Here is a 72,089-nt window from a genome sequence, read left to right on the forward strand (position 1 = left end):
AATTTATATTTATGATTCTGAAAAAGGAAAAATAGTCGACAAAGAAGAGAATGAAGAAGTAAATGATAAGTTAATGGAAAATGTTTAATGGGTAATATTATTTTTAAAAATTAAATAAATAAAATAATTTTTTTATTAAGTGATAAGCGGTTTTATTAAATATTATTAAACTTTTCTGTCAGATGATTTTAATCTAAATTATTAAACCTATTTTAAAAATTAAATTATCAAATATATTAATTTCAGTTAATAAAAGTTATCCAATGGGTAATCAAATAAGTTGTTATATAAAATTAAAATATATAATCATTGATACTTGAGTTCTAAATCTACTACTAATTAGTCTTTTCAAAACATAATCTACTGGTTTAGTTGATACATCATAATCTTGTTTATTTAGTAAGTACGAATGTCATTATTGAAACTCTGTCGGTCTACCCTCTATCTTTAATTCTTTAAAAATCTTTCAAAAGTTTTAAAAATTATGGATTGGATTTTAATTTTGCACGAAGACATGAATTGAGCGTGTTTATTTTCTTATTTAAGAGTTTAGACGAGTTATGGGTAGTTTTATACATTGTATCAACTTAAAATTTTTGAGATACTTTCACAATTGAATTAATTTTTTTAAAAAAATTAAAAATTAGATACAAATTATTAATAAAATTCAATAGATGTAATTGTTTAGTTAACAGTATATATTAAATATTAAACAGTTTGCTAATCTTAATTTGTAAGTAATTTCAGGTTTAGATTAGTAATAATCCTAGCTAATTATTATAGATTTTGGCTTCCATAAGTGTAATTAATGAGTATAAAATATAATGATGCTGTCCCTGCTTAAAACTTTGAAAACAATTAGGGATAATAATTTTTTGACCTCTAACTTTACAAAAGAATCATTTTAACCATCCATTTAATTTTTCACCTTTTTAGCCCTTAAACTTGTATTTCTTTTTTGTTAACTTTGCTGATGTGGATGAAACATAGACATTTAATTAATTTTTAAAATTTTAAAAGTATTTTTATATTTTTAATAATCTGAATGATTTTAATTTTTAAAAATAATTAATGCGGATATATCATCTACGTGGTAATCCACGTGTATGCAACGTTAATAAAGTTTAAAAAATATTATTTTTCATTTATTTGGTGTGATTTGACAAAATGTAGATTTAAGGACTAAAGTGACTTTTACACAGTAAAATAAGTGAAAATGCAAAACAAATATTGAAAAGACTCATGGACAATGACCTGATTTTGTATGAATTAGCACAAAAAGTCCGAATAAGTCAAAGAATTTAATTTGTTAGTCCTTAATTATTGGAACACTAATAACGGTGAATATCCGTTGCCAATATCTATATAATCACACACAAAAATCAAGAAATATATATTATAATAATGTATTCTTTGAAACCCAAAACTTATCATCGTCCAACAAACCCTAAAGAGTGATGGAAGATAAAAAGAAAAGCAAAAATAAAACCAAAATAAAGAACCTGTTCTCTTGGATGCCAACAATATCCCGGAACAACTCAAATAAACAAACTGAAATGTGTATATAAATTATATATTACAATACTTGAAGCATATATATATATATATATATATATATAAGTTTAGTGAAGAAACAAAAATGGCAGTGATTATTGCTGTAGAAATTGTCTGAGGATGTTTGCATTAATATTGCTGCTTTCAGTCTCTGATGAATTCAATAACTCTGATATCCGATTGCTTAAATCATCAACCTCTCCATTCAGCTTCTTAATGTGATTGCATGTCTCATCCAGAAGCTGCAACATGTCACCGAGAATTTAAATAATGATCGCAACTCGAGAAATATCGATTAGCATTTAAAATTAACCAAATCTTACCTTGGCTGCATTTCTTTTCTTCTTCTTGTTAGTTGATAAAAGTTCTCTAAGTCTGAGGCTAAAATCTTCGTTTTCATTGCTTCTGCTGCCACTTGATCTTTCGTTGCTTCTTCCACTTGATCTTTCGTTGCTTCTTCCACTTGATCTTTTGCTAGACATTGTGGTGCAAAGGGAGAGGTTGATGTTTAGTTATAGAGTTTTTTTCAGTGGTGTATTTAGTAACTGAAAGCAACAAGTGTTTATATAGATGGTGTATAGAGTAGTAGCCTAATATAGTGTTTATATATAAAAATATTTGTACTAATGACATCGTATAAATCGAATATTTGATGGGAAAGCATAAACTTAGGGACATGAGTTAGGCCCATTTGTCCAAAATCAGCATAACTGATTTGTGTTGAGGAATTATAGGGATTTTCTTTAGAGGTTGTTGTTTGTCTTTGAGTCAATAACATGATGAACATGCGTATGCAATTGACTAAATGATGGAAATTTATGAAGCATTATAATCCTTTCTCCATAACTAGTGGGGTTTTACTTGATTTATTAACACCACCCCCCAAAATCCTATGGTCAATAAGCTACTGATAGGGGGTTTAAAGTGAAATAATTAATAGGGTGTTGGTCGGTGAGCAAGAATAGGGTAATAAAATTAGAAATTTGGAGTTCATTTTCAAGCAAAAACAAAACTTATTGACAATTTTTTAAGTTTATGAGGTAGTTGTTACGCAAAAAAAAATGGACAATTAGTCATTATACAATAGATTAAAGAGTAAACTGATATTTTCTGTTAAAAATTTCAGTGTAGTTATTAGAATAACCAAACAGTTATAGATGGCATACCATATATATTTTATGCAAACATACAAGGATTAGTTTTAAAATTATAAATTGATGGAATTTTCAAAGACTAGTTTGCTCTTTAATCTAATGCGTAAAAATTAATTTACTTTTCATTTTTAGTAGAGGGTCAAATGCAATCGACTCCTTATATAAAGTCCTTCATAATTCTTTTACCTTGTTAGGAATACCTTAATTTCTAACCATTTCAAGTTATATATGAATATGAAATTGAGTTTTAATATATATAATTCTTTAGGGATTCATATTTCAGAACAATTTAACAATGGGTTTGGTGTTGTTGGGAAGAATGGTGGCAATAATAATAATTGAGATGTGAATCTTGAAATTCTAGATGGTATCTGAGATAACAAAAGAGTTGGAAGTGTAAAACTAAAGCTTGAAAATCTGATAATTTGGTCTCCCATGAGGTTGATCATTAATTCTATTTGTCTCTCTCACACACGTTGTCGTTGTTGCTTCATATTGATCATTCATTGTTTGTTTGTTTCTTCTTTTTGATGCTCAATTTGCTACAACTTTTTGAGGCCCATGAAATTAGTAAAATAAGGAAATATATATTTGTTTGCAAGTTCAAGCAACATCAATTACAAACATAAAGTTAAAAATAAAATAAAATAAAAAAGTACTCCACCAAACATAAAGCAAGAGATTCATTAAAACTTGTATATATATATATATAAGTTTAGTACTCACAGATTCTGCTGAATAATAGCCAAGTTCTCTCTAGCTGGCTTCAGTAAACTCACTCACCTTGTGAACAAATTGCGAGGTATACACTTGTAGTGTTAGAAGTCATATTTGAACCCTTTGTCCAAATAGCCATCCACAATGTTTTAAGGCTTAAAAATAGATTTAGAAACCTGAGGGGAAAGGTTCTATTTCTTGCTATATATTGCTGGCCTTTCAAGAAGAAGAGAGCAAAGACCAGAGCATATCCCATCGCCAACAGCTAGCATGCATGGCAGTGGCACACCAAAATTCCTTGACACCCGATGGGTCGGTACTGTTTCGTTATGTTACTTACACACCACTCTTTGCTTGTTTACTGCGTTAAAATGACTCACATTTGGCAGCAACTTCTTCCCCATTAGTGCTCTGCTCAGAGGGTGAGTACGAAGCAGTCAGATTACATTTTACCTCTTCTATTTAAAAAAAAGAATAAATTCGTTATACCTATATGTTAGATGAATAAATTGGTCATTTTTACTAAAAATGTCATCCCCTTATACTATTAAAAATTAATATAGATGATAGAATAATTAGACAGTGACACATGGTGTGTAATATATATCTTATGTTAATGTATATGGACCAATTTTTAACAATAAAATAGATTTTTTTAACAGAAAATCAATTTATTTTATTACCTAACGTATAAAGATTAATTTATCCATTTTTTACATATAGGGTATGATGCTTTTACCGTTGGCTCCTAACCTCCATTAATACTTGGTTCCACATAGATGAAGGCGAATGTAATTATAGAAAATCGAGATTTAAGCAAGAAGAAAATTGGATTTTGAGCCTAACATGAAACTATAAACCCACTTTCAATACCCCCAAAGACCCAAAGTGAGCTTTGGGTCCAAAATCAGTGTTCTCAAGGGCACTACCCATTAGTGCCCTTGCATGTTAGGGTCTAGAATTCAGTGCATGCGTTTCATGTGATAGGCCACTCTAATCTTTTGGTAGGATATCAATTTGTATATACCTTTTTGTATTAATTGTATAAATATAAAGATTATTAAATGTATGATATTATCATATTCAAAACTATCAGGAAACAATGATTTTGGGTGATCGAAAGTCAGAACCTAAGTGCATGGGTAGAGGGCATGGGGGTGGACTGGAAAAGCATGCAGCTTAATAACTTTGCGGCCTTGCCTAGGGTTTATCATTTATGGCCATGCTTAATAATTACCATTAGTAGCCAGCATTATTTTTAATAAATAAATAAGAAAAAGAAAAGGTAAATATTATAGCATATTTTGGGGATGCTCCTTTTGCTTTTTAGGTCCATTTCCATGAATGTTTTATACTTTATCTCGGCCTTAATCTGCAATAGCTAAAGTGGGTTGCAGAAAGTTTAATAATATGACTTTACTATACTCCTGGAATGCTTCAAAAAGCTTTCAATGCTTTGTTAAATCTGTCTGTTCAGTGATTTAAAGATATATATTTTTATTATTTTCAAAAATATCGATGTTCAAAATGTAAAAATCATTACCAGTTAATATTATGTTAAGGTAAACACAACTTCTAAGGTCAAATTCTGCTTTTGGCCCCTATACTATATTAATATTTAAGATATAGTCCTTTTACTTTAGGGTAAATTACATTAGTAATCACCCAACTATGATTTTTTTCTTTTTAGTCACTCAACTATAAAAATTACAAAATAGTCACTCAACGATTCAATTTAATTTGTCCTTTTTATCACCCAACTATCATAGGTTTTGGTGTTTCCATTTTCACGTTAGCCACTAGTGACAAAAAGATAAAATTGAATAGTTGGGATATCATTTTGTAACTTTTATTGTTGGATGACCAAAAAGGAAGAAAAAAACATAATTGAATAACTACGTTCTAATATTGTTTACCATATACTTTAATTTGATATAATTTGATTTTTCTACTTTTATAAAATGCTTAAGAGTGTTTGTTTTTAAAGAAAAATCCAATTAAACAACTTAATCCAATAAAAATTTACGTGAAGTAAATCACCATTAATCAGTCACCAATTTGATTAGGAAAATTACGAAATGTCTTTACGTAATTAAAATAAGTTATATTATTTGAGGGTAATTTAGTCTTTTTATTTAAAAGACAATAAAATATAGGATTTGAATCGAATCAATTGTATTAATAAAACTTTTAATTTACCATTCAACCAAAGTTTTATTTTAATATTTTATACATTTTAATTTTATTATGCACACTTTATTACCTCCATTAATTGTATATATAAATGTATTTGATTGAGTTGGTCCCACAAGTTAACTTAACACCATCTCAAGATTGATGATAATACAATAATAAATTTTAAATCTATTTTAAAAAAATTAACATCATACATATTTCATTTGCTATTATTATTAATTAGCTTTAAGCAATACGTTTCATTATTTATTGTATTTTATTTTTAAACACACATTTGTACTATAAATATGTGATTTTCACATGCATATGCGTGTGATAGAATCTTTTCAAAAATAATGCTAACTAAAATAGCATTAATAATTAATGGTGTTAACAATTTGAACAAATGATTAATTATAGTATAAAGATGAAATTTCAATTTTAGCACAGTTAAAGGAACCAAAACCATAAATTAACCAATTTTAATCTAAAATTTTCCAATCACAATAAATAGGAAAATAAAATTTATACAAAATCAACTTTTGCTCAAAGTAGAGGCCCAAGATTGATATTGTTAGCCTAAATTTATATTTGTCTAACCCATAATTAGAGCCTAAACCTTTTGAGAGAGTAGATTACTATTGTAATAATTAAGAATATGTAAGTTTGAGTGTGTTTATACTCGTTTTCTCCAATTTAAGAGTTTGAAGTGGGTTATAAGTACGATTAGACATCGCATCAAAAAATAACTTAACATGTTCTTAAAATTTTACATTATTGTATTATATATATTTCATTTTCATAAGATATAACTTAATAATATATTATAAGCTAACAAATAGAGATGGGTTAGACCCAATTTGGGCTTTAAATGTTGGAGGCCCATATTGTAATGGATCTAATATTTTTATCCAAACCTTTTAAATATTGAGAGGATAGTCTCATCTTTGGATAAGTCAAATAAATTTGAATATATTAATAATAATTAAATTAATACAAATTTTGATGCAATTCAAAAATTATATCATATTTAAATAATTCAATTTATTCTCCTTCCTAAAAGGAGCAAATAATCAATTTATGTTCATACCAACCAATAAACAAAATCTTTAAGAGTGATAACCAATGATGAGAATTACCCAAAAGGAGCTTTTATTTTTTCACATGTCAAAAAGTTGGATGATTACTCATTATTTGCTGTTATTAAAGGTAATAATAATTTTAAAATCAAACCCCAAAAAGTTTAAAGATTATGACAGCTGAGGATCCCAAGCCCACTCTTTTATTCATTTACTAATATAATCTATTCATGCTTCACGCAAAGTTGATTATTCGTTTCTATAAAATTTTAATTCTTTCAAAAATTTATAATTTTATTTTTATCCTTTACCATTAAATATCTAACTTACAATTGTACCCAAAATATTTTCTTTCCATTTAACAATGGCTACCATAATTAAACACATAATTAAAAGTGTGAAATGTGTCACTAGTTGGAGATTTGAGAGTGATCATTCTTTTCATTTCAGGAGGACTTGCCTCATTATTATTACTATTTTTGTACTTTCATCAATATGTTTTATTTTCCTTTTCCTTCCCCAAATTTTGGTTTTGGTTATGGTTCAATAAACCCTAAAATTAAGTTTTGTTAAGAAAGAACATTTAGGACTTATTTGTAAAAAAAAATTATTTGGGTTGAAGGTAAGCTTGAATTGGACAAAATGAAGCTAAGGTATTTGTATTTTAAAATTAATTTGTTTTAATAAAATGATAATTTGACTTTAGTAAAATTTAAAAATTAACAATTTTGCCATAATAGAGTAATAGTAAACTCTTTATTTGCACCTCAAGATTCAAACCTTATTGTTATCGTTCCTTGTTAGAAAATTGTGGAGTTTTAAGACCATGGAATGAATTTATAAACCATTAAAATTGCCTTCGCACAATAAAATTAGAGTTAATTGTACCATACATCTTCAAGTCATTTTAAATTGATCTCTAAGCTTCAAAATATTTTAATTACATCCTTAAATTATTGATGTTATACCAATCAGTCCTTCAATTATTAAAACCTCCAAAATGACATGTAAAATCTTATGTGACATAAAATAAAACGAAAATATTAATAAAAAGTAAAAACATTACCACATAACTTTCAAAAGTAAATCTGAAAAAGAGAGTGTGAGCGATAAAAACTCTTTTAAAAGCTTTGAAAATCCCGAAACTAAAATTTTACAACATCCATACAATATTCTTTTTCTTTAAACATTTCACTTTAAACTATACCACATAAAATTTGACATCTCATTTAACAGTTAAATTAATAATTTTAGAAATGAAAGAGCATTATTGATATAACATTGATAGTTTAAGAATGTAATCAAAACGCTTTAAAATTTGGGATCAATTTAGTATAAAATTTATAATTTAAGGATGTATTGTGAAATTAACTCAAAAATTATGGAAATTTTGTAAACCCACATAATTAGTCATCATCATAATTAGTTGGAAACTTGGGATTATTGCTAAGCAAATGAGATATTCATCTATTTTATTTTATGCAAAGTTATGGCTAAATACACTCTACCAAGACACACAAATATGGTCCATAAGCTTTTAGGTAATTTATTTAAATAATAATAAATAAATATGAAGCTTTTAGACCATAAGTAGTTTAGACCACTTGACTCCTGAAATTAATGTGGACCATTACAGCATTACTTTCTTTCTGCTGTATATAATATGCCATTCCTAGCTTCAAGCTTTGCCTTTATATTTCTTTTAATATTTTATTATGAATCCATGATTTTATAATGAAATTTATTTGTACCTATCATCAATACCCCCATTTTTAGTTACACTTAGCATGTGTGGCATATAGATTGTTGAGTTTTTCTAAATACATATATTTGTGATTTAAAAGGTGAATTTTTTTAATTATATTTAGTGATTAAACCAATTTTTATGCTTTACCAAATAAATTCATTGGAATTTTATTGGATAAAATCATTCATTAATGTTCAAAACTCATAATCCAATCGATCAAAATCACTTTATGGGTAATAGAATTTTACATTTTATTATACATGAGTTTTATTTAAATTTATTTTAATTTAAGTTCGAATATATTTCAATTATTAATCATCTGTTTTACATTGTAATGATTGATAGTGATGATTCTTTTATCTTTGATTGATTAACATTTTTGTAGGGTTAGATACAACATATTGATCCAAGCCATAAACTACAATATTTGATGATAAAACTTAAAACCTCTAATTATTTGAAGAAAAGCATTCCACATGCTAACATAAGTACAAATTGTTATTAAAAAAAACATAAACTAGGACCAAATTTCTCACCAAAATGGATCTAATGTTCCCAAAAGAGCCTACAATACAACCACAAGCAACTTTATTTCATTGATAAGCCCTTATGCCTCCCAAACAAACATGGGTTTGTTTCTATAATATCTTTAATAATACTAAAACCCTTTTTAACCCTAAGTTTGGAGCCACTGAAGGGCCAAAGGAAACATACCAATTGCCTGTCACAACACGACTGATGCCCCACATGTTAATTCATTTTGTAAAGTACATCATTTATATGCAATAACGCATATTGGGTGGAGTCATAACATTGTCAATGTATTTAAAGAAAATTAAAATATTAGACAATAACAAAGCATTGATAATATATGTTATATATATTTATATGTAAGTCGGGTTAAGATGCTTGACTTATACATGTTAACTACTTAGATAAGAACTCAAAATATATTAGAGACCAAATTAACAACAAATCATATGACAATTTGATGGGTTAGTTTAAGGTTTATTATATAACAAGACAATAAATAAAACAGGTTTATCATATAGCAACAAAATTATACTACTTAAGGATTAGTTTAGGCTTTGTTTGATACTATCATTTCTTTATGAATTCAAGAAGTTGATAGTTTTTTAAGGTTTAATGCACAGTTGATAGTTTTTACTCATTTCGGTCCCTAACATTATTAAATGTTTTCAGTTTAGTCCTTAATGTTATCAGATGCTCTAGGTTCAATCCTTCAGATGTTAAAAATTGACTAAGTCAAGTCAAACATATGTTACCATGTGTTAAACAATGACATCATCATTTAAAAAACCTTAGAAATCTTTTAAAACTTACAAAAAAAATAAAAAAATTATTTAAAAGTAAAAAGAATTATTAAAAATAGAAAAATTGTAAATTTACAAAAAATATATATATATATATAAAAATTGGCTTAAGGGTAAAAAGCCTTTGAACTTTTTCAAGAAAAGCAATTAAGTCTCTCTCTTTTTTTCACTTAATTTGGTACTTGAACTTCCAAAATGTATAAAAAATGCTCTTTGACCTAACTTTAACAATCAAACCATTGACTGTTAAAGTTAACAGCATTCGGTTCTTTTTCCAATTAAAGTCATCACGTATCACAATACGGTATGACAAGTGGAGAAAAATGATTAAATAAATAAAAGTTACAAAAAAAATATTAAAAATTATAGAAAATATTTAAATTTTATTAAAAATATAAAAAAAATTTATAAAAATCACAAATTTTAAAAAAATCATAAAATTTTATAAAAATGTAAAAATTATAAAATATATAGTAATATATAAAAATTATAATTTTTAATAAAATAGTAAAAATATTGTAAAAAATTATAAAATCAAGCAGAGGAAAGAACTATACTAGTGAATGAATTAATAAAAGCCGATGAAGTTTTTTGCACCGAAACTGCTATGGGAGTTGCTTTTATCGGGAGTGTTACATACATACATATTCACTATAAATCATTACAAACATTGACAAGGAAGTAGTACAAGGAATCAAATAGTGTATACTATGGTGTGACAAAATGCAGCAATAGCTACAAGGACGCCCACTTTTTCTAATATTTCTAAAGTTGGGGTAGAAATTGGTTTGATAAACAAAGCCAGCAATAAAAGATTGAATATAAGGAGGAGGAGAAAGGTAAGCAAAACCAATGAAACATTGAGTTGATTATGATCAGCTTGCTGGGAATATTGGAGAGACACGATAATAGGATACGATAATTTTTATAATTTCTTTTACGACTGTATAAAGTTTTATAATTTTTTTCTATATTTTTATATATTTTATATTTTTTCTATTTTTTAATAACTTTTATAACTTTTATATATTTTTATTAAAATTTAATAATTCTTATAAACTTTTATTAATAATTATTTATTATTATTTTTTGCCCATGTTACGCCGTGGTTGTGACACGTGATAGCTTTAACTGAAAAAAATTAGAGATAGTTAACTTTAACGTCAACAATTAAAGTTAACAGTCAAATGGTCTTTTTGATTCATTTTGGCAATTTAAGTACCCAATTGAGTGGGTAAAAGAAACAAAGGTTTAATTTCCTTTTTTGAAGAAGTTTGAGGATTTTTTACACCTTTAAACCTAAAAATTTACTAAAATTAACTAGAATTTAAAAACCTATTAAAAACTTTAATATTTTTAAAATTCTAAAATCATATTTCCTAGAGCTTGAATATGAAATAGTTGTCCCTTGAAAAGATATCACCTAAGATAAATTTTAATATATTATTTTTAAATATTTTATTGTAATTTTTTTTATTTGTTCATGTTTTAAAATTTTTTAAAGTTTTTTAAATGATGACGTCACAATGCTAATCATCATGAGACACATGGCAATGTATGATTGGCTAATATCCCCGCATTAATTTTTAACGTCTAGAAGTCTAAGGCTTCCTTTGGATCATCAATTAACACCAATATGATCAAATATTAAGGAATTATGCCTTTTTACTGGAGTTTTTGGGTGTTTGGAACACCAATGATGAGGCAGGTTTAGAAAGCCTTACCTCACTAAAGCTCCAATGAAAAAAAAAGCAACCCCAGTCAAACTGGTTTTTTTTTTTATTACAATTTTAACCTTTTATCTAATGCATGTTTGTATTGCTGATTTTTTTTAAATAGTAGTTACATATATTAACATTATAAAATTAATATTAATTAATTAAAAATAAACATATTTTATTAAATGAATTAATAATTTCACATATTTTTAATAATTTTGTAAAAGTAAAATAATTTAAAAAAACTTCTAATATATATAATTTTTAATCTAATATCTTTAATAGTCATTTTTTATTCTTATCTCATCGCCACAATTACGTTGAAATCCAAACACATACCTCACTATTGTTTCTAATATCACACAATATCCAATCTCACCACTACAATAACTAATCTCACCGCCACTGCTGTTTTTAATTTAGCCGGAAGTAAACACACCGTCCATCCAAACTAAGCCTAAATTGAGAATGTCTGATAATATTAAAGGCTGAAGTGAGCCAAAAAGAATTTTAAGGACTAAAATAAAAAGAATGATATAGTTGAAGAACTAAATGTGCATTAAAATTGTTTTATTACAAAAGATATTGTAAATGTTGGGATTTAAGTGGGGTTAAACCAAACCCTACAATTATACGAAATTTGAAGCAAAAGAGACTTTTGAAGCCGAAAACTTTATGAAATCAATAATAGAAAGGGAAACTTAAACCTTTAGACTGTTGACTGAATTATTTATTTATTATCAGCAAAACAAATATAATATATACAACTTTGAAACAGAGATTACCTGTTTAACCCACAAAGCAAGTAAAGGGATTATGATTAAGACAGGTGTTAATTACAGTCTGGTCATGTGAGTTTAAATAATAAAAACACTACCATGGGATTGCCTGTCTTTGTTAATACAAGGTGGCCCATGTTTGACCCCTTTCTTCAAACCACCTGGTTCAGGGCTTCACTCTAACAATGGGCTTCAAACAGCCAAGCCTGGTTCTGCTCTGCTCTAACCCAACAAAGCAAGCTACCAATATCTATAGTACATATATTGTAATTTTTGGATTAATCATAAATTTGACCACTAATGTTTATATGTTTTATCAAAATGGTCTTTTTTAACTATCAACTTTTGTTTTTTTTTCAAACAGCTTTTTCTAATTGATTTAGTAGAAGTACCGTTAAAAAAGTTAACGGGATAATGTGAAATTTCATATGTAGAATTTTTAATGAGATGTAATTTATTACTTAGGTAACCCAATAAGATAATTACATGTGAAAATAATAAAATAAATAAATCATACATGAAGTTAAAAATAACTCTTAATTTAAATAAAATAAATGTAATTATCTAAAAAGTTTCAAAATGAATGCACACATTCAATATTTTCGGTTTGATTTGTTAATTATCTTTTGAAACCTCTCGGTAAACAAACGTATGCATTCATTTTGAAACTTTTTTAGATAATTAAGTTTATTTTTCTAAATTAAGAGTTATTTTTTAACTTTATGAATCATTTATTTTATTATTTTCCACATGTAATTATTTTATTGTGCTATCTAAGTAATAAATTACATCTCATTAAAATATTCCACATATGAAATTTCACATCGTCCGTTAACTTTTTAACGTTACTTTCATCAAATTTGTTAAAAAGCAATTTGAAAAAAAAAACAAAGTTTGATAGCCAAAAAGGCTCAAAAATACAATTAGGGCTATTTTGACAAAACATGTAAATGTTAGTGGCCAAATATGATATAAATGTGTAATTACAAATAAGTACACCCAGATTTAATTACTGAATGATTTTCCAAACACATAAATATTTTTAATAAAAATATAAATTAAACAAAAATTTAATATACATATATATGTTATACCCCTTCGCATGAAAGACATGTGTCAAGCTCAAAAGGTATCGTTAACTCTACATATTGACATTCGAAGCACAATCTTCCGACCCACTTCAAACAAAACTTACCACCTGTGTTCATACGAGAACATTATTTTAATGTGAACATGCTTTCAAGAAAATAAGAAGTCTATTTAGACTTAATTATATCATGTTGATAAAATCTCATAATAAGTGTCTATGATTATTCATTACGCGCTTTAACGGGATTAATACTTATCTAGTTAATATCATACCAACGGACAATGAAATTTTTTCTTATAAATACATTGAAAAACTATGGAAAAGAGATCGATCCTTTTTGTACTCTATAATTACTCTAAGCATTTATCTTTTCAATCGGTCATGCAGGTAAATTTTAATTTATTTCTCCTTCCATCAATATATATAAATGACTGACTGATGTTGAGATACTGATAACAAAATTTTAATATCCGAATTTAAAAATAAATTACAAACAAAATGATTTGATTTTGATTAAGAAAAAAAAGGTAGCTAAATGATTAATGGATTAAGCAATGGATGTGACTTTGAAGCACGATTTCTGAGAATATATTTGGAGGGTTTCACTTTTGAGCCAAACAAGATAGTGATGGAGAGTTGGATTTTCATCTGTGCATTACATATACACACACACACATAAAAAGAGGATCTAAATTAAGATCCTTACGTATTTGATTTAGCCACCTTACCTACTTTCCTCTCACACTGCCAGTTTTTCCTACTCTAGTTATCATTTTGCTTTCATTCTTAAAAGGATCCATCTCCCCTATCCTTAAATTTCTTTTACAAGTTTTTTTTTTTTGAAGATTTTTTTATAGAAAATGTTTTAGAAGAAATTATACTCTGAATCTCGTATGTTGATCTGATAGTCAGGATAATCATCGTTCTAGATGTGGTCTAAACTCGAATCGTATTAGTCGTGCTATTGTTAGAGTTTTATCCCCTTCTTATAAGTCACAAAAGAAAAAAAAGACTCCACTCCCAAAAATAAGGAAATTAAGCTTAACCAACTCAATTAATTCAAGTTTTCATTGAATTGAATGATTCACGATGCTAAATTTATGGTGGTAAGTTTGGGACCGTTTAAAATTTTAAATTCTTTTTCTCTTAAAATTTTAGTATATTTTGGTTATTTTATTATGTTTTGATTTGTTTCGGTTAATATATGATAATTTTAATATCGGTTATTAGGGGTGTATTTAGGGAAGTGGGCAATGGTCTTGTCTCTCCCCAAACAAAAAATTGTTATTTCAGTCTCCTCATAAATACTAAAATTATAAATTAATATATGGTGAAATTACACTTTGATCCTAAAATCATTTTGATCCCTTAAAATGATGAAATTTAAATTAATAAATACTAAAATTATGTTTTGACCTCTCAAATGTTTATAATTAATTTTGGCTTCTCCTAAAAAAATTTTAGATTTGCCTTTGCTGAGTACAAAATTTCAATATTTTTAACAAATTTTTAATATTTTTTGTCTTATCATTTTATTTTTAATTATAATAAAATATAATCATTAAATTAAGTTATTTAATTTAAATAATAATTTTAAAATTTATATTTAAAAATTCAAAATTTATATTTATATAATAAAAACATATTTGTTATGCATGTAATTGAGGTATATAAGGGTGAAGTCAAAAATATTTTTAAGAATTGAAGTTTAATTAAAAAAATTGAAAGGTAAAAGTGTAAATTTTTCTGTATTAACTTATATTTTCACTATTTATGAGGTTAAATAGCAATTTTTTCATTTTGAAAGGAACTAAGGCCCTACCTACTCCTCGCTTCTATAATATATTTGCATGCATATTAAAATGTATTTTATTAAAATTTAGAAATGAAACTATAAATATATATTAATGAGTGTAATTACCAAAATAAAATTATATATCCATCGGTACAATAGTGATAACCTTTGGCTAAAATTCTATTTTATCCGTTGATTAAGTTTTAACTCGATTGATATGGGCATTGTTATTAATGATATAGGAAGGCGTAAGTTTGAGTGTGTTGAAATGTATTATACTCCTATTTATGAATTAAGAAAAACTATATGTAATTTTAGGTATTATCTCGTATTAAATCCAAATTTAATTTAGTTGAAAAGAATGTAGGTTTGACTGGGAAACCCACTTATGAAGACTAAATTATGGCGTAGTATGTTACCAAATTGATTTCTTCTCAATCATCTATATAGAAAAATTGTTGTTGCATTGCTAGTCATTATCATCACACATGTTTTTTTTATTTTATTTATCTAATATATTTTCATTATTAATTATCACATTAATTTCTTCTCATAAGGATATTGCATTTCCCAGGCTATGTTCTTTTAGCCAAAAACAAAATTAATAAAAGTAATCATTATTGGGAACATAAAACTTTTTCACACATGAAAATGGTGTAGCAGACAACAGAATGAGAAACTAACTGTTGGAATAATTAGGAATTTCAATTCATTATCGGGATTAAATTATAATTTTATCATTTTATGAAGAAAAAAGTAAGGTGCTATCGGGTTTTTGTCGTTAAGATTAAGAGAGAGTATTTATCGTTGTTTTTTATTAAATTAATTTAATCAACCATAATTTACAAAAAGAATCAATATAACTAAAACTACTTTTAAGTCAGTTTATTGGACTAAGTTATTAGGACTGTATAATTGGAAAATATTAAAATAAGTCAATCTTTTAGTCGGATCAATTTAAAAATTTTAAAATCGATGATTGACTGAAATAACTAATAAAATCGAACCCAGAACTAAAAAACCGCTCAACTCATTAACTTAGTTATTTTGTATTTGTTTTAATCGAAAATTGCTCTTCTCCAATTAATATAATTGAGCATCGCCATCCAAAACATTTTTATAATCGAATTGGTTAAACCATCAATTTTAATCGGTGAGATCAATTCGACTAGGCAATTCCCATAGTGTAATTGAAGTCGGAAAATAAATTCACTGTCATACGATTGACAGTTAAAGGTACTAACAATTCGACAAGTAAAATTGTAAAAAAAATGGAAAATTGAAATTATTTTACCAATATTGGAATCCTTTTACATAAAATAAATGTAAAAATAGTAATTTTGTTTCCTGGATTGAATTTGGAATAATTTTAGAAAATAGGCAAAACAGAAGCATTATTGATACAAGAATGGACCTAGCAATTTATTATGAACATCCAATTTTATATATAAATAATCTTCAAGGTATTGCTCAGAATTAATGATGGCTGACTTGATTGTGAACCGTTGGACTTTCTGCAAAACTACTGTTTTCCCTTTGAATTTGCTTGTTCGGATGTTAAAAGTGATGTTGTATGATTTTTTTTTTAATTTTCTATAATTTGGTTTTTTTATAAAATGTCGTGAATTTATAAATCAAAATTCAACCGTTTAATTAATTTAGAACTAAAGTATATTTTTCTACTTGTTGATAAGTACTAATTCATTATATCGATCGTCGAATCATTATTTGGAGTTTATTAACATAATTTTTTTAAAAAATTAATAATCTGCAACTTAAATAAAATGTTTGAAAAATATATTTCAAGCTTGTATTTATTTATTTTGAACTATCAATTATTACAAAGAAACTTTCTATATCCTACCTTCATTTATATTTATATTTTAGAAAAATGGTTCATTATTGAATCAAATGCTCTAATTTATTTATATATTTTTGAAAAATATTTGAAATTTTATTAACTGGGTGCTAATTATTAACTTGTTTAGTGGACAATTTGTTTGATTTTTGGAAATAAGAGGTTAGTTCCTTGAGAATAGTTTTTTTTTGTAAAAAACTTAAAATTTTGAATTTAGGTCACTAGGTACATATAGTCACATGCATGACACTTAGTATTCGAATTCCAACATTCATAATTTTCCGAATTTTAACACTAATAAAAATATAAAATTATCGAAATAATATAATTCGAAAAATCATAAATTAGATTGGAAAAAATAAAGAGATGATGAGCCTTAATGCTAAAATCTAAGACTTGGGTCACAAAATCTAGTTGATACCACATTGAAATAAATACCCCAAGTAGCAAACAAACAAAATACCATAGGACAAAATGTACTGTTTAAAAAAAACAAAAAAATATATGTCTGAAAATCCTCAGAACCAAATATATATATATATATATATATATATATAAAAGAAAGAGGCTGCCATTGACACATGCAAAATGTCAGTGAATGAAAGAGCTTCTCTGCAAATTTTATCACAAAGTCTTCTTTTTTCAATGAAATTCAGAAATCACAAGACAAAAAGCTTTACACAGATAACCAGAAAAAAGAAGAAAAAAAGCAAAAGAGAAATAACAGTGATGATTATAGATTACATAATGTGTGTTTTTTTAAAGAAAAGCAAAGGACCAATAAAATTCTTACAACTTTGTATGAACTGTTAGAAAGTGTAAAATTTGTCTTAGATATCAAGTTTTCCTTAGTTTTTAATATATTAATATTATTTTTAATAGTAATTTAATTATGAAAAATTATAAAATGATTACGAAATTATTTAATTTTGTCTTTTCTGTTCATTAACGGTGGTAGTTTTAAATTTAACATAATAGCAATTTTAACCTTCTATATTTATACATTATGTCAATTTAATCTTAATCCTAAAAGATCTAATTCTCAATATTTATATATTGTGTAATTTATTTATTTATTTTTTTTGTAATTTTTCTTTTCTTTTGATCTTTTCACCTAAAAACTGAAAAATAAAATTATCAACTAAATTTGATTGAAATATACAAAAAAAGAAACATTCAAAATCTAAAATAGTAATTTTCATATTTTTCTCGTTAATTTAAAATTAGGCCTCAATATAAAAAACTAAAATTGCAAAAAGAAAAATAATGTGCAAATGTTGAGGGTTAATCAAAACTAAATTAGCATAATTTATAAATGTCGAGAGTTAAAGTTATTATCCTATCAATTTCAAAAGTTACTGTTCTTAGCCTAGTAATAAAATTGAATAATTAAATCCGTCATATATATTTAAAAAATTGATCATATGACTTGATTTTATTAATGCCTAAAAAATTAAATTTTAGGATTTAGGACATTTTGGCAAAATGGCATCTTTTGTTACATTTATTGTTGAATCCTCAATTATTATTTTGATTTAAATTCCTCAACATAATTTGTCGATTTTTCTATTGAAATAGTAAAACCCAATGGTAATTTAATATATTCTATTAGAGGTTTAAACTATTAATATCATATTAATTAACTTTTTTCAATTTAAATATATTAAAACGGTAATCAAATTGTAAATATGCATATACAAATTCATAGGACATATATTAAAACATATAATTAAATCTGTGTAAATACTGACTCAAATATGCATAGAAGATGATATGTTAAAAAAATAAAATAGCTCCGGTAGATTTTATTTGCACCCTATGTTTTTAATTAATACATCAGATTTAACTTGTGTGGTTTAAATACACTTCATTTCATATATAAATATACACCTAACATTTAAATTGACAACGACGTTAAGTGTGAAATAACTATAAGTGCTTTTATCTGTTTTATGATTAAATTTTAATTTTATTCAGATGAGGTAAATATTTGTTGAGAAGTACCAATAAATGGGTTATATTTAGACTAAATATGAATACGGAAAAAAATCACTTGAATAGCTTAATCTTAAAAGTAAGATTAAATTTTATTCCTCTATTAAAAAATGATAAATTACTCAGTATATGTTGGATTAAAGAGTAAACCGATCATTTCTACTTTTAAAGCTAACATAGTTAACGAAATAACTAGATAATTACATATGGTATGTAATATGTACATCATGCTAAGACTGATTTTTAAAAGTAAAAAAATTAATTTTCTCAATTTATTATATATATATATATATGAGGAATAATTTATTTATTTTGATAAAACTTGATATTTAATGAAATTAAAACAAAATATTGATTTAAAAAATGCAAGAGGTTTGACCAATAGTCTAACACATGCAGTCTCTACCCTTCTCACTATATAACTTTACAGTTTCTCTCTTTATATATACACTCATTCAAGCGCTCTTTTTATGCTGCTTTGCCCTTTACTTTTCCTCATTTTTTCCCCTTCTCTTCACCTTAGTTCTCGAACTCATAAACTCACAAACGACATTGTCAGGTTTTCGAGACCTTGAAAAAGGGAAGAAAGATAAAGAAGCAAAAAAAGGGTCTTTACTCTTTAGATCTCTCGTTCTTCTTTCACCCTTAAGAGATCTTCTTTCTTTCTTTCTTTCTTTCTTTCAATGGCTATTCTTCAACTCAGTTGCTTTTGAATCAAACTCAACTCACCTCAACTCAATTCATCCAACCTCTTCCTTTCTTCTTCTTTAGCTTTGGTTTTTTGAGTTTACAAAAAAATGGCTGAACCAACTGAAACAAAAGCAGTCCCTGAAGCAGAAAAGAAGAAAGAACAAAGCTTGCCATTTTACCAACTTTTCACTTTTGCTGACAAATATGATTATTTGTTGATGATCACTGGTAGCTTAGGAGCTATCATCCATGGTTCTTCAATGCCTGTTTTCTTCTTATTATTTGGTGAAATGGTTAATGGCTTTGGCAAAAACCAATCTGATTTGCCCAAAATGACTCATGAAGTTGCCAAGGTTCACTTTTTTTTTTAAAACCAAGAATTTTACCAACTTTTTTTAGATCTAAGATCTGTTAACTTTCTTTTTTTCTCCTTGTTTGATGCAGTATGCACTCTATTTTGTGTATCTTGGTCTTATTGTCTGCCTATCATCATATGCAGGTATATAATTTTTTTTCTTCCCTTTTTGTTTTAAATGTATGCAAATCTTTGATAGGAATGGATGCATCATGGTTCACAAGTGACTCGTGCAGTGTAGTAGCCCTGTTTAAACCAAAACGGACCGATGGGTGCGTGCCCACATGGTCTTAAAAGCCTGTCTCTTTGTCCTTTTGTTTTTCTTCACTTGTCAATCTTAACACCCTTTTACCAAAGATCCTCACTTTCAATTATATTTTAATATTCAACATTATCTTCTTCTATAGTCCCATCTCTTTCACTGTAACAAGTAAATTTTTTTCGATTTTACAGAGATTGCATGTTGGATGTACACTGGGGAAAGACAAGTGAGCACATTGAGAAAGAAGTATTTGGAAGCTGTTTTGAAACAAGATGTTGGGTTCTTTGACACCGATGCAAGAACTGGGGATATTGTTTTTAGTGTTTCCACTGATACTCTACTTGTTCAAGATGCCATCAGTGAGAAGGTAGCTTCTATTTTTCTCTTTAATTGTTTCATTTGCTAATCTGGGTTTATTGGGGACAGTTTGGATGAAATAAGGTTTTTCTTTGAGAGTTTTAAGGATAGATCACATAGTTCGTTAATGGTTTGTTTTGTTTGAAATTTTAGGTAGGGAACTTTATACATTATCTGTCAACATTCTTGGCTGGTTTAGTAGTTGGTTTTGTGTCAGCATGGAGGTTAGCCTTACTGAGTGTGGCAGTGATCCCTGGAATTGCCTTTGCCGGCGGCTTATACGCGTATACGTTGACCGGCCTCACTTCGAAGAGCCGGGAATCCTATGCGAATGCCGGCATAATTGCCGAGCAGGTGAGCATGTTTTGATTGTGTTGTGGATTATAAACTACTTGTCTACATGTTTCGATTGTCCCATACTACAATGTAAGGCTTTTGTCTAAGTAATTAATATCATCAACAGGCCATCGCACAAGTTCGTACCGTGTACTCATATGTTGGCGAGAGTAAGGCCCTTAATTCTTATTCAGATGCAATACAGAACACACTTAAACTCGGATACAAGGCTGGAATGGCTAAGGGTTTAGGGCTCGGGTGCACTTATGGCATTGCTTGTATGTCTTGGGCGCTTGTTTTCTGGTACGCTGGTGTTTTCATCCGGAATGGACAGAGCGATGGCGGCAAGGCATTTACAGCTATTTTCTCAGCCATTGTTGGTGGCATGTAAGATCTTAAGCTCATGTTATCTTCTTGTTAGACGCCATTAAAGAGTAAGCTTTACCGGAGATTATATTGTTCGAAAAAAATTTACTATTGCAGGAGTTTGGGTCAGTCATTTTCAAATCTCGGGGCATTTAGTAAAGGAAAAGCAGCTGGTTACAAACTGATGGAGATTATCAACCAAAAACCCTCCATAATTCAAGACCATTTGGACGGGAAAGTACTGGAGGAAGTTAATGGCAATATAGAATTCAAGGAAGTGACTTTCAGCTACCCATCGAGACCGGATGTTATCATCTTTAGCAATTTCTCGATTTTCTTTCCAGCAGGAAAGACAATTGCAGTTGTTGGTGGTAGCGGCTCTGGGAAGAGTACTGTCGTCTCTCTGATAGAGAGGTTCTATGATCCTAACCAGGGTAATCAAGAGACTTCTGTCGTGTTTGAAAAATGAAAATGTTTTCTCCTCGGATTTTAGAGCTCATGTTTATGTTTTTTGTTTTGGCTAAACAGGGCAGGTTTTGTTGGATAATGTTGACATAAAGACACTGCAACTTAAATGGTTACGTGATCAGATTGGACTGGTAAATCAAGAACCTGCTCTCTTTGCGACTACCATCCTTGAGAACATACTATATGGAAAACCCGAGGCAACAATGGATGAAGTGGAAGCTGCTGCTTGTGCTGCAAATGCTCACAGCTTTATTACCCTACTCCCTAATGGATATAACACTCAGGTTGGTCTCCTCAAGTTTAAGAATCTAGTCGAAATTTGAATTTGTATTTCTGTATTAATTTGTCTCGAAATTCAGGTGGGAGAACGAGGAGTCCAACTCTCTGGTGGCCAAAAACAAAGAATTGCGATTGCTAGAGCCATGTTGAAGAATCCAAAGATCTTGCTCCTTGATGAAGCAACAAGCGCACTCGATGCAGGCTCCGAGAGTATTGTTCAGGAAGCTCTTGACCGGCTAATGGTCGGGAGAACAACTGTAGTTGTTGCTCATCGACTCTCCACCATAAGGAATGTTGATTCGATAGCTGTTATACAACAAGGGCAAGTTGTTGAGACTGGAACACATGAAGAGTTGATTGCAAAGGCAGGGGCGTATGCTTCGTTAATCAGATTCCAAGAAATGGTGGGAAATAGAGACTTTGCTAATCCATCAACTCGCCGATCACGTTCAACACGTCTAAGTCATTCACTGTCAACTAAGTCCTTAAGCCTCCGGTCTGGCAGTTTGCGAAACTTGAGCTATTCTTACAGTACCGGTGCTGATGGCCGGATAGAGATGATATCAAATGCTGAAACGGAACGTAAAAACCCAGCACCGGATGGCTATTTCTGCCGGCTTCTCAAGCTAAATGCTCCCGAATGGCCCTATTCAATCATGGGAGCCGTTGGTTCCGTGCTTTCTGGTTTTATAGGACCAACTTTTGCCATTGTGATGAGCAATATGATCGAAGTCTTTTACTATACAAACCCTACCTCTATGGAAAGAAAGACAAAAGAATACGTTTTCATCTACATCGGAGCTGGTCTATATGCTGTCGTTGCGTATTTGATTCAACATTATTTCTTCAGTATTATGGGAGAAAACCTCACAACACGAGTGAGGCGGATGATGCTTGGAGGTATATATATTTTCAACTACAAGTCCCCTTTCCATTGCCTATCTTTTATTAATTTTTTGGTGTTTTTCTTCTCAACTCAGCAATTCTAAGGAATGAAGTCGGATGGTTTGACGAGGAAGAGCACAATTCAAGCCTTCTTGCAGCCAAATTGGCAACCGATGCAGCCGACGTAAAATCCGCGATAGCTGAAAGGATCTCTGTGATACTACAAAACATGACTTCACTTCTCACTTCATTCATTGTTGCCTTCATAGTCGAATGGAGGGTCTCTCTTCTCATCCTCGGTACCTTCCCTCTTCTAGTCCTCGCAAACTTCGCTCAGGTAAAAATAATCTCACACATTGATTCCATTACACCATTTTTGACCTATATACGTCCACTAGGGGGTCATATGGGTTATTATAAAAAAATCCAACATGGCTCATCTCCATTTCACTGCACATGCTTCCTCCAAGTTTGATGCATCTATTTTTATGTATATATATAATATAATATTGACATTACCCCAATGAATATAATCAGGGGTGAATAAAATAATCAAGATTCCATACTTCTGAGAAAGTGTTCTTGCTATAGCAGTAGCTCAGTTTCTCGAGGTTATAAACTATTATATATATTTTGCCCTTGGTTGTATTCCCTTAAGTCAAAATTTCAAACTTTGTGTAGTTTCTCTCACATTTTTAAATATATGTATATAAATAATTCACCGACACTGCAATATTACAGTGTAAATCAGTTTTTGTTTAATGGCTTCTGAGTTTTTTTTCCTTGGAACCTGAGCTTTTGTTGTATAGCAGATACCACCAAATATACATGATATAGTTTCAAGAGATTCTTGCCCCGTGATCATTTATATAATTCATCATCTTTTTATGTATTTTTTAGGTTTTTTTAAAAAAAATCTTTTGTTCTGTTTTTTTATACAGTGTGTCAGTGTTTTTTGACAGTAGAACAGTGTTTTATGGCAGTGCCAAATAGTAAGAAAATTTCCATGTAAATAATATGTGTAGGATTTTGCATATTTACTGACATTTTCACCTTAACAAACCTTTTCCGACGCTGTAAAATTCGAAAAGCGAAAATTATGTATGTCCGTGGCCGTATGCATGTTCAAGACCGAGTAATGTAGATATTTGTACAGTACAATTGATTCTGTTTTATTTTGCCCTGCAGCAACTTTCACTCAAAGGGTTTGCTGGTGACACGGCGAAGGCGCATGCAAAGACAAGCATGATTGCAGGTGAAGGTGTAAGCAATATTCGAACGGTTGCAGCATTCAATGCACAGAACAAGATCCTTTCACTGTTTTGCTACGAACTCCGAGTTCCGCAGATGCAAAGCCTTCGTCGCAGCCAAACATCGGGTCTCCTTTTTGGCTTGTCTCAGCTCGCACTTTATGCTTCAGAAGCTCTCATACTCTGGTATGGAGCTCACCTTGTTAGCGAAGGTGTTTCAACCTTCTCTAAGGTGATTAAGGTTTTTGTGGTATTGGTGGTTACTGCAAATTCTGTGGCGGAAACTGTTAGTCTCGCTCCTGAGATCGTTAGGGGTGGTGAAGCTGTTGGTTCAGTGTTCTCAATTCTAGATCGTTCAACTAGGATTGACCCAGATGATCCAGAGGCAGAACCGGTTGAAACAATTCGTGGAGAAATTGAACTCCGTCATGTTGATTTTGCATATCCTTCGCGACCTGATGTTAGTGTGTTTAAAGACCTTAACCTTCGAATCCGTGCTGGCCAAAGCCAAGCACTTGTTGGAGCTAGTGGCTCTGGCAAGAGTTCAGTCATTGCATTGATTGAACGATTCTACGATCCAACAGCCGGAAAGGTTATGATCAATGGAAAAGATATCCGGAGATTGAACTTGAAGTCTCTTAGGCTTAAAATCGGATTGGTACAACAAGAACCAGCCCTCTTTGCTGCCAGCATTTTCGATAATATCGCTTATGGAAAAGAAGGAGCAACCGAAGCTGAAGTAATCGAAGCAGCTCGAGCAGCTAACGTGCACGGTTTCGTTAGTGCGTTGCCTGATGGTTACAAAACACCCGTTGGTGAGAGAGGCGTTCAACTCTCCGGAGGTCAAAAACAAAGAATCGCCATCGCAAGGGCTGTACTTAAGGACCCAACAATATTACTACTCGATGAAGCCACCAGTGCACTCGACGCAGAATCAGAATGCGTGCTACAAGAAGCACTCGAAAGGCTCATGAGGGGCCGCACGACGGTACTTGTGGCTCACCGTCTCTCGACAATAAGAAACGTCGACAGTATTGGAGTAGTACAAGACGGGCGAATCGTAGAACAAGGCAGCCATTCCGAATTGATTAGCCGACCGGAAGGAGCTTATTCTAGGCTCTTGCAACTGCAACACCATCACATATGAAAGTTTTTATTTTTTATTTTAATTGAATCAACATGGGCTTGTTGGGTGGTATAATTATGTTTGGGACCCTTTAACCTCTTATGTTTTTCATATTTTCCTTTTTTGAATGATGATAGTTGTAGATATTGTTAAAGTGGAGACTGTATCTTTGGGTTCTACTGCCCCATTTCCAATGGGGTTTCCAATGTTAAATTATTGATATCTATGGTGCATAACATAAGTCCCTTTTTTTTTTTCTTGTAATTGGTTTTTATATAATATTATAAAGCGCAAACTCTAGACACCACTTTTTTCTTATTTGCATGTGCCTGCTGGTACTGTTCTGTTCTAGATGAGGGCATCTCTTTTTATCCAACCATGTTACTCATATTCAATTACCTAATAGTATGTATCTTTTATTCATGACTTAAATTTGGTAATTATTTTTATATTTGGGGCGTCAACTTCTTTTCTTAAATTTAGTAATTGTTCTTATATCGGGTCTTATTTAGTAATTATTCTCAGGGTTTAAATTCTTTTTTGTCCAAAGTTAGCCTTTGATATTTTTTGAAAATCTAAAGTTCGAACCTTGGGTAAAACTACCATGGAGGCCTCTGTATTAGGAGGTAGATTACATTTTGCCCCCTCTACTTAAAAAATGGGCAAATTAGTCCCTATACTTTAGATCAAAGAGAAAATTAATCCTTTCTGTTAAAATTTCATCCAATTGTACTATTAAAAATTAGTATAGCTGGTGGAATATCTAGATAGTTACATGTGATGAGCCATATGTACATCATGCTAACGTACAGAGACCGGTTTTTAACAGTAGAAATGGATGGAGTTTTTTTAAATAGAATGACCGATTTACTCTTTAATCTAACGTAAAAGGACTAATTTGCCCTTTTTTTTAGTATAGGAGACTAAATGCAATCTTATTTCTAGTATAGAAGCCTATATGATACTTTTACTAACATCAATGTGGGCACAATTACTAAGTTTAAGGACTAACTTAGACAAAAATATGTTCAGGCCTCAATATAAAAATAACTGTCAAATTTAAATATTACCTTAAAAAAAAATTCAAACTCAAATATGAAAATAATTGACAATTTAGATACTAAATAGTGATTTAACACTAAAAAAGGACAAACATATTCATGGAATGAAATCATTGTTAAAGCAAAAAACATATTTGGTGTAAAGTTGAAGTCTAAGCTGCAACTATGAGCAAGTTATTGAGTGCATGCACCAGTAAATGTAGGGTACCCTACTTGAATTCTTGAGTGTTTTTTTCTTTTTGGTTTTGTTTTTCAAAAGTCACCATCTCCATATTTCTTGAAAAATGCAAAATAAAGCATGTGTAAGCTTCTACCATCTGAATGATTATAGATTTCACTAAAAGGTCCATTTTCTGTACTTGCATCTGTCACAAAGTTGAAAAATAAATAAAAACCAAGTAAATTTCGAGGGAGTTGGCCCCCCCTATGCAACACTAACTTTCACCCTTCATAAATATTGAGATTGTAGGGTAAATAAAAAGAGTTTAAATCACTATCAGGTTTGAATTTGATAATTTTTCTTATATTTTGGTTTAAATGTTTATTTGATTCACGTTAGGTATTGAATTTGATAATTGTTCTTATATTAAGGTTTGAACTTTCTTTTATTCAAATTAAGCCTCAAACTTAGCAATTATTCTCATATTAGGGTTTGATTTTTTTTTTGGTCTAAGTTAGTTCTTGAAAACCCTGAAGTTCAAGCTTCAATATGGGAATAACTGTCAAGTTTAGGCTCCAATATAAAAACAACTGTCAAGTTCAAGGACTAATTTGGACAAAAAAAAGTTCAATCCCTAATGTAGGACCATTTGCCTAATTTATGTCTCAATGTGAGAATAATTGCTAAATTCAAGGCCCAACTTGAACCAAATGAAAATTTAAGTCCCAATGTAAGAAATATTGTTAAGTTCAGCCCTTTAAGAAAAAAAAAGATAAAAAAGCAATCAATCAAAGGCCTGGCAAAGGACACATATAATGGAGGAGGGTTTTTCAGTTCTCTGAGTCTGAATCTGAAATGAAAAAGAAAAATCAACCCACCATGGAAAAACAGTGGGGTGGGGTCATATATTTGATTCAGATTTGGCAGTGATGAATGATGATGATGCATCGCTGTCAAACATTTTCATATATGGTTGCCTTGCCTTTCATCATACATACATACATACATGCATACATGACCTGCAATGTTTCACATTGTGCTGCATGATAAACATCACGTATATTTTGCCATCTCAAACAATTCAATGCAGTATTGTGTATAGATTCTTTGAGGGGGTCCTCTTTGAAAGACTTTTTAACAGTGCTTTAAAAAACCTGGTGATGTATTATGGTCTACAAATGTTGACTACTGCTAGTTATATTGTCTGATATAGCTTGAGTTGAACCCCATCAATGTTTCCCCCATTCAGGTCCCTGTTTATATCATTTTGTTTTCTTTTTGGCCAATATGAAAAGGATTAATGGAATTTTCTTTCCTCTCAAGTTGGCAAAGATCACTGATGTGGGGGCCTATCTGTCAACCCTTTTAACTCATTCTTTTAAATAAAATTACTGCATTTTCCCGTATTTTTTTAAAAAAATAGATAAATTAATCTTTGTACATCAGACAAACGAGCAAATTAATCCATATACATCAACATGAGGTATATGTATAATGTTATGTGTAATTGTTTAGTTATTCTGCCAACTTAAGAATAGAAATGGATTAAATTTTTAATAAACCTGAATTACTAAACTCACTGACTACCCATCAACATTCAAAGTCCAAAAGCCTCATCATTAATGGCTCAAAATCAGTGAGTTTAGTCAAGAAAAAAAGAAAAGAAAATGATTGAGGGTTCTACACACTTGGTAATGTTCACCAGTTATTACAATGATGATTCCCAAATAGAAGTGGAGAGAAAGGTTTTGTTAACATTTAAAGCAACAATATCTGAAAACCATGAGGTTAGTATTATTAGAATAAAAGCAAATCTCATCTTAAAAGATTAGAAGTGAAACCAACCAAATCCCATGTTTTATCAATCACAGACAAGACTCTTATATTCCTAATTTTGTTTGTTACCATTATTTGATTAAATGGTCCAATATTGATAATTGCCTGTCTCTTTGTGTATATATTTTTAAAATTTTCTTATACATGGATATTCTTTCTTGATATTTTCGTATATTATAATAGTATAATGATAAATTTAGCCTTTAGTGTTTATATTTTTTTGGTCAATTTGATCATTCTTAATTTTTTTTAACTAAATTTAGCCCTAACCCTTTTAAAAATAGTTGTATTTGATCATCAATCTTTCAAAAAGACTCGAAATGTTGTTTTCTTACAGAAACTATTGGCTTAAACGTTAAATTTTTAAACATGGTAGCCCACATGACACTCCATGTGTATTTTTTTTGAATTTTTGTGGACCTTTTATTTTATTTTGAATATTTTTATAATTTTGAAATTATTTGTTGGTGTGACACATAAAACAAATAGTGTCATGTTAGCATGAAGTATTCGTAAACTAACACATGGGTTGCCACGCAACATTGTTAAAAATAATAACTTTTTAGTCAACATTTTCATTAAAAACACGATTTGACTTTTTTTAAAAGGTTGAATATCAAATTTAGCTCAAAAAAGAAATAAGAACTAAATTAACAAAAGATATTTTGATGATTAAAAAGTATAGTTAATATTTTAAATAAGTTTATTTATAAATTTTAATTAAAAATATAAAAGAGTAAACATTTTTACAAATTTATATATAAAATTAGATTTTATTACCATTTCTCTAATTAAGCTAATGACAGATTAATTTGTGTATATCAAAATTTTGTATTGTGGTATTTGATGGTTTAGTTTTGAATTCTTGTCAAAGTGATGGGTCAGGTCCTAGACATCAACTGGATCAAACCAGCCCAAGTTATAATTTTATATATATATATATATATATATTTAATCAATTTCTGATTCAACATTTAAAAATACAATTTCATCAATTTATTTCGATTAATACTTTTGTTATTGTAACAATAAAGAGAGATGAGTTCGAACGTGTTTAAGTATAATTTTTCTCTAATTATAAGAGTTCGAGAGAAATTATAGATAGTCTCCCACTTCAACAGGTCACTGTGAGTCGGGCTCCGACCATAACATAATCGAAAAATTCAATATGTACTCCTACAAGTAAAGGGAGTTCAAATAGATATTGGTTGTGTTTGAAAGGCTCTGAATCGATCGACAAGCCTAAGCCCAATATCTTGATTTCGAATGGCAATGCACCGCGGACCCATATATATATCGTCTGCTAATACACGACCAATTAATATTTGAATAAAAATTGTTTCCAGAAGCGTCCTCTTTTGAGGACTCGGTGCCACAATCTGTTCTGCGTACAACAATGTGTTGAAATAAGTATTGTATAAAAAAACATAAATTTATTTATCATATTCAATTTAATTAAGAAATTTCATTTCTAATTTAGTTTTACCTAAATAAAATCCAATTAAAGACGAAAGTCCAACCAAGTAGGTTATATGGGCTAAGCCTAGCCTTCTACCCTAACTTAGTTATGGGACCAAACTGGTCTCAGCCATGGGTTTAGCCTATTGTGAACTCACTCCACACTAGTCCAACCCAGATCCCCAAGCCTTATAATGTTTCTTAAATTTAGGGGATGTTTAATAAATTATTGAATTTTTTTTATTTTCAATGAAATGATATTTTCTTAAATGTATTTGGTAATTTTATTAAATATTTTTTAAAAATTTAAATAAAATAAGTAGTTAGATGAGAAATTATTTTATGTACTATTTCCACCATGTCATCTATGGTCTATTTTTAATTATTTAATATCCTTTCAGTAAATTTTTCCATGTCACTGATACATAATTTTGGAATTTTTTTCATCTTGAATATCGAACCATGAACCCTAAACTCTGAATCCTAAATATTGAACCTCGAACCCTAAACTCAAATTTCAAACTTTAAACCCTGAACTCGAAACACTAAACTCAAACCCTGAACCTCGAATCTCAAATCCAAACTCAAACCTTGAACCCTAAACTTGAACCTTTAACCTTGAACCTTGAACCTCGAACCTTGAACCTTGAACCTCGGGTTTGAGTTTGGGTTCAAGGTTCAGGTTTAGGGTTCAAATTTTTGGGTTCAAGATTTGAGGTCCAGGGTAAAAAAATTATTAAAATTATGTGTTAATGGCATGAAAAAAATTGCTGAAATGACATTAAATGATTGGGAAGGGACAATAGATGATGTGGTTGGAAGGGTCCATAAAATAATTTCTCGTTGTTAAATAGACATGTATCATTTAATGTTGAAAATGTTAAATTGATTTTATTTTAAAATTAAATTATCTCTTTTTGTTAAAAGAATGAGATATCCAAATTTTTATATTTAATTTTTATAAAAATTATACAAAAAGTATTAAAATTAATAAAATTAAATTTAAAAATAAATAATTTTAAAAACAAGATTAATTTTATCAAATATAATATAATTATAATCTTTACTTAATTTTAAAATCCCACTAAAATTTTGAATACATTTTCACCCTTTAAATTACAAAAAGAAGTACACTTTTTGACACTAGTGGGTAATTTTAGAGTAATGCAAATTGGTGTAAGCACTAAGCATAGACAATATAATAAACAAAATTAATGTTCTTTTCTTAGAGTCAAAGATTATCAATTATTGATTGTTATTTTCATTATCTTCTTACTTTTTTTAACTAATATATATAAAAGAGGTTTTGAGGATAATGAAAATAATTGTAAATAAAATAAATAAATTTCTTCAAATAGTTTTAGCTTCCATTAATATGTAATGAATTAACTTTAAATCCCAAAATTATATATATATATATATATATATATATATATATGGTATAGAGGAGCTCAAGCTTTATCTATATAAATAAAGATTTACCTAAGTGTCTTTTCCTTGTTCTCCATTTTCTTTTCTACTACACTACATGAAAATCAACATATTTATTTCCTTCCCATTAGGAGACTAGTGTACCTACTCTTTAATTTTTATTTATTTTGCCCGATCGAGTTGTTCAAATCCAAACATAGATATCAATTTAAAAGAAGTAAATTGGATTCAATTGACCTTAGATAAATATTTATGATGATGATATTATACATGAGTATAATGAATCTAAATCTAATTTAGCTTGATTCATAATCACCTTTACCCCTAACTTAGAGGATTAAGTGATAAATCTTTGGAGTAGTAATTAAGCTTAATTCTAAACCTTTCAAGCAAAAGAAGAAACTAAAGGAAAAAAAAAGAACCCTTTACTACTAATTAGTTTTTTTTAAATTTAGATATAAAATATAAAAAATTCATTATCAATATATAAGATATTTTTTGTATTCTTCTAATGTAATAGAAAAAATAAAATTAATTATATTTAGTATAGTCCAACTATTGTTAATAAATTTGAATATAAAATAAAAAATAGTTATATAACAATATATATACACAAAATATTTAATCCAAATATTCATTCATCAATCTAACTCTAGAAAAATATATATTTAATTTATGATCTTTTAAAAAATAATGATTATTGATAAAAAATAAAATGTAAATAATTAATTAAAAAATTAGAGAGAAAAGTAGAAGAGTGAATATTTAGTTTTTTTTATAAATATTAAATTTCTCTTATAAGGTTATTAATCCATCTTTTTCATTTGAATTTTTTTAAAATTTTTCAATCTGAGTTGGTGTTTAGTTAATTTGTGACACTAACTTAATCAATAACTTTAATAATGGTGTATTTTGTTAACTAATATCTTAAGTGTCCTTTTTACTATATTCATATTAGATAATTTATTACGTTTAATTAATACATTTAAATTCATCAAAATAATTATTAACTATCGTATCTATTATCTCAAATTTTATTGGTCAAGGGTGTTCACCATATCTCAAAAGTAGTGGGATTGCTTTGCAAGTTGTGCCTATATGGTAAGATAGATAGGTGCATGTTTGGGTGTATGAGTTTGAGATCCTCTAATGCATGAAAAAAATAAATTAGTATTATAAATATTTTAAAAAGATATTACTTTTTAATCCATCCTATTTATACATTATAAAATTTTAAAAGGTGGCTTTAAATTTTTTTTTGGAATAGTCCAACATATTTTATATTCTATTTACGCAGATAAGACATATCAAGTTTGACATAAATTAAAAATTTCTAACGATTTATTTATGTAAAACTTTCAATCATTAAATATATATTAATATAAACAATATTTTATAGTTTGATATGATAGAGATATCCGATCAATTCAAAAATTACATGCATGACAAGTACAAATATCTTGCAAAATTCAACGATTGGATTGTTAAAATATTAATCGTATAAAAAGTCACGAAGCGTGTATAACCACTTAAGTTTTACACAGTGTAAGAGATCCACTTATGCAATGTAAAAATTAAAATAGTTTTACATACTTTTGCACCAATTTATATGATTAATATTTTAACGATCCAATCATTATATTTCATGGCATATTCATGTAAATCATGCATGTAAAATCCGATGTAAATTTAAAACTTCTAACTATTTATTTTATGTAAAAGAATTTCAATATATAGAGTATTTTAGATCGATATGATAAAGATATCGATCGTTCAAAATTTACATGCATGACAAGTATAACTATATTAATAAATTCAACGATTGAAACGTTACAATATTAATCATGTAAATAATTACGAATTTTTAAACTATGCAAGTGAAACCTCACGGTGAAAACCCAAGCTAATAAAACAAGATTGCATTAGAAACTAAGTAAGTTGGTGTCTTATTTTCTTAAACATCATCCATAGAAAATATGCAAGCTACTTCGAACTTTGCTTTATTACTAATAAATCAAGCATGCATGCGAAAATTAAAGACATAATCTGTCGGAGACAACCTCATAATCCCCTTATTTTTCACTAATATTTTCTCATTATCTTATAAAAATATATAAAGTTATATGATTACTATTCGTGGAGTGTATATATATATATATATATATATATTTAAAATGTACAATCGAATTCTATTCTCATGCATTATTAAAGAACCCGACATTATCTAGAACATATGGGCCACTTCAGTTTGCAGAATTTTTTGGCTTGATTAATTTTGTGATATATATATATATATATATTTATTAAGGATCGTATTCATCAAGTTTATGGCTTGTATTGAATTGTCTTTATCATTAGAGGGCAGTTTGCCTAGCTAGATATAACTAATCCTTTTAATTTTCAGTCTCATATTTTTACAATTCCCTCCATTATAGGATCAATAAATACGACTTAGGTGATAAGAGCGAAGTCAAATTTTATTTTAAAGGGTCAAAATTAAATTCTATATATATTTATAATAGTAAAATATAATTTCGCTATTTTAATAGCATATACCTTTATAATTTTTAGAGGATTAAATCAAAATTTTACCATTGCTAACATAAAATTATAAACTATAAAGGGCCTAAATGAAAAATTTTCTATTTTAGGGGGCCAAGGCCCCTACCAACCCCCTTAATCCACTCTTGATTATAGGGATTGGATCAAACTAGTCCCTTTACTATTAAACACATCAATTTAATCCTTTTACTATATATAAAAAAAATCAAATAAGGGTAAATTGGAACAAAGTCAACATTTAGGCTTTGCTTGATAGAGTGGAAATAAAATTGGAAAGATGAAAAAATGAAGGGGTAGAAAACTAGAAGGATGAAAAACATAAATTTTCTTTCCATAGATGTGCTTGGTAGGAGAGATGGAAAGATGAAAAAAACGGATTGCTTAAAAGAGTTGAAAAATAGAAGGAAAGAAAATAAAATATTTAAAAAATGTATAATTTTGAACTAATATACACATCTCTCTTATTTTCTTTCATCTTATCTTTCCAATTTAAACGGATTGATTTTTATGCATTAGGATCTAAAATGATCATCCCTCCTATTTTTTTTCCCTCTCACTTTTCTTTCCAACCAAGCATACTCCAAATATATTTTCCTTCCGCTTTTCCATTCTCTCCTCTCATCCCTCCACTTTTCCATCCAACCAAGCATACCCTTATTGCTTGAAAAATGATATGAAATATTATTTTCATTTATAGTTCGACTCCAAACAAATATTTCATAGCAGAATAATAAAAGCTTTCAAAATATAATTACATTGAACAATAAATGCTATTTTTAAACAATAAATGTTAAATCTTTTGAATTTTGGACTTTTTTGATTCTTTTAATAATACATGAATTAAATTTACCCTTTTAATAGTAAAATGATTAATTTAATCGATCCTATAATTTGATCGATCCTTTAAAATTTGCCTTTTCACCATTTAAAAAAATTAAGGCAAGAATTTTCAAAGTTAAAATGGTTTTGTGGCAAAAAAGGCCTTCATTTTGTTGTTCAAAATATATTAATAATATTTTATTTTAATTTTTTCATAATTAATTTTGAAATTAATTATGAAATTAGCAAGCCCAAGAGAAAAAACTTGAAATCCAAAGAAATTAGCAAGTCCAAGAGAAAAAACTTGAAATCCAAAGAAATTAGCAAGCCCAAGAAGGCAAAGCCTCACAAATATCCAATTGGTGCATGATTTATAGGCAATAAGTATCTGTCATAGGTCAAGAAATAGGAACAAAAAATGGGTTGGAGGAGTAGATTTGCTTGAAAGACAACAACATCCTCAGGCAAGCACATGGAAGAAATGACGGCTTTCCAGCACTCTCATGCAATCAACAACTTAAGAGTACCAAGGAATCTCGATATAAAGACCCAAATATGCACACCTTATAGTGTGTCCTTTCAAAAACCCTATTGTTACTGTACCTAAACCCCCTTTTTATTTTTTAATAATCATCGTTGTTAGAAAATATACTAAAGTTGGTAGATCAAAAATTTAAAATTGGTCTAAAATAAGTTTTTGTTGTGATATTAAAGTAATCAATCTGATCAAATTTGTATCGCAAAAGGCTTTTAAGAAGATGCATGAACATTTTGATCAAACTAAATTGAGGTCTAAATGCTTTAAGCTTCCAACTAATTAATCTTTTCTACTATTCTTGAATTCACAATTACTTAAATAATGACCCTTATTCAAAGAGCCGAACATAGGACAAAACCAGGACTCCCCTATAAAGATCCTTGCATAAACTTTTATGTAATCTAAAACCGAATTTTCAACTTCTAAATTCTAATTATAACGGTTGGATGGTTGCAATTATAATTGCTCCCATTCTAAAATTCCAACTCAAGAAAAATAGAATTTATTTAACTAGAAGATAAATTAATTATTCAAATAAAATATCACTAATATGCACAAAGTTTCCCTTAGTATTTTCTACTATATAATTTCCGATTAGCTTTGGGTATTTATAGAAAAAACTATGCAAGAGTTTAATTTTCATTCAAAGTTTTTAATTAATTAAAAAATGGAGTAATTTGAGTTGAATTAGGACACCCAAGGAGAACCAATGGTGGCACACTAAGAGACAACACTCCCAACACCCATGACTATTTGGGCTAAATTGGGTCATCGGTTCAAGTTTCTGAGGTCATCTCTCTTGATTTAAATAAAAAATCATGACTAAATATTTAATAATTAAATATTTCTTTAAATTAATTAATTAGAAATAATTAATTAATTTAAACAATCTAATTTCAGTTCTGTTAAGATCATGATTACTTTATTGTATTATAAATTATGTGCAAACCCATTTAATTATTCAAATGAAATAAAATTACGATGACTTCATAATTTAATTTTCACTTTGGGCTCAATTATTTAATTTATTCATCTAGTTAAACAATAATCCAAAGAAATTAAGGGTTGCATTTGATTGCCGGTAAAATATTTTACGTAAAATGATTTCGGAAAATGTTCTACTTTTACGTAAAATGATTTCTTGGAAAATATTTTTCGTGTTTGATTGAATCTGTAAAATATTTTTACTGTTTGGCGATTTCTGAAATATTTTTCAAAAAATTGTTTTACATATATTGATATATATTAATAAATTTTTATATTTTAAATTATTTTTACATATATTGCAATGATTTATTTATAATAATACTCAATTATTAAGCTACAATATTAATCGTTATAAATTAAAAAAAATTAATATCAAATAAATTATTTGTAATTGTGTTAAAAAAAGCAAGTATTGAATAATTAAAAAAAACAAGTTACTGGAAAATCGATAAACAGAAGCAATTTTCTACCGGAAATGAAGGAAGGAATGAAGGAGGCGATAGAGAGGAGAGCACGGAAAATGTCTTACGGAAATTGAAAGGGTAAGACATTTTCCCTAAAATGTAACCCATTTTCCCTTGTTTTGGAGTTCATTTTCCAAATGAAAAATGTTTTCCGCCAATCAAACGCTGGAAAAGTTGGAAATGATTTTCCGGAAAATCAATTCCTTCAATCAAACAGACCCTAAATTAATTTTAAGTTATCTCACGCCTTCTTGAGAAAATATATTTACTATGAATAATAATACATGCAATCTATTTCTCATTGGTTTTATCCATTCATTCACACTTCTTATCATGCAATTTGTAATTAAGCCATTGTTAGGTTTGAAGAGGTCTTATGTTTGCTGAATAAGTTCCTAATTATTAGGAGCATATCTTAGTTGGTTTTTGTTTTTGAATTAATCTTTGTTTCAGTTTTTTAGTTTCCTAAGTTAGTGGGATACATTAGCTTCTTTCTAGCTTTTCTGTTTTTGTAAGGCTATTTAAAGCCATTGCTGTTTGCTTTCAAAGTTATGAGAAATATGGATTACATTGTGTTGCACTTCTCTGTTAAGTTCATCATTTTATTTTACATCTGGTATCAATGCCAAGTTCAAGAGGCCTGATTGAAGAAAAGAATAGAGTTTTCGTCTGAGAGAAACACGAGAGAAGAGTGTGAAGAATGGCGAAAAACTGTTCCAATTGTGGTGCGTTTGTGCAACTTGCTGTTCCCAAGTTTGATGGGTACTGTGAACACTGGGCAAAGTTGATGGAGAATTTCCTTCGAGCAAAGAAATTTTAGAGCCTAGTAGAAGATGGAATAGATGAAATTCCAGTAAGGAGAGAAACATTTGAAGAAAAGGTAAAACTATTTGAAGAACAACAATTGAAAGACAAGAAAGTGAAGTATTATCTCTACCAAGCAATAAGTAGAGAAATCATGGAGACCATTCTCAATGATGATACATCCAAATAGTTATGGGATCCAATGAAGCAGAAATTCAAGGGATCAACAAGGGTCAAGAGATCACAACTTCAAGCTCTAAAAATTGAGTTTGAAATATTGAGAATGAAGGAAGGAGAAACTGTCAATGCTTATTTCGGAAGAACTCTCTCAATTGCCAAGAAGCTGAAAGCATGTGGAGAGAATGTCAAAGAAGCTGATATTACAGGGAAGATTCTGTGATCCTTAGTTCCTAAATTTAATTATGTTGTATGCTCAATTAAGGAATAAAATAATGTTGAGACTCTAACAGTAGATGAACTTCAGAGCAGTTTGTTGATTCATGAACAAAGAATGACAGACCCAATTGAGGAATAGCAGGTCTTGAAGGTCACTAATGAAGATCGAGGTGGAAGAGACAGAGGCTGGACTAGAGGTCGAGGAAGAGGCAGAGGTCATGGAAGATAAAGTGTAGATAAAGTAATTGTAGAATGCTACAAGTGTCACAATTTGGGGCATTATTAGTATGAATGTCCCGATTGGGAAAAGAAAGCTCATTATGCAGAAATTGATGATGAAGATGAGATGCTGCTGATGGCACAAGTAGATTCGAAGCAAAATAAAAGGGAAGGAATATGGTTTCTTGATTCTGGGTGTTCAAATCACATGTCTGGAAACAAAGAATGGTTCACAAGACTTGATGAAGGATTCAAGCATTCGGTAAAACTTGGGAACTAAACTAATGGTGAAAGGGAAATGAGACATCAAGCTGGAATTTGGAGGAAAAGTCCAAACAATAAGTGATGTGTATTTTATACCTGATTTATGCAATAATTTGCTCAATATAAGTAAATTACAAGATCGAGGCATCATTATTCTGATCAAACATGGAGCTTGCAAGCTAAACCATCCAACTCGTGGGCTTATAATGGAAAGTACAATGACTGTCAACAGAATGTTTGTGGTCACCGTAAATATTCTCAGGACATTAGCCTCCTATTGTCATTTTCTGCTATGATTTTGGTTATTGTTGTTGTGGTTATTTTTGGTTGGTGTTGCTGTTTGAGGCTCCATTTTGATTATATAAAAATCTGCTGGGAAAATAAGCTCGTTAACTTTTACCAGAACATCATCAAGGACTCCTTCTGGATGTACAACAGACCTGTCCGCCAATTGAATGGTAACACCTGTTTTTGTTAAGAAACCCACATTAAGTGATTTATAAATAGAATATGTCATTACATTTATAGAAGCCCCTAGATCACACATAGCCTTCTTAATTCCCAGATGGCCTATTTTGCATGGTATTGCAAACATGCCCCTATCTTTGCATTTTGTCAGCATTTTTCGCTGTAACACTGCGGATACATTCTCACCAACATTCACCCTTTCATTACCTATTAATTTTCGCTTGTTGGTGCAAAGCTCTTTAAGAATTTAGCATACCGCGATATTTTCTTGATGGCGTCCAACAGTGGAACGACATTCCTAAATGTTTCAAGGATTTCCTTATCCTTTTTACCTCTTCAACACTGGTTGAATCGTTCTGGAAATGGAGATTGAATTTTAATAGAGGCTTCGGTTAGACTTGTTCGTCTTTCTCGAGTTTTTCTTGGGCGATTTATTTGCCAAGATTCTTGTCAGGAATTGGTTCCAGTACCTTTCCACTTTGCAACATTACTGCATTTGCATTTTGTCTAGGGTTTGGTTTTGTTTGTGACGACAGCTTCCCTTGAGAGGTTAATTTCTCGATCGATGTGGTCAACTCTTTGATCGACGCCTCAGTTTTCTGTTGGAAATCCTTCATCTTTTTTTGGAAATGAAGAGTTTGCTGTTGAAAATTAAGAACATTAGTTGCTAACTTATTGACCATGGTTTCTAGAAAATTACCTGAACCTTGCGGCTGTTGTGGAAACTGACTTTGGTATGACTGGTTATTTCGTGGATTGACCCCATAACTTAAGTTAGGATGGTCCCTCCACCTTGGGTTGTAGGTATTAGCGTGGGGGTCATATTGCCTTTGTGGCGGCCCAGGGAAATTTCTTACAGCATCCAGATGGGCCATGGTATCATCATATAAACTGGGACATGCATCAGTTGCATGATCAGGTGTAGCACATATTTCGCATAACCGGGCTGTCTTCGCTTTTTCTGTAATAAAAGAGTTCATCATATTAGTAAGTCTATCAACTTTATCCTCTAAGGTTGAATTACTTGGCTGGTGAGCCCTTCTAGAGGGTTCAGTATTGGCTCGAAACTGCTGAGAATTTGCAGCCATCGTGGAGATCAAGTCTCTTGCTTGTTGGGGAGTCATATTGACCAATGCTCTTCCACTAGCAACGTCTACCATATTTATCTCCATGGGCTTCAAACCTTCATAAAAATATTGGAGGAGAGATTGCTCCGTTATACCATGTTGTGGGCAGCTTGCACACAACTTCTTAAATCGCTCCCAATAATCGTAAAGGGACTCAGCTTCTTTTTGCCTTATTCCAACGATCTCTCTTCTTAGCTCAGCTACTCGAGACGTTGGAAAAAACCTGTTCAAAACAAACGAGATAGATCAGCCCAAGTTGTAATAGATTCAGGGGGTAAATAAAATAACCATTCATTAGCGGAATCTACTACAGAGAAAGGGAAAGCACGCAATTTAATCTGATCCTCAGTTACCCCCTGAGGTTTCATGCTAAGACAATCCATATGAAACTCTTTCAGATGCTCGTGGGGATTTTTATTTTGCAACCCATGAAAAGTTGGCAGTAACTGGATTAAACTTGACTTCAACTCAAAATCAGTATCCACAGTAGGATATACGATACATAATGGCGATTGTTCTATCGGAGCTTCAGCCAGTTGCCGAATCGTTTGAGCCATTGATTGGTATGCTAGATTCGAGTTTTCGTTAACCCTAGTGTTAAGTACTTCTTCTGGTGAGACGACTTCTACTTTTTCACTTTCAAGTGTTCGAGTAGGGTTTATGTTAACCCTAGACTCAGCTTCATCGTCGACTTTGATTTCTGGCGGTGGGTTACTTTGAGTTCCAACCACCGCTGACTACTTTTTCTGTAACTTTGTCTCATTGGGATTGGCTCTAGTAGTCTTTTCAATTTCTGAATCGAACGCAAGAGTACCTAGAGCAGATCTGATCATAAGAAACAAAAAAACAAGATTAGTACGTTGCTAGTCCCCAACAACGACGCCAAAATTTGATGAGGTCGTTGAAAGCACCAAAAATATCCTATCCTTAATAAATCATGAAAAAGAATAGTAAAAGGGAAGTAGGGTCAAATCCTCAGGGACTGGATTTGCACAATATCTTGTTCCATGAAATCCCGACAGAATCTTGCCCAAGAAAACCTGCGTGCCTAGAAAAAAATAAAAATAACAGAATTAAAGGTTTGGATCTGGAAATGAAAAATAAAATAAAAGCAGAATTAATAATATTGAATCGAAAATTCGGGAAATTAAAAATAGAGTTGAGAGAAAGAAAATTCTTATGGGAGATTTCAGCCTCCAGTTGTCTCGTTCTGCCTTGGGTTCAATCCTTGACTTTTAGATGATCCTTCCCAAACCGAATAAGCCAGTTATAGTGGAAGAGGACACCTACGACCACTAGCTCCAAGGATTTAGACTTACGATTTAGTAGAACCTGACTCTAGCCAACAATCGCTTCTGTGGGATCATCTTATGCTAGATCAACGCTTCTCAATGGCGAATCCCACGCCATTTTGTCTCTTGGGCTCGCCAACCTCTGACGCAATAAGCTAATGAACCGATTGTGTAACCTTACCAAAACATACAACATAGAGAAATTATTCCAAAGAAGAGTAAACGGAGAGTAGCAAAGCAACTACAGCTCATCCACTCTGATATTTGTGGCCATTTCACCTGTATCATATAGCAAAAAAGAGGTACATGTTAACTTTCATAAATGATTTTAGTCGAAAGCTTTGGGTTTATTTTCTGAATGAGAAGAGTGATGCATTTATAACTTTCAAAAATTTCAAAATAATGGTGGAGAAAGAGTCTGGTTTATCAGTGTGTAGTTTAAGAATAGACAGAGGAGGGGAATTCAACTTTGAGGAGTTCTCAAATTTTTGCAATATATAAGGCTTCAAAAGGTAACTCACAACAGCTTATACACCTCAGTAAAATAGAGTTGCTGAGCATAAAAACCGTACCATTCTCAACATGGTGAGATGCATGCTTGAAGAAAAAAAGATGCCCAAAATATTCTGGCCAGATACTGTAAAGTGGGCAAGCCATGTGTTAAACAGAAGTCCCACTGCCTGCTTGAAGAATAAAACCCCTAAAGAATGTTGAAGTAACTTCAAACCCAATGTTGAATACTTTCGGGTGTTTGGATGCATTGGAAATGTTCATGTACCCAAGGAAAAAAGACAGAAGCTAGATGTAAGAAGCTAAAAGCAAGTTTTGATTGGTTATAACAAAGAATCCAAAGGTTACAAAATGATTGATCCATTGACAAAGAAAATCACCATCAGTAGAGACGTTGTTTTTGAAAAAAATGAAGGCTGAGATTGGAGCAGTACAAAAGAAGAAACCATAAATGATGTATTAGATTAGGGAGAAGCCTATGAAGAAGCATAAAATTAAAATGATGAAAATGAATCAGATTTAAATGACAAAGATTCAGTTAATGAGAACTCCACCTCAAGTGACACAGCAGATCTGTCCAATGATGAAGCAACAGCTCCTCAAACTCGAGAAAGAAGGGCTCCAGCATATCTAGATGATTGCATGAGTGGAGAAGGTCTCTGAGAAGATGAGGTGCAAAACTTTGTGTTATTTTTATATATCGGCGATCCTTTATCCTATGAACAAGTAGTAAAATCAAAAGATATGAGGAAGGTGATGGATCTTAAAATTGAAGCAATAGAGAAGAATCATACATGGAAGCTGGTAAAAGCTCCCTCTAGTGTGAAAGTGATTGGAGTCAAGTGGGTCTATTGGACAAAATTGAACGAAAATAGAGAAATTGATAAGTGCAAGGCGAGATTGGTGGCCAAGGGATATGCTCAAGAGAAGGGGATAAACTATAATGAGGTGTTCATTATTGTAGCAAGATAGGATACTATTCGAGTGGTATTAGCTTTTGTAGCAAGAAATGGCTGGAAAGTCTTTCAGCTCGACGTCAAAAGTGCCTTTCTACATGGTGAACTTAGTGAAGATGTATACGTCGCTCAACCACAATTTTATGAGTGAAGGGAGAAGAGGACAAAGTGTACAAATTGAAGAAAGCTCTCTATGACTTAAAATAAGCTCCAAGAGCATGGTTCAGCAGTATTGAAGGATACTTTATCAAAGAAGGTTTTGAAAAAAGCTGTTGTGATCACACTTTGTTTGTCAAGAAGCATGAGGATAACAAGATTCTAATTTTAAGTCTCTACGTTGATGATCTCATTTTTACAAGTAATGATTTGTTAATGATGCAAGGTTTCAAAAAATCAATGAAAAATAAGTTTGAAATGACTAATCTGGGTGAGATGAAGTACTTTCTGGGAATAGAAGTATATCAAGGCACTAATGGGATCTTCATCAACCAAAAGAAATATGCCAATGATGTTCTTGAAAAATTCAGAATGGGGGCTTGCAATGGAGTCAGGAATCCAATAGTTCCTGCAGTAAATTGTCAAAGGAGAAAGGAGCACAAGTCAATGAAACCTTATTCAAGAAAATCACTGGAAGTTTGATGTACATGACAGTCATAAGACCTGATCTAATGTATAGTGTATGTTTGATCAGTAGATTCATGACAAATCCAATGGAAGCACATATGCTGGCAGCTAAAAGAATTTTGAGATATGTTCAAGCTACCACAGATTTTGACATTTTTTACAAGAGGAATTGCACACATGAACTGATGGTGTCCACAGACAGTGATTATGCTAGAGATTTGAGTGATCGAAAGAGTACTTCAGGCTATGTCTTTATGCTAAGTGGAGGAGCAGTAGCTTGGGCATCAAAGAAGCAACCCGTTGTTACTCTGTCAACTACAGAAGCAGAGTATGTAGCTGCTGCCTCATGTACTTGTCAAAGTGTATGGTTGCAGCGAATTTGGAAGAAAATTGAAGGTACCCAAAGCAATTCAGTCAAAATTTTTTGTGATAACTCCTCTACCATTAAGCTTGCAAAAAATCCAGTCTTTCATGGAAGAAGTAAACACATTGATATAAGGTTTCACTTTCTAAGAAATCTTATATCTGATGGATCAATTAGCATGAAGTATTGTGGAACTGGTGAGCAAGTAGCTGATAGTATGACCAAACCCTTGAAGCTCGATCAAGTTGAAAAAATCAGATAAGCACTTGGCGTTTGAAGTTGCAACAATATAAACTAACATACACCTGGTATGTTTAGTTTAGGGGAGGGTTTTTTTTAGGTTTGAAGAAGTCTTATGTTTTTTGAATAAGTTCCTAATTATTAGAAGCATATCTTAGTTGGTTTTTGTTTTTAAATTAGTCTTTGTTTCAGTTTTTTAGTTTCCTGAGTTAGTGGGATACATTAGCTTCTTTTTAGCTTTTTTTTTGTAAGGCTATTTAAAGCCACTACTATTTGCTTTCAAAGTTATGAGGAATATAGATTGCATTGTGTTTCATTTCTCTATTGAGTTCATCATTTTATTTTCCAGTCATAACTAGATATATAATTAGGTATATAAAATTAGGGCTAAAATAATTTGTTATTAAGTCCTAACTCTTCGTTTACTAATTACAAAGTTGTTTAGTCATGAATTCAATCCATTAAAAGTACCATGATTGAACTCCCTACGATATACCATTACGAAAGCTACATAAATCAAGCTTTTGTCCAATGACCTTGTCCTTCGTGAGTTACCCTTATAGAATATTTGTGATCTCTTTAGGTTAAATCTATTCACTTGATCAATCCACTTTTATCTTATGATTACTATTGTATCTCTTGCAATGAAAATGATCATTACTTAAACCAATAATGATAAAATTGTTTGTCCTAGAAAAATGACCCATGGTCATTTCCATTTTCATATTTCATACAATGCCAATGATAGGATACCATCTACTCTTTTTATTGAGCTATGATTTGACTGTTGTTCGATTGTCATTTGGATTGAGTGTAGGGTGTTACAAACCTTGTGTTTAATGTTAAAGAGAAGAAAAAAGGAATAAAATGGTGAAAACATGTGTTTAAAAAATTGAAATGAAGAAATGAATTGAAGATGCACTTACCATATTAGATTAGTAGTATTGAATAAAAAAGTTAAGGAGAAAAGTAAGAAGAATTCGAGAGAAAATTTATTGATAAATCTCTAACTCTTGCGTGAAAATGAGAAAGAAAATGTTTCCCTCTTCTAACAATAAATTGAAAACCATTTTGCTATCAACTTCCACCACAACTTTGTGAATTCCCTTGTCCCGTGCAAGTTTTAGATCCTCATAAACTTCCCATAGTTCAGCTTTAAGTATAATGCTTATCCTCATACTATGCCTAAAGCCTGGAATCCAACACCCTGTACCATCTCGCAATAGGCCCTTATAGTAGCTTGATTAGTAAAAGTCTGAAATGCTATATCAGAATTTAGTTTAATTTATCTTTCTAAGGTATTTTTCCATCCAATCTTTCTTTCAATTTTGGCATTCTTTTTTGTTTCTTCTCTCTTGACTTGATCACACATTTATCAAGCATTAAACAATAGGAAATGGTTACATTAGACTAAGAGTTACATTCTGTAGGCGACATGGTACTACGTTGCTCTCAAATTTTCTAAGTGGCCAAATTGAAAAATAGTCCTTGCACAATCCTTTCCATGGTTTCCTCGTCCTAGTTGTTCAAAATATCATAGATCCAAGATGGTAAGATGAACACTAAAAAATGGTTCTATATGAAGCGAGTATGAGTTTGTGACATACCAAATCTGCTATGTTATAGTCTCTCAATGTGTGTATGATAGATTCTTAAGCGACTGCACAAATTTGACAAATTGGGTTGTCCATCGTCCCTCTTTTGCACCACTCGAGATTAGTTAAGAGTTTCTCGTGGCTAGCAATCCAAAGGAAATTCTTTACTCTTTGTGGTCCCTCAAAGCTCTACTCTTTTTTCCATTTCTTATCTTTCTAGCACCAACCTCTTTATTATGTTGCTTATAACCTTCCACAACAGTTAGAACACCATTTTTAGTAGCAAACATCTTGGTTACCATTCTTCTTTAGAGGTAAGGTACCTTGTAATAACCCAATTTTTAATGGTGTTGAAAAACATGGTTTTAGAACCTCATTTTCATAAGTCCAAGTTTGTAAGGATGAAAAATAAAGATTGAAGAAGTTATTTTGAAAATATATTGAAGTTCAATTAAGTTATTATGATTTCATGCTTGAATCAAGTAACTAAAAAACCACTTCTTTCCACAATGTGTGGCTGGCCAAGCAAATGACTAAATTGGGGGATTCTACTCGCCATTTTTAGTAAACTCATCTACCAACCTTCACTATAAATACCTACTCCCATTCCTCATATCCATCACCCCTCATCTTTAAAACATCATTCATCTCTCACTCTCATTTCATTCTCCCATTTGATTTCTTTCTTTCCACGCATAAGCATCCATATTTTCGCTTTTCCTTAGCTAGCAAATCCTTGAGAATGTACTATCTTGGTTAGCCACCTTGAGAAGTAACTTGTGAAGAAACAAACACAAGGATTGGAAGAAGCCATTTAGATCAGATTCTGCGAGACTACCAAATTAATCAGAGTTTATTCTCCCTTATCTTTGTTTATTTTGATTTTAATCATGTTCGCAACTTGTTTTGTTATCTTGTCATCAATAATGGTAGCTTAATTTTGTTTAGCTAGAATGATTGCATTAATTCAATAATGTTTATTTAAATTGTGTTTATGATGTTCTATGCCTCAATCGTTCATATTTTCAATTAAACTCAAGCATGCATGTCATTCATATGTAATTGAATTCATTAGAATTAGTTGAGCGATCGTAGCTAGACGACGACCAATGGACGCAATAATTGAAATGTACATGCTTAATTTAGATCCTAGCTCGACTAAATTAAAGGTTCATAATAAATCGAGAGAGATCTATTATCTTGAATAGCTGTTAGGTTTATGTGATTAAATTGTTTCAAACTTAGCCCGTCGTTGTTACTTCACATGAATTCTAAAAAACCCTTAGTTAAATATGATCAGTAATATGCATGTTTTTCTAGGTAAAAGATTTCGAAAGGACTTAATTTTGGTTTTAAGCTTATGAATGATCGAGTTGACATGGAATATTTTCCAGAACATTATTAAGCATGATAAAAATGAACTAAGTTGCTAGATGTACTTATTCCAGCCTATTCAGGTTATTGATTGTTGAAGTTTGTGAATTTGTTGCTAAACCCATCTCATTCATTCTATTGCATACATTGCATTTAGATTAATTTGCATTAGGGATCACTTTGCATTTAGTTCATTTAATTTAATTTAACAATCAATCACCTAAAAAATATTGTGTTTTTCTACTAATTTTTAAATTCTTAATTTTACAATTAATTGATTAACATACACAGTCCCTGTGGAGACGATAACTCTTTTGCTTACGTATTACTTGAAACGACTGTGTAAACTTGCACAAACCACACGTTACAAAAAAAAATTACATTGATCGAACAAACATATATATCATTCATCAGAGTTTACAAAATTGCTGACCTTAAATATGCAATACAAAACTTGACTCTAACTAAACTTACTCAAAATGGGCCACACGCCCGTGTGACTCATACACCCTAGCTGATACAGCCTGTGTGGCCCACAGGGTCTGACACATGACCATGTGGCTCACATGGTCTGGCACACGGACTGACACATGGCTGTGTGACTCACACAGTCTAGCGCACGGCCTGACACACGGCCGTGTGGCATCGCCAAATTCATTTTTGCATAGTTTAACGGATTTTCATGTTATTGCTGCACACAAAACAAGTCGGGTTCGATCACACACCTGATCAATTTTTAGAGATATCGACATTACTGCTGTACAGGCCAATTTTCCCAGGCCCGCACCAAATAAATAACAACCCAATACCTCAGCCTAAAACCCTAGCCCAAAACACCCTAAACCAAATCAGAAAAAAAAACCTAGCCTCCATAACCCTAGCCGCCACCCTAGCCTCTACCATGCCTACCAACGCCACCAACTCTACCACCGGCCAACCACTCCCTGCAAGGAAGAACAAGCACGCAAGAAATGACAAGAAATAATACAAAAACATTGTAAAAAAAGGCTATAAAAAGCCATTCAAATTTTTGTAAGGGGGCGAACTTCATCACTGTATTTTGGGGATTTCTTTTTGAAAATAATAAAAGAAAGCAGTTAAATCAAAGATTAAAAGGTGGCTTTCTTATTTTTTTCGTTTTTGTTTGTTTTTTGAATTTTCAAAATATTGAATAAAAAAGTAAAAAAGGAGAGGCCTTTTACCTTTTTTCTCCATCATCGGAGTGTTGGAGGCCGAGGATCTGCATCGGAGAAAAAAAAGGAAACTTTTGGACTCCCCGTGCATTGCGCCGTGTGGCGCCGTGACCGTGGCCGGTCTGATAGGGTTTCGGCGGACCCTTGGCGATTTCGGGAGGAAAGGGCTTGAGAGAGTTTGAAGTTTTTTATTTTGAAAAGAAGAAGGAAATGAATTTTTTGTAAAATTTTTGGAATTTATAGGGGTGTGAAACGGCGCCGTTTTGGCTTGGCACCAAAACACCCAAAACGACGTCGTTTTGCCTTAGATCGGATCGACCCGACCCGAACCACCAGAGGATCCGCGTGTTTTTGGGAGTTGGGTTATTTCTCCTTTTGGTCCTTCTGCTTTTAAATAATTTTGCAATCAAGTTCTTTTTGTTTTTAAATTCGTTCTGTAATTTATTTTCATTTACAATCTGGTCCATTTTGAAACGCAGTGTTTTGGAGGGTGGGGATTATTTCCCATTTGGTCCCTTCATTTTTACGCGCGTCACATTTGGGCCCCGATTTGTGTTTTCTTTTTTAATTTTGGATCTTTAATTTTATTTTTATTTCAAATTAGTCTCTTTTGTGTTTTATTTTTAATTTGGGTTCTCAATTTTATTTTAACTCCATTTTAATACAGTTTTCATTTATTATCATTTTTTTTCTCTCACGAATATGTACATAGATATTTATATATATTTTACGTATTAAAATATGTATACCTTCATATATATATACATACCTTTTTCTTATATGTACATATATATTTTCATATTTTATAATTTTTATCTATTTTCTTTATTATTATTATTATTATTATTATTTTCATTTATTTAATTATTTATATGTCCATTTATTTAATGTTTTAGTTTTTTATTTTATTTATTTACTTGTTATTTCATGTACATGATTGATTTGTTTTTTTATTTATTTGTTTGTTTTTGCTCATATTATTTACATTATCATCATTATCATTATTTTGCTTCTATTTTTACTCGGATTTACCAAAAAACAAAAAATTTCAAAATAAGTAATACTCGGTATTTGGGATCTTCGAGAAAATCAAGTCCTAACGTATTGGGTTTCGTTCTTCTTCATTGAATCTAAATAATCGAGATTACTCCTTTAAAAAATAATAAAAAACTCATTATCGGGAATTCAATATGTTGTGTCCTAACGTATTGGATATGACACGTTGTTTTTCGAGATGAGAATTTTCCTAAAAATAACCAAGGCAATATTCAATGATTCAGAATTTTGAGAAATTGTGCCCTAACGCATTGGGCTGCGATTTCCTCATCTGACTCGAACAATTGGATATACTTTTTAAATTTTATCATATGGGTTTTTAGACAAGCAGTTTGTTTCGTATAAGTTTTTTAAAATAAAGGACCGTATTTTTTAAATCTCTTTAAAGTTTTCAAATTTCGACATTAAGACATTAAGTAATCAACTAGGTACCAATTTTGGGCGTATCGAGGGTGCTAATCCTTCCTCGTGCATAACCGACTCCCGAACCCATTTTTTTGAACTTCGTGGACCAAAACTGTTGTTTTAATAAAATCAAATCGTTTATTAAAAACAACCACTTTTCAGGGTGACCCAATCACACCTTAGCAAAAAGGATTGGTGGCGACTCCCGTTTTCGTTTTCATTTTCAAAACCCAAGTCGACCCCGTTTTTGATCAAAAGAATGGTGTCAACAGCTTGGCGACTCCACTGGGGACTTTAAATAAGAGAGTCAAGCCACGAGTTGATTATTTCTTGTCTTTTTGTCGAAAGTTGAAAATTTGATTTAAATATACGATCCTCCCATTGCATTTCAATTGTTTTGAGTTTTCGTCATGTTTTATATTTTAATTTTTTTTATGCATTTCTACATTGCATTGCATGACCGTTGGTCACACCTTCTTAAGTGGGAGTGAGAAGCTAGTCCTTCGTGAGGTTTTCACCTCTGTGCAGGATAGTGAATCGCTTTCGGGATACATCCGTACCTATGTCTTCATGAGATTTTCATCTCCGTGCAGCCATAGGGAAATGTATTCCCCTGAACCGAACTCGGTCCGCATGAGCCTATAATGGGTGAGGATCGAGGAATCTGCTGGTTCGGGTACCCTTACTTTAGAGCCAAACCTCATTTAGTGAACCTTAGGAGCCCACCCTAAGTAGAACCACTTCGAACCCCTAGTATTCACCCGAATAGGTGTTTTATTTACTCTTGTTTGCTTTGTACTAACCCACTTTCTTTTGTTTTGATTATGATTGCATTGCATTTTCATCATAAAAAGAGGTGTTGATTCACGTTCGGTTGTTAAATAGAGAACTTGTCATAAGGAAATGGGTTTCTTGATAAAGTGGATAATAATACGGTTGTCCGAATATATTCCGAGAAAATACAACAAGAGAAGGGTGATAGTTTAATGGAGGACTACACGACCATTGCTCCGTTGCCCGAGAATTCAAGATGAAAAAAATTATTCGAGAGCTGCTGAACTTTCTTAAAAAAGAAGCCAATGAGCATAACGAGGATGAGCGAGCAACGAGTCGCGGCCCGGATCAAGCAAAAGGGAGATAAAAGAGACGTCCCTTTTGAAGAGTTTGTGAGATTTATCTTAACGCGCGAATGAAGAAAAGGATCGTTCTCTTGGAACATAAGGGCAAAGCCGTATATATATCCGCTTTATGTAAAGAGATTTGTTTTCTAGTAAAGTTGTTCTAATAGAATTGAACCAAGAGTCAACGTCTCTTTTTTGCATTCATTTCATGCATCTGCATTGCATTTCATTGCATGCATCAAATTTCACTAAAAGACCCTAATCAAACGAAATCATTTCAGAGTCAATGGAAACCGACCTACCAAACCAACACCCTTGCGCTACCCGAACAGGAACTAGAGAAATGGAACAAAGGTTGGAAAAATTAGAGCGAAAGCAGAATCTGAATCTGAGGAGCAATTGATCGAATTTCAACAAGAGATGAGAGATCAGATGCTAGAATTATAGAGAACTATGATAAGCCAATTCAACCGATTGCTAGCTGGAGAGTTAAAAAAAGAAAGGACCTGATAGACCACTCTGAGGTTGATAATGAGGATTTTGCTTATTTCTTAGATTGTACTCCGACAAGTGTCCAGGTCCAGCCAGATGGGCACCCACAAGGGGCACTCTTTACCATAAGATCTCAACAATATCAGACTGGTACAAAGCACCAGTGAGTGGCTTGACAGGCCCAAGATCCAATTTGAGGAACAATTTTCTTGTTGCACGTGATGATCCAGTAGAAATGAAGCAGGTGAGGGCAGAGTACCCAGATACTATAGAGACCCCAAGGAAGAAGGGGAATAGGGGGAATAATGCGAACAGATATAACAAGGGCCACTCAAAACCAATCACTGTGGGCCGGTCAAAGACAGACACCACCAGACGTCGGAGTCCTTTAAAGCAAGAATCTGGGGTGAAGCCAGGTACCGAGAAGCTCCAGTTTACACCAATTTCGACGTCATATAAGGAACTGTATCAGAGATTATTTGACGCACGTGTTGTCTCCCCTTTCTACTTGAAGCCTTTACAACCTCTGTATCCCAAATGGTATGACACAAATGTGTAATGTGACTATCATACAGGAATTACGGGGCATTCTATAGAAAACTGCACTGCCTTTAAAAAGCTGGTCGAAAGGTTTATCAATATGGGCATTGTCAAATTTGAGGATTCACTCAGAACAGAAAACCCGCTACTCAATCATATGGATAATGAAAGGAATGCGATGTATGAAGAAATGTTAGGAAACGTTCACATCAGTGCCGGATACGAAGAGGCAACTGGAGAAGAGATCTTATTAGATATTCGCCCTTACAAACTTGAGAGTGTTCTAAATAATTATACAGAAGAGACCCCTATAGTATTTAGAGCTTACTTAGAGTAATATTTAGAACACACTTGTTGCTTTCAGCCTAGAGGCAACAAGAACTCTTTTGTGAAATAGGCTCACGTCTGAACGTCATCATTTTAATGGAATGCATCTTTGCGATCTTTTGAACCAATATTCTTTCATTTCTTATGAATGATTATTTTTATTCTTTTATTCTTTCATCCAAATCATTCATTCATTCATTCATAATCATACTGCGCAGATAATTATACTTAAATTCATACATTCTTTGTATATTCTCTTGTACCTACAATAGGTCCCTGAATATCAACGACATGAATGACACTACTACATACTTAGAACCTTCTTTTGAGCGGGACATGTGTTTAGAGGGATCTCACGACTTTGAAGATGACATAGATTGTAGCTTATCTCCGGACTTGTTGAGGATGGTAGAACAAGAGGATAAACAGATCCTACCTCTCAAGGAATCATTAGAAATTGTGAGCTTGGTGAATACTAGAATTGATCTGACCACAGAGACGAAGCAAGACCTTGTTGAGTTACCTCTAGAGTTCAAAGATGTCTTTGTATCATACCAGGTATACCTCGATTCTTATAATAAAACCTGTACAACAGCACGATGTCAGAAATTTACAGTGCGAACGATGCAATTCTTTGCCGGGGCAATGCCTCTCTCGTTGAGTCAGCATAGCTTTGCCCATTTGAAGTCAAGTTTCCATCCCTTCAAGATGTTGTTGGATTTTATCCTGATTAAGGAGAAAGATCCAAAGTTTTCTGTCGTAGTTACGTCCCAAAAGGGCTCTATGAAAGAAATTTGGTACCAAAGAAGATTTTTCACATACAAGATGAAAGTGGAAGACTTTAGAATAACATTGATTCTGTCGAAAAACATGACCAGGACTTGCCTGATCTCATGAGTTCAGACTAAAAAAAAAATCAAAAAAATCAAAAAATCAAAAAATCAAAAAAAAATTAAAAAATCAAAAAAATCAAAGTCAAAAATAGGAGAAAAAGAAAAAAAGAAAAAAGAAAAAAGAAAAAGGAGAGGTCAAGGCGAAAACTCGTAAAGGGCACTTTGACCAAAGGCGGATCTGAGTTGAAAACCCGAAAAAGGGCGACTCAAATTTTGAGTAAAAAGGGGCATGGACATCACCATTATAGAAGACTTCTAATGGGCATTGCTTCATTTTTGAGAGGCTACTTCATGGATCAACGTCATCCTATACCGATACAGAATTTCAGAAAGGATAGTATTGGAAAATGCACGATAATTGAGGTCTGAAATCAATTCAGAAGCAGACACCACGTTTTGTCACCAAATTACCTAGAGGTGAACAAGGATTGGCATGATAAATTACCATTTTCCCTCATTGTTTGTTGAACATCTGTACTGGGGCAACACCTCTCTTTTTGGTTTACAGGATTGAGGTAGTTTTACCTATTAAAATCCCCTCATTGCTTGTTGGAGGGATCCAATTGAGATGTGATCAGTTGGCCCTAGGAAAAGGGTTAAAAGCTATTCATCAGGGTCGGATGTACCAGAAATAAATGATATAAGCCCATAATAAATAGGCTCGTCTCAGAAAATTCCACGAGAGGGCTGGATGTTGAAAAAGATTCTTCATTAACGAAAAAATTCTAAAGGGAAATAAATGCCAAACCGGGAATGCCCCTATGTTGTAAAGAAAACCATTTTCAGAGAAGCAATGATCTTGAGTGAGATTGCTAATCCTATAAACTCGGATCCAGTCAAGAAACACGTCGTTTAAAGCAGAAGAAAGGACCAAGGTAAAAACCTGCAAAGGGCACTTTGGGCCAAGAAAAAAAGGAAAAAAAAGAAAAAAATGAATGAAAATGAGAGAATGAAAATGAAAAATGAAAAATGGAGAGGCTAAGGGGAAAACCCGTAAAGGGCACATTAGGCCAAAAGGGATTTGAGTTGAAAACCCAAAAAGGGCGGCTCAAATATTGATCAGAATGGGGCATGAAGTGATCAGATTGGGGCATGTGGTGATCTTGCTATACCTGAATCAATAGGAAAGGGTAAGGCGACATCTTGGGGCATCGACAGAGTCCTGTAGATCTCCTAAACACATGTCAAACTCAAGAAAGTCTTCAGAAAGTTTGTACAGAGAAGTTCAAGCTGCGATATCTGGGGCACCTAACCTTCATACTATTTATATATTGAATTTGTTGTTGTTCTTGGAATACTTCATTCTTTTTCAAGATACGTGTTCCAATTAATTCCTTTTTTATTCTTACTACCCTTGATAATTCATTCATTTCGAACTTGCTCTCAAATCAATTCTATTTCATCCATCGTTATATTCTTTTTTGCTAGTATGTTGCATTAGAATGATGATACTTTCACAATGAAAGTTTTGCATATTACTCTAGAAGTTTCAAAATAATATAGGAACCTGAAACAGGACAATTGTTTAGAAAACACCAAGTTTAAAGGGTGAAATATCTAAGAAGGAAGGGTCTAAGTTAAAGACTATCCTTTCAGATTTTGTTGTCCAAACATTGATTGTACAAAATGACAAGATGTCGTGTTAGTGACAAAACTTCAATGAACAAACAAGCAAGGATCACCGAGTGATAAGAAAAGGTTTTCTCGGAGAAAAAAATTTTGCAATTGTGCATGAGCATTTGGTATGACACCTTGGGAATGGGGTAAAGAACCAAAGAGCTTCACATTCTGTATCTTTAAATTGCGATAGGAGAAGATTGAGAAAAGCCATATCTTTCTACCCTTGGGTTACAGTGGGAGATTGATGGTACAAATTTTGCGCCCCAGTAGATTAAACTTTGAGGTTCACAGTGGGGGGAAACCTGGCTAAATGTTTCTTCAGAAATTCCAGTCGAGCAAGAAGGCGTTGTAACATGTCAGTGATAAGACAATGATCAATAACAACTCACACATTAAAAATGGATCATTCTCATGACATTCTGCATTCATTCAAATGTCATTCATACACATCTAGTTAGGAGCATTTGATTCATTCTGATCATGTCATCCTAATCACTAGGCATAATTAGGTTCATAAAATAGAACATACAGGTCATGTTCCCTAGAGAACAGATCAATGAAGATAGCAGATCTTGTCTTCCTATATTTGGCAGCAGAGGGGATCGAAGATAGTAGATCTTGTCTTCTTATAATTGGCAGCGGAGGAGATCGAATATAGCAGATCTTATTTTTCTGTATTTGGCAACGGAGGGGATCGAAGATAGCAGATCTTGTCTTCCTGTATTTGGCAGCAGAGGGGATCGAAGATAGCAGATCTTGTCTTCCTGTATTTAGCAGCGGAGGGGATCGAAGATAGCAGATCTTGTCTTCCTGTATTTGGCAGCGGAGGGGATCGAAGATAGCAGATCTTGTCTTCCTGTATTTGACAGCGAAAGGGATCGAAGATAGCAGATCTTGTCTTCCTGTATTTGGCAGCGGAGAAGATCGAAGATAGCAGATCTTATCTTCATGTATTTGGCAGTGTAGGAGATCGAGGATAGCAGATCTTGTCTTCCTGTAATTGGCAGCGGAGGGGATCGAAGATAGCAGATCTTATTTTCCTATATTTGGCAGCGGAGGGGATCGAAGATAGCAGATCTTGTCTTCCTGTAATTGGCAGCGGAGGGGATCGAAGATAGCAGACTTATCTTCCTGTAATTGACAGCGGAGGGGATCGAAGATAGCAGATCTTGTCTTCTTATATTTGGCAGCGGAGGGGATCGAAGATAGTAGATCTTGTCTTCCTGTATTTGGCAGCGAAGAAGATTAAAGATAACATATCTTATCTTCATGTATTTGGCAGCGAAGGAGATCGAGGATAGCAGATCTTGTCTTCCTGTAATTGGCAGCAGAGGGGATCGAAGATAGCAGATCTTGTCTTCCTGTATTTGGCAGCGGAGGGGATCGAAGATGGCAGATCTTATCTTCATGTATTTGGCAACGGAGGAGATCGAAGATGGTGAATCTTATCTTTCCAATATAGTGGAGAAGCAGATTTAAGCCATTAGTCCTATCACCCTAAGCAGTAGTGGAGTAGGTTGAAGATTGCAGATTCTGTCACCTTAAGCAGTAGTGGAGCAGATCGAAGATGGTGAATCTTATCTTCCCAATACAGTGGAGAAGCAGATTTAAGCCATTAGTCCTATCACCCTAAGCAGTAGTGGAGTAGGTTGAAGATTGCAGATTCTGTCACCCTAAGCAGTAGTGGAGCAGATCGAAGATGGTGAATCTTATCTTCCCAATACAGTGGAGAAGCAGATTTAAGCCATTAGTCCTATCACCCTAAGTAGTAGTGGAGTAGGTTGAAGATTACAGATTCTGTCACCCTAAGCAATAGTGGACTAGATCGAAGATGGTGAATCTTATCTTCCCAATACAGTGGAGAAGCAGATTTAAGCCATTAATCCTATCACCCTAAGCAGTAGTGGAGTAGGTTGAAGATTGCAGATTCTGTCACCCTAAGCAGTAGTGGAGCAGATCGAAGATGGTGAATCTTATCTTCCCAATACAGTGGAGAAGCAGATTTAAGCCATTAGTCCTATCACGCTAAGCAGTAGTGGAGTAGGTTAAAGATTGTAGATTCTATCACCCTAAGCAGTAGTGGAGTAGGTCAAAGACTGTAGATTCTGTCCCCCTAAGCAGTAGTGGAGCAGATCAACAATAACAAATCTTACCTCGAATCTCATCCCCCTGAAGTCGCAGCAGAGTGGATTGAAGCCACAAGTCATATTTCTTTTTGAAGTTGCACTGGTGTGGATCGACGCAACAAGACACAGTGGACTGGAGTGACGCTACTTGAAGATGAAAGGCACCAAGAAGTCAAGACTCGGCGAGACCGGGCAAAATTGGTCTTTCTTAGTCTTTGCTTTGTTCTCGTTACACGACAACGAGCAAAGAGGGGCAGCTGTACAGCCCAATTTGCCCGAGCCCGCACCAAATAAATAACAACCCAATACCTCAGCCTAAAACCCTAGCCCAAAATACCCTAAACCAAATCAGAAAAAAAAACCTAGCCTCCATAACCCTAGCCGCCACCCTAGCCCATGCCATGCCTACCAACGCCACCAACTCTGCCACCGGCCAACCACTCCCTGCAAGGAAGAACAAGCACGTAAGAAATGACAAGAAATAATACAAAAACATTGTAAAAAAAGGCTATAAAAAGCCATTCAAATTTTTGTAAGGGGGCGAACTTCATCAATGTATTTTGGGGATTTCTTTTTAAAAATAGTAAAAGAAAGCAGTTAAATCAAAGATCAAAAGGTGGCTTTCTTATTTTTTTCGTTTTTGTTTTTGTTTGTTTTTTGATTTTTTGAAATATTGAATAAAAAAGTAAAAAAGGAGAGGCCTTTTACCTTTTTTCTCCATCATCGGAGTGTTGGAGGCTGAGGATCTGCATCAGAGAAAAAAAGGAAACTTTTGGACTCCCCGCCGCCGTACACGCCGGCGACCGGCGGCCGGACCCTTGGCCAGATTTCGGGGAGGGAAAGGGCTTGAGAGAGTTTGAAGTTTTTTATTTTGAAAAGAAGAAGGAAATGATTTTTTTGTAAAATTTTTAGAATTTATAGGGGTGTGAAACGACGCCGTTTTGGCTTGGCACCAAAACACCCAAAACGACGTCGTTTTGCCTTGGATCGGATCGACCCGACCCGAACCACCAGAGGATCCGCGTGTTTTTGGGAGTTGGGTTATTTCTCCTTTTGGTCCTTCTGCTTTTAAATAATTTTGCAATCAAGTTCTTTTTGTTTTTAAATTCGTTCTGTAATTTATTTTCATTTACAATCTGGTCCATTTTGAAACGCAGAGTTTTGGACGGTGGGGATTATTTCCCATTTGGTCCCTTCATTTTTACACGCATCACATTTGGGCCCCGATTCGTGTTTTCTTTTTTAATTTTGGATCTTTAATTTTATTTTTATTTCAAATTAGTCCCTTTTGTGTTTTATTTTTAATTTGGGTTCTCAATTTTATTTTAACTCCATTCTAATACGTTTTCATTTATTATCATTTTTTCTCTCACGAATATGTACATACATACTTATATATATTTTACGTATTAAAATATGTATACCTTCATATATATATACATACCTTTTTCTTATATGTACATATATATTTTCATATTTTATAATTTTTATCTATTTTCTTTATTATTATTATTATTTTCATTTATTTAATTATTTATATGTCCATTTATTTAATGTTTTAGTTTTTTATTTTATTTATTTACTTGTTATTGCATGTACATGATTGATTTGTTTTTTTATTTATTTGTTTATTTTTGCTCATATTATGATGATTATCATTATTTTGCTTCTATTTTTACTCGGATTTACCAAAAAATGAAAAAATTTCAAAATAAGTAATACTCGGTATTTGGGATCTTCGAGAAAATCAAGCCCTAACGTATTGGGTTTCGTTCTTCTTCGTTGAATCTAAATAATCGAGATTACTCCTTTAAAAAATAATAAAAAACTCATTATCGGGAATTCAATATGTTGTGTCCTAACGTATTGGATATGACACGTTGTTTTTCGAGATGAGAATTTTCCTAAAAATAACCAAGGCAATATTCAATGATTCGGAATTTTGAGAAATTGTGCCCTAACGCATTGGGCTGCGATTTCCTCATCTGACTCGAACAATTGGATATACCTTTTAAATTTTATCATATGGGTTTTTAGACAAGCAGTTTGTTTCGTATAAGTTTTTTAAAATAAAGGACCATATTTTTTAAATCTCTTTAAAGTTTTCAAGTTTCGACATTAAGACATTAAGTAATCAACTAGGTACCAATTTTGGGCGTATCGAGGGTGCTAATCCTTCCTCGTGCGTAACCGACTCCCGAACCCATTTTTCTGAATTTCGTGGACCAAAACTATTGTTTTAATAAAATCAAATCGTTTATTAAAAAAACCACTTTTCAGGGTGACCCAATCACACCTTATCAAAAAGGATTGGTGGCGACTCCCGTTTTCGTTTTCATTTTCAAAACCCAAGTCGACCCCATTTTCGATCAAAAAAATGGTGTCAACAACTGCAATGATCCGAAACCTATATACGACATTCAAACCTAACTGATTAGCAAACTAACACCGAAACTAAAATGACTTAAGCAATCAACCCTTGAAAATTAAGCAAAACCAACCCCTAATTTGGGCATTCGACCATTTACCCTTGATAAACAATAAATTTTTTATAGCACCTAGATCACCGTATTTAGCTTCTTATGATCTTCACATTAAGATTTAAAATTAACCACCCGATCAAAAACACGACACAGAGATTACCACCAAGGAATAAGGCAAAAAAATGAAAGGAAAAGGAAAAAAAATGAAAACAAAGAGAAAGAAAGAAAGAAACGTCAGAAAAAAATAGAAAATGGGAAGATTGAGAGTAGTGGGGAGTTGGACGGTAAAAGAATGAGATCTTTTGGGAGCAAAATTCTCAAAATAAAATCTTAAAAAAAAACTACCCACTAGATCCTTAGTTATCTACATTAGACTTTTCCCTCAGAGTTTAAAACAAAAACAATTCCCTCTTGAACACAACAAGATTCAAACTCGGAACCTAAAGGTAAGCTAAAGCCTTACCACTAAACTAGCAATCTCATTCTTGTTGACAACTCAGATAATTTAAAAGATAATCTGTATGTGGCAAACCAGATATAGGGATAAAAATACTTAAAATTCAAAGGAAGGGATTTAAACATAGGACCTCAAACATTACGAAAACACTTAATCACTGCACCAAATCAAATTACTTGACACAATTCCTACGACTTTAATTCAAAAATAGGACGTGACAACTCCTGGTTCACTAACCCAATTTCTACTAACTCGATTTTTGGATTGTGACAATTTAATTATATAACATATTGTAATTATGTATTAATCTTAATAACATGCATAAACAATTTATTTGTTTTACGAATTTAATCGTAGTTGCTCCGACAACGAGTTTGGCATTCCGTAGCTCGGACTCGATGATCAGGTTGGGTTAGATATGGGGTGTTACATACTTGCTATGGAAAGCACAATAGAATAATATATGCAAGAATCAAATTTCTCCCAAGCCTAACTCCCATCAACTCGAGTCAGATCTCCCATGCACTAAAGTATCATTTAAGTCATGGTTTGAGCAATTGCATTGCTTACTTATAGGACACAATTCAAGAAGCCACACATCATTCTAGAAGTGAATCAACTTGCCATTCCCAATAGCCTACACAAGGTTGTTCTTCAAAGTTTCCCAAAGTTTTGATAGTGAATGCCACACAAATAAGCAACTTTTCCTTAGGATGCTTCTTGGGACAACCTCCTTAATCTTATACTTTACTATTAGAATTTTCACCAAGTAGGTATTGTATGGGTGCTGAGACAGCGAAAAATAATTCCTACTCAAAAATAAATTTGTAAATAGCAGTGAGTAGGGTCAAATCCATAGAGACCGATAGTAATTTTATTTCTTTAATAAACAAGTAAAACAAAAACAAAAACAAAAATAAGTGGGTTTAAAATTAAAATTAAAACAATATAAAAAGAGATTGCAAAATAAAAGAGAAGAAAATCAATGAGATGAGATGAAAGGTTTAGCCAAAGGTAAAATCTTCGTTTGATTCAAGAGTTTGATCATCAATGCAAAAATAATTTTTAGTTTTCTTTAATAAATTGGTTATAGTTATCAACGATCGCCTAGCAACCAATATCTTCTTGCTCTTCTCGATGATAAAAACAAACGTCATTAATTACTTCCCTTATCGATAAACAATCCTATAACAATCTTTAGGATTTAATCTATCAATAGTATTAAGAACGAAAGAGACCCAATTTTAGCCAACAAACACAAAATCGAGTTTTATTTAAGTTAGATTGCATGCCCACACAACATAGAATGCATATCACCGTTATACCCACCTATGCTGCTCATCACTAGTGTTAGAATAAATTAAACAATTATTGATTTAAAAATTCTAATTGACAAGACAAATATTCTAAGCTATTAGAATAAATTAAACAATTATTGATTTAAAAATTATAATTGACAAGACAAATATTCTAATCTATTGAATACGAATCCAACATCAACAAACTTGAATATTTGTAATTAAACTAGAAGACATGCAAATGCTAAAGAACAAATAACGATTAAGAACAATTAGATCTCAAAAGCTTTGTAGAATCAAACTTTGAAGTTTCTTTGACTAGAAAAGTTTTTAGAAATGCATGGAGAAAATAAAATGCAAAAATAAAAATAATACTAAGGTGACTATGTCTAGGTATCTTTCCACCTTAAGCAAAATGTTGACTTTTTGGCATATTTTCGTGTCAAAATTTTGACCATTTTTGGACACCTTATTGATGTTTTGTGGGTTTGATTTGTGAAATAACTTGAATTAAAGCTTTCAATTACCTTCGAATTGGAATATTATAGGCCCAAAATGGAGTTCTATAGCTCAAATTATGGCCAAAATACTAAAACAGTGTTGAAAGTCTAATCCAAAAAAAAACTTACCACAAATAAACTTTAAACTCAATTCTTCTCCTAAAAAAATAATAAATAAAATATAAGTATAATCAAAATAATTAACAATATAATTCAAAAAAGATAAATATAACAAATAATTAAAAAATTACGTAATTAAACCCTAGCTTCATTAGACCCTAGGGCACCATATTTTTGTGGTTTGACTCATTGGTTCCAGCTCTCTCTCTCTACAGTAGAGTCCTTACCACCTTTTCTACTTCTTTGCATAGTGGCATCGAAATTAAGTGGTTTGCATGAAGTAATTAAGCGAGAGTGAGGTTCGGCCACCCACTTAAACGCGTTTTTGACTTGGTGGAAATGTCTCCTTTTTAACCCTATTGCGAAGGAGGAGAACTCCAAGATACATAGAATGGAACCTAAAATATTTATCCAAGATTTAATGAATCGAGTGAGAAATCCGAATCTCAAATAAGTTGAGGTTCCAAAAAGAAAGCCACATGCTAAGGTAGTATATGGAGGTCAATTTCCTTTGCTAATTAGAGGTGATGTGTATGGGACCTTCGGTACAATTTTGCTAGTTATATGCCAAAACTTCCCCCTCCCCTCTCTCTATTCAATTAAAGCTCCATCTCCATCCAACATAAAATTTTAAGATGTCATTTTCTTATTCTAAAATTCCCCATAACATCCTTTATTTTGCAATAAACTCTAAATTTCTAGCTTTGGGAATACCAAATTTATTTACTTTTCCTTTTCTTTTTCCTCCATAATTTTTAAAGTTATACCAAAAAGATAAAACATGAACATAAGTTTCACTTGCATTTTGTACCTTTAGCCACTAAAGGGAACAATACCATCAACTATAATAACGATACATACATACATACATAAGCAAAAACTGTATACCTTGTAGAATTAATTAAGAAACATGTAGTTATTACACAATAGCGACAATTCAAGTTGAAGAGTGGTGTTGATTTGTCGACATTCATATATCTACTTCAAGATTTTTATATGTATATATTGCTTTCAAGATGTTTTTATTAGGGCATGTCATATTTATCTATCGTTTTTTCTTGTACTTGCACAAATTAATATTACAAAATTTAATTCTTCACTTAATGTATTTGTTATCAAGTATTTTTCCTTACCATTTCAGAAGTGAAATTAATATTATAGTCTAATAGACTTAAAGTCTTCATCCTTAAATAACTATTATTAATTAAGGTTTGGAATGATAAAAAATTGTTAGCTAAAGAAAATAGGCCAATTAGAAGATAAAAAAGGGGTTCTTCCACACCAAAAAAATGTCACTTATCATCTGAAAAGGTAACTCAATTTGATACGACAATATCGAATTTGCGTAGAAGAAGCAACACCATGCCTCAACTGAAAGTGTTTAGTGAGAAGTTGGCGAGTTTACTGAACTGAGTTTCAAAATACATAAATTTAAGATTCAAAAAATTTATATATAATGTTGATTTAAGAGAAAAGTGAACAATTTAATTTATATAGGAACTTAGAGTTAAATTTAATTGGTTCATATAATATTTGAACTTCGACATTTATAATTCACATACTATAGAAATAGCTAATGACATGAAATGAGGGTTTGAGAACATAAAAGGATCCTAGTATGATGTTTGTGTGAATGCCTTGTTGGTGGTTGGCAAAAGCTTAATAAGATTTGTAGACCTTGGAGTAATAAGATCCAGAGAAAGTGAGAGCAAGAGAGAACTAAGACGAGGAGGGTCCATTAGTGAAGAGAGGCAACAGCAATTTTCTTATTTATTTGTTTTTTTTTCCTTTTGCTACTGACACGTGACTATGTTGAGACAAAATCATTGAAAATTTTAGATCCCATGCATGCTTGTTTTAGAAAAAAACATTTTCATCCTTATAATATAAATTGTGTACTAAGCTAAGACATGCCACGTGTCTTGACGTGTGTGCCAGAGTAGAGTCATGTGATTTAGGGTTTGGAAATTTGTGAAAAAATAAAAACATGGGTTTCCAACACTCACGTAGTTATGTCCCAAACAAAGAAAGAAAAGAAAATATAATAATTTATTATTTGAGAGAGATAGAGTTAGATTTTTGCTTGGTTGCTAAAATTCATTTATTAATTAATTATGCTAAATTTTATAAAACATCTTTCCCAAAAACAACAAACAGTTTTCTAGATCAAACAAAAGAACTTTATTACAAAATGTTAGGTAATCATGGGTCATAGTGCACATGCTTATCATCAATTACCCTTCTTTTGATTCAATAAAAAAATGTTATTTAGTATTTAATGACATTAGCTAAGGTCATGATGAAATAAAGAATAAGGTGTTTCCAAAATTTCGTTTTAGAATTTTTAAAATAAGTTTTTTTAGAAAAAAAAAATTATTGTACCGATTGAGTGTTAATTGAATTGGTATTGACATTATTGTCAATGTAGGAAGATTTGGGTTTGAGAGCGCTAAAGTGCATTATCCTTCTATTTAAGAATTGAGGAAGAGTTACCGGTGTTTTTTTTTTTGGTGAAACAAAATAAAAGCAAACAAAGGAAATTAAACTAGTCCCTCAAACCGGGGGGTTCCAGGAGGTGCAATCCTATTCTCTTGTCTCGAGCTGTCTTAATCAAATTATCTGCAAACTTGTTCTCATTTTGAGGGATATGCTGAATATTCCAATGAAAGACTTTTGATAAGAGCTGGTGAATTCTCTTGATCAGAGTTGACTTGAAGCCTCCTACAATTGCTTCCTGAATAGCGTTAACAACTTCTCTTTTAAGTATTGTATTGAGAAAAAAGAAATTATTGTGCTTCCATTCCTAACATCAAGTTTTTCCACTTATTGGCCAATGTCTCATCCTCTAAAAACCCAATTGTATAAGATTTAATTAAATAAAATCCTTGTAACATCCCAAGTAAGAAATGTCAAATTAATTTAACTACATTTTTTTTAAAAATATGGCTAACATATCCTTTAGACATTTGTTTCAGCAGTCGCAAAATCCGCCATCTTAGACATTTGTTTTCTTATTGTAAGAATAATTTTAATATTGTATCTTTTAACATTATTGTAAGAATATTTTGAATTATACTTCAGTTATCACTTTATATCATATATCTTTCGTTGAATTTGAAGTATCATTTAGATTTGCTGTTTTTGGTTGGATTTCATGCTACAGGAAGGGTTGTATATGGATGAAAATTGAATGTTACAAATCTACCAAAGTTAGTGGCATTTTTCTTAAAATGCCGCTAAATAACGGTACTTTTTGCGGCGTTTGTAAAAAAAGCGCCGCTAAAGGTCATGATTTTTAGTGGCGTTTGTGATAAAAGCGCCGCTAAAGGTCATGTTCTTTAGTAGCGTTTGTGAAAAAGTGCAGCTAAAGGTCATGTTCTTTAGCAGCGTTTGTGAAAAAAGCACTGCTAAAGAACATGACCTTTAGCTGCGCTTTTTTCATAAACGCCGCAAAATTTAGCGACATTGTCTATAGCGGCTTTCTTGCGGCGCTTGTGAAAGCGCCACAAATAATTTTAGCGGCGCTTAAAAGCATCGCTATTGGCCTAAAAAAACGCCGCTAAAAGCCTTTCCATGTTGATGAGATGTAATCCAAAGACACTAAAGTTTAAAACCTATATTCTTAATCTCCAAAAAAAAATAAAGTTGTTAAGCTATGAATAATTTAATAAGTACTCGTATGAAATTAGATTTTACATTTTCCATATTTAGTTGAATAATTATAAGAAAAATTAAAGCATAAGAACATTCGTACTTAATGAAATTTCAAATAACAATTTATAAGTATAATTATCAATTATATTTACCTCTTTCAAATTTTTTGGTAGCCCTTAGTAAACTCTAACCGATACGTGAAATGATATAATAGAGCCACATGTTAGATTGTGGAGTCCATTGACCCCCCGAATTTGTTTTTAAAAATATAATATAAAAAATATAAGTAGTAAATTGAGTTATTGAACCCACAAAAATATTTAAAAAACTACTAAAATCCAAAAATATTTAGGTGGTGTTTGGTAAACAAAGTTTTGGGCTTTTTTTTAGCTAATTTGGACACAAATGAAGGATTGAGTAGTCAAATCCTCTAATTATAGTGTTTGGTGAGAGGAGGTTTGCAATAACTTGTTGAACTAAAACCTCCAAAACAAAAAACACTGTGATGGACAACTTTTTTCAACAGCTGATTAGAAATGATATGTGTGGACTTACATATCTGACCATACTTGCTAAAAAATTACTCCATTTGTCACATTCTCTAAAATCTAATAGGGGTGTCAAGATATCAGTAGCCTTGATTCTCCCATTTTCACTTTCACATCAAAGTCCAAAGTAAATCCCCCCCCCCCAAAAAAAACTTCACCATGAATCTACAGAAAAACTCCACCGTGAATCTACAAAAATCAACATTGCCACGAGAAATTTTTAGTCGAGCCCATTCATCCTTGAATATTTATGTATTCTTAATTTAATTGTGTAAAATGATTTCGTATGCAATTTTATATTAATTAAAATATGCTTCTTGATGATTTATTCATAGCGTGACATAATTATCGAATTTACATACTAAGAACATGACATAATTATCTCTAAGAATATAGTTTACAATTATATTGATACGCTATTAATATTTATGAATTTCTATAAGGTTAATATTAGCAAATAAGGAACTTAAGAAATTTGTTTATTTAAAATTTAAAAATATTCACTAATTAATTTCCAAATGAATGTTTTCATTCCTTGGTAATAGTTTTTATTTCAATAATTTCACCTAATAAAGACTAAATTATTATAAACAAACAAGTGCTTAACAATAAAATGTGTCAAGCCCTTATTTATCATTTTACACATATTAGCTTTCAACTATCAGTTAAGTTTTACCAAACACTTTTAAATAAATAGTTAATAGAATCAATTGGTCAAATCAGTTAATAGAATCGGTTGGTCAAACCAACCACTGTAATTAGCAATCTACTATCACCTATCAACCAATTGCCAAACATGGCTTAATCTTTTACTTTTTCTTTATTTTCTTTCAACATTCATCATTTGTTTTTCTTCAAAATTTTCTTATTATCTCACACTCTCTCCATAATTTTTACAAGATAGATTATCAATCAAGATAGATTATCAATCTTTCAACACTTTTAAGTAGGTTTCTCTAATTTGGTAACAATTTTTCTTTTAAACTTTATTGATTAATTTCTAAAAATCAAAACTGTGGTTTTACTAGTGATAAATTAGATTTTTAAGTTTTATTGATGGAATGATTTTGGGATATTGATTTTGTTTGAAATTACTAAGATCTTGATTGATTAATATTTTTAGAGAACATTCATACAAATCATTGAAGAAATTATGATTCATTACTTGTATAATCTTGTATTTCTTGAATATAGTTTAAAATTAGCATTTTGTTTAAAAATTTTTGTTGCTGCTGTGATTTTGTGCATCTTGTGTTTGTGTTCATCTTGTGTTTAACATATTGCATTCTCATGGCATCAGAAAAATACTTAAGTAGCTTTTATTGTTGTGAAAGAAATTATATTTTATCTCAGTAACTACCGGAGAAAATTACAAAATGATATTTTCTTTCAATTTAAGTGATAAAATGGCATGTATAAAAAATAATTTTATTTATCCTTATGGATTAGAAGATTTAGCTTGTATGAATTGCTATTTGTCTAATACTAATAATATGATTGGCTTTATGAAAATTTTTGTATTTTGAATGTGACATCCTGAAAATTGGGTTAGTGAAACTTAGAGTGGTCAAGTTCTGATTTTTGAGTTAAGATTGTGAAATTATGTTAAGTCAGTTAATTTGGTTTAGTGGCTAGGTGTTGGGGTTCTGTGTGTGAGGTTTTGGGTTTGAATTTTGTTAATTTTTAGCTCAATTCATATCCCTAATCTTTTGGCTTAAATATTATTTTTGTGCAAATTTTAATAAAATGAGTTTGTTGGTTTAGTGGTAAGGTGTTAGCTTATTTTTTGGTTCTATGTTCGAATCCTTGCATGTGCAAATGAGAATTATTTTTGTTTTAAGAATTCTGATAGATATTTTTAATTAGAATTAGTGGGAAAGTAGGTAGTTTTTAAAAAATAATGATAGATATTTTTAATTAATTGATTTTAATTTTTTTATTATTTTCCCCTAAAATTCCCACATTTCCCTTACCCTCTGTTCACGTCAGTTTTTCCCCTTTCTTTGCTCTCTTTTATTTTCTTTAATTTTTATTTCATGGAGGTTTCTTTTTTCCTTTTGTTAATTCTTGCTGCTAGTGGTTCGTCGTAGGAATTATGTTTGACTCTCTATTTTCGATCATAAGGCAACAAGGGCGTAAGTTTCATTGATTATTTTTTTTGTTATTGTTAGCTTTAACTCGTTCATTGTTCAAGGATGAGTTTTAGTTTTCGTTCTATACTTTGTTAAGTGTTTTTGTGATTTTGTTCAAGCGAAGGTTGTGAAAATTGAATACCTCTAGTAGACTAACTATCGATTTGGACGTTGATTTTTGAGTGGTAAAAACTTAAATTTCGATTTAGAGGTTGAAAATTTGGTAAAAGTGTGTTATTTTGGATGGGAATTTGAGGACTAATTAGTGTGGTTTGACAAACGATTGTAGGATTCATGTGTTCCTTGTAACACCCCAAAATAGACCTAGGAGTTTTAAGGGTATTTTAGGATTTTTAGCGTTGGAGTGTTTGAAATTTTGTGACATGGTTTATCGGTAATGTTTTTGACTATAATTTTTAGAAAATTAAATCAATTTATGAAAATGAGTTTAAAATACCTTTAATTTGAAAATAGGATTGATTTGTAAAAGAGTCAAAATTGAGAGTTTATATGAAGCAAATTACCCAAAATTTTAAATTGAACCTAAAAACCCCATACTATAGCCTTGTTTTCACGATAGTGGCTCTCCCCTTTGCTTGTGCCATTTATTACTATCCCAAGTCTCTTATACTTGATTTTGATCTCTAAATCCTAATTACCCTTGATTTCCAACATCTCTTGAGCTATAAATCTCCATTGAAACCAAGAAAACACCTAAAAAACTTCATTAATTTCATCATGTTCTTCAAGAGTGGATTTTCCAAAATTTTTCCAAAGTTCATTTTTCTTGCATTAAGGTAACCAATCATCTTCTTATTAGTTTTAAATGTTATCTAGACTTTGAAATCAAATTTTTAGCCATTGAAACACATGTTTTAAATAAAAGCTAAAAATTGGCTCGTTAATGGTGGATTTCGAGAGTTTGCATAAAAACATGATTTCAAAGTGTTTTTTTTAAACTTGTTTGAACATGATTAGAAGGTTTCTAAATTTACTTTGACGTTTCATTAAATATTTCTTGTGTTTTAATGAATTTTTAAAAAATAGCCATAAAACATGTCAAAAAAGACAATATCATGAATTGAGTAGTTTTGTGTAGTTTAAAGGTTGAGAATTAGTTGTAGGTGAATTATAAGATGAACGGAATTGATCTTAGGCAAAAAGGTTAAGTATAGATCGAGATATTTAAATTTAAAGTTTGCTATGTTTTAAGTTTAGGTTACATGAGAACTTAGTTTAGACTTATGTTTTGTATACTTGTAATGAGTTATTGGTTTATTTTTGGATGTATTGTTGTGTGAATTTGTTGTGTTAAAGTTCTGGATTAGATAGGACCTTTTACGAGTAGAGATAAAGGCAAGGAAAAGCTAGTTTAAGCTTTCAGCTTTTCGACGAAAGCGTAATCGATGAGTGTTTGGAATAATTACTTGTGAACATGACTCAATGATTTATTTGAGAATTTAGTAGAAGCCTAAAACCCTACTTTAAATTTTGAGTGTAAGCTTTCGCATACCTATGCTATCTTGTGAACAATGTGCTTATGTTTTTGTGAATATGTGAATTAAGATGAGATGCTATAACATGTGATATGTGGTTATGTTAACCATTGTGAAAGTGCAAATGTGTACATGTTATGTATATGTTAAATGTTTGTGACAATGTTTTGCTAAAGATGCAAAAATGCAGTGATAGTGCACTGATAATCGGTAAGTGATATGTGTTTGATTTAAGATATTTTAGCCTTGTGATATTGAAATCGTTGGATATAGTTAGCATGCCATAGGAGCGTGAGTACTCACATATATGTATAGTGATTTTGGGAGTTGATGCCCTGGGACATGTTGGAGGGATAAAGGGATGTGAGCTAAGCTCCATTCATTCAACGGGATATGTGAGGGGAAATAAGGAGAGGGTTAGCTTTATGCTTCACTTTTGGGACATGTTTGACTCTATGAGTCTGTGGTTGGTGTGCAGGAGATCTGTGTATTCGATGAGTGATGATAAAGCTCACTTTTATGTTTCACAGATCAAGTGCCAAATTATCTTAAAGTGTATGTATGTGTAATGTGATGTATGCCTAAATGAGTATGTGGTTGCTATGCAATTTATCGTAAGTTATGAATATATATGTTTATATGACATGTGACCATTATGCAATTTATCTATAAATATGTTTTTGAGTATTATGATATATGCTAGAATGTTAGGTGATTACACGTGTAATAGGATATATGCTTAAAAGTGAATATGTTCACCATGTAAAAGAACTAGAAAATAATGCACGAGTAAGAATATTATGACACTAAAGTTGGAACTATTAAGATTGTACAATATAGTTGTTTCGTTAATGTTTGATGAACTGTTTGCATGGTAGTTGTTCTAGGCATTCACTAAGTTTGTTAAGCTCACCCACTCCCTTCTTTAACTATTGCAGATTAGTTGTGTACTGGCATGAGCGGTGTGGTTCTAAGAGGTGATCCAAGCAAGACTTTTCCATCATTTTGTAGGTGTTTTATATTTATTTACATTTTGGGGCAAAAAAGGCAATGTGGTAGACTTTTTTATAGCCATGTTAACTTCTAGACATTTTGCTGGTTTTTGGTTCAATTTATAAGGATTACATGTTATTGTTATGTTTGAGTTCATGAACATGAGGATGGATTGATGTTACTTTCTCGAACACGATTTTTTGATATTGAACTGTTAATTAGGCCATTGAATGATTATTTGTCGAAGTAATTGGTGCATGATGTTTAGGCACTAAATTGGAATGGATTAACTACTTATGTATGCTACATTTTTTAGGTATGGAGCAGAGGTATCGATTATCGAGTTTTAAAATCGATACCTCTGTGTTTTGAAACGTGCAAGAAGTCAAAATAGAGATTTGGTATCGATACCTTTGCTGGAGTATCGATACTTAGGGTTAAAGTATTTATATTTTAGAACAAGTACCGATAATTTTCGAGACTTTGGGTTTTTAATTGAGAAATATAATGAAAGTTTGGTATCGTTGTTCCAGGTGGTATCGATACCACCTAAAAAAATATTAATACCCTAGTGTCAGTATTGGTACCTACGTGACAGTTTTGATGTTTTGTTCAATGGACCTTATGCATGTTTAATTTTTATAAGACTACTTGATGTATGGTTAACATGTAACATTGATAACTAACAAGTACGTTTGACTTAAAACCTATACGAATACTAAAATCTATAAGCAAACAAGTCACACTGATCGAGAGTCCTAGAATCGACTAAATTGTAGCTCTGATACCAAGAAATGTAAAACCCTATACCTGGTCTAAACTGTAATATACATATTTAATAACTCCATAAATATTTAATAAAAATATTTACGGGCTCGATTTACATAAACGAGGTCTCGATACCTAATTTTCCAAAACCATTTAACTTTAGGGATAAACCATTTAAACTTAACTATTCATTCAATAAGCAAAAATTATCATACCAAAATTCAATCTAATAATATATTTGATTCGTAAATATTAAATAATAACATTTATTTAATATTTATGAACTCACTCATCGAATTTGTGGTCTCAAAACCACTATTTTCGGTACCACTTAAAAACGAGAAATTACACAAATGGCTAGCCATCTATATCCAATTCGTTCTTATTTGTTTAGTATGGCCTTTCCTTGTCATTTTAACAATAAAACATTTTAAGAATTTTCATGCATATTCACATTTAACCTCATGTTCTAAAGTGATTTAGAGTGGGTTTATTTCCATTCCACAATTCATAAGGTGTCTTACAAGCAGACTTAGTTGAAACATTATTTAGAATATAACAAGCCATTTTTATCACATACCCCAAAAGGAAGTAAGGAGTTATGAATAGCTTAACATTGAACGAATCATGTCAAGCAATGTTCAGTTCCTTCTCTCAACTACACCATTCTATTGTGGAGTGCCTGACACTGTCAATTGGGCTAAAATCTCATTCTCTATGATGTATCCTAAGAACTCGTCGAACAAGTATTCCCCACCTCGGTCAGATCGATGATTATTTACTGATAAACTTTATTACTTTTCCACTTCTGCACGAAACTCTCAAAATTTATCAAAGGTTTCACTTTTGTGGTGCATTAGATACACATATCTATATCGAGAATAGTCGTTCATGAAAGTCATGTAATAATCCTAACCTCCTTGGGCACTAATGCTCACAGGACCACAAA

At 31.5% G+C, this 72,089-nt stretch overlaps 3 protein-coding genes and 1 non-coding gene across 4 annotated transcripts; 2 read left to right on the top strand and 2 right to left on the bottom strand.

Annotated features, from left to right (window-relative positions):
- Positions 1 to 1,378: 1,378 nt before the first annotated feature.
- Positions 1,379 to 2,170, bottom strand: LOC105797821 (transcription factor PRE3). Its single transcript, XM_012627729.2, has 2 exons — positions 1,878 to 2,170; positions 1,379 to 1,796 (listed from the first exon to the last, which is right to left on the bottom strand). The coding sequence occupies exons 1-2, from the start codon at positions 2,034 to 2,036 to the stop codon at positions 1,650 to 1,652; spliced, it is 306 nt and encodes a 101-aa protein (XP_012483183.1). The 5' UTR covers positions 2,037 to 2,170; the 3' UTR covers positions 1,379 to 1,649.
- A 17,285-nt stretch (positions 2,171 to 19,455) lies between these two features.
- On the top strand, positions 19,456 to 25,610 carry LOC105798228 (ABC transporter B family member 19). The gene is made up of 10 exons (XM_012628215.2): positions 19,456 to 20,038; positions 20,130 to 20,184; positions 20,494 to 20,669; positions 20,813 to 21,013; positions 21,123 to 21,382; positions 21,479 to 21,795; positions 21,890 to 22,113; positions 22,189 to 23,008; positions 23,089 to 23,330; positions 24,182 to 25,610. The coding sequence occupies exons 1-10, from the start codon at positions 19,793 to 19,795 to the stop codon at positions 25,388 to 25,390; spliced, it is 3,750 nt and encodes a 1,249-aa protein (XP_012483669.1). The 5' UTR covers positions 19,456 to 19,792; the 3' UTR covers positions 25,391 to 25,610.
- Positions 25,611 to 39,267: 13,657 nt separating this feature from the next.
- LOC105797412 (uncharacterized) lies at positions 39,268 to 40,520 on the bottom strand. The gene is made up of 2 exons (XM_012627395.1): positions 40,252 to 40,520; positions 39,268 to 40,186 (listed from the first exon to the last, which is right to left on the bottom strand). Exons 1-2 carry the CDS (start codon positions 40,518 to 40,520, stop codon positions 39,268 to 39,270), a joined length of 1,188 nt encoding a protein of 395 aa, XP_012482849.1.
- LOC128032999 (small nucleolar RNA R71) lies at positions 40,055 to 40,161 on the top strand. Its single transcript, XR_008189334.1, has one exon. It is a non-coding gene; the product is annotated as a small nucleolar RNA R71 (small nucleolar RNA).
- Positions 40,521 to 72,089: the final 31,569 nt, after the last annotated feature.

This window comes from Gossypium raimondii, chromosome 9 (genome assembly GCF_025698545.1).
Source record: "Gossypium raimondii isolate GPD5lz chromosome 9, ASM2569854v1, whole genome shotgun sequence".
Lineage (NCBI taxonomy): Eukaryota > Viridiplantae > Streptophyta > Magnoliopsida > Malvales > Malvaceae > Gossypium > Gossypium raimondii.

Bases quoted from the DNA above. Each gene is read 5' to 3' on its own strand.
- LOC105797821 (XM_012627729.2), bottom strand. From the start codon at position 2,036: ATGTCTAGCAAAAGATCAAGTGGAAGAAGCAACGAAAGATCAAGTGGA. The intron at 1,797-1,877 runs GTAAGATTTGGT...GACATGTTGCAG, and splicing joins AGAAAAGAAATGCAGCCAAG to CTTCTGGATGAGACATGCAA.
- LOC105798228 (XM_012628215.2), top strand. From the start codon at position 19,793: ATGGCTGAACCAACTGAAACAAAAGCAGTCCCTGAAGCAGAAAAGAAG. The intron at 23,009-23,088 runs GTATATATATTT...TTCTCAACTCAG, and splicing joins GAGGCGGATGATGCTTGGAG to CAATTCTAAGGAATGAAGTC. The intron at 23,331-24,181 runs GTAAAAATAATC...TTTGCCCTGCAG, and splicing joins TCCTCGCAAACTTCGCTCAG to CAACTTTCACTCAAAGGGTT.
- LOC105797412 (XM_012627395.1), bottom strand. From the start codon at position 40,520: ATGGCTCAAACGATTCGGCAACTGGCTGAAGCTCCGATAGAACAATCG. The intron at 40,187-40,251 runs GTTATTTTATTT...TGTTTTGAACAG, and splicing joins GTAGATTCCGCTAATGAATG to GTTTTTTCCAACGTCTCGAG.